Source organism: Alosa alosa, chromosome 1 (assembly GCF_017589495.1).
Source record: "Alosa alosa isolate M-15738 ecotype Scorff River chromosome 1, AALO_Geno_1.1, whole genome shotgun sequence".
In the NCBI taxonomy this organism is placed as follows: domain Eukaryota; kingdom Metazoa; phylum Chordata; class Actinopteri; order Clupeiformes; family Clupeidae; genus Alosa; species Alosa alosa.
In genome coordinates this window covers 1,070,870-1,142,958 of record NC_063189.1, presented here as the reverse complement: position 1 = coordinate 1,142,958, position 72,089 = coordinate 1,070,870, and the positions used below count along the sequence as shown (strand labels likewise).

General features: G+C 40.9%; 1 protein-coding gene and 2 long non-coding RNA genes across 3 annotated transcripts; 1 reads left to right on the top strand and 2 right to left on the bottom strand.

Annotated features, from left to right (window-relative positions):
- Positions 1 to 5,333: 5,333 nt before the first annotated feature.
- LOC125304671 lies at positions 5,334 to 8,894 on the bottom strand. Its single transcript, XR_007195269.1, has 5 exons — positions 8,814 to 8,894; positions 7,918 to 8,034; positions 7,681 to 7,780; positions 5,630 to 5,707; positions 5,334 to 5,511 (listed from the first exon to the last, which is right to left on the bottom strand). It is a non-coding gene; the product is annotated as an uncharacterized LOC125304671 (long non-coding RNA).
- Positions 8,895 to 43,036: 34,142 nt separating this feature from the next.
- LOC125300612 (tumor necrosis factor alpha-induced protein 2-like) lies at positions 43,037 to 64,270 on the top strand. The gene is made up of 11 exons (XM_048252666.1): positions 43,037 to 43,097; positions 49,202 to 49,829; positions 49,985 to 50,096; positions 51,491 to 51,610; positions 53,185 to 53,288; positions 53,773 to 53,865; positions 54,842 to 54,965; positions 55,154 to 55,279; positions 57,219 to 57,374; positions 62,832 to 62,953; positions 63,319 to 64,270. Exons 1-11 carry the CDS (start codon positions 43,037 to 43,039, stop codon positions 63,467 to 63,469), a joined length of 1,797 nt encoding a protein of 598 aa, XP_048108623.1. The 3' UTR covers positions 63,470 to 64,270.
- On the bottom strand, positions 61,097 to 62,350 carry LOC125300621. Its single transcript, XR_007194592.1, has 3 exons — positions 62,236 to 62,350; positions 61,845 to 61,944; positions 61,097 to 61,615 (listed from the first exon to the last, which is right to left on the bottom strand). It is a non-coding gene; the product is annotated as an uncharacterized LOC125300621 (long non-coding RNA).
- Positions 64,271 to 72,089: the final 7,819 nt, after the last annotated feature.

Here is a 72,089-nt window from a genome sequence, read left to right as displayed (position 1 = left end):
TTAAAAATACGTATCCTGGAATTGTTGAATGTGAATTATTGAACGTGAACCTGTTCCAAGTTTCGTTCACCTTGGAGCTTCGAGCATCAGTTTATGGTTTCAGAGTAAGTCATCTTTTAATGTTACAACAAATCCACAACTTGTTTGACACAAACAATGACAACGTGACTGCTGCTATAGAATGTTTCCCAGATAATTAGCATCAGTTGTTCATGACTGTAACCAACAGTTTCACAGCCTGTTCATTGACAACACTTGCTCAGAACAAGTAGCCTATATATACATACTTTCGTTCACACGATGACTGACATATTGTCACATTCTAAACATCTCACTCTCCAAATAGGCTTAATCATTTTATTAGCACTAAACAAATTAAAGTGTATTGCATAGCCTATAGTTATAGGTCACTTTTAAAATCATGTCATATTATATAATTATATCCTGGCCATGGATGCATTAATCATTGCATCTGTATTCAAAAATGTTGGGAAAAAGCATTTAAGCATCCTCTCATTCACCCCTAAGGTCCAGATTAGTGGATGCTCAGAGGTGGTGAAAAGGCCCATTATTGAATTGTCAGTGCCATGTGTCAAATTTTTTCTTTTGCAAATCTGAGCAATTATAAATTATACTTTTGCCCCATTTTGACTTGGCATTGCTCTTACATACTTTAGCGAACAATCAAATGCCTGCTCTCTTTTGGAAAGCTGAGACACTGTTGGAAAACAATTAGAATAACTGTGTGATGACACAAAGTTACAAAGGCTAGATTATTCTTTTCTTTTTCTACCGGATAACAAGCATCTTTGAACTGACCACATTTCAGCCCTCTAGGTCTTGACTTGATATGACTTGAGTCCTAGCATTAGGTCTTGTCATGCTGTGTGCAAAAGTAGATCAATATAGAATGGCAATATGAGTACTTTAGATCATTATTTGCCAAGGTATGCTCATGCATTTTGTAAAATGCCCTATGAAAACTCCCCATAGGACTTTGGGTTATCCAAAATCAAATGCTTACTGCATATGAATCCCTTATAAGCATAATCTTGGCCTCAAATGAAAGGTAATACTCTGAAGTTTCATGCTTGCATGCAGGTTCTGATATGACTACACTGAATATGGAATAATTACAATTTCTATTTCAATTAAATTGGTGTGTATAAGATGGACTATATTTCTGCACAACTAATATTGGATCAACGTATAGTATATTTTCTGAAAGCATGTTCCCTCCAGAGGAGATATAACACCATTTAAGACATTTCCCATCTTCCTCCATGCCATGCACAATACACTGCCCTCTATTCTGTAAAGGCGAATCTAGTGTAAAGTGGATACATTTTGGCCTATACTGTCTGGGAAAACAATTTAAACACCACAAACTATATATTTTCTATAAGAATATACCCTCTAGATGATATATAATACCAGTTAAGACATGTATTATCTTCCTCCATGCCTTGGACAATTTGTTTGTCAAATGTTGCAATTAGTTTTGGGTCACTATACATTAGCTATACATAATTACATTATGCCCTGTTTGCCCATGTTAACAAACAATTTCAAAAAACGTATTGTTTTGATTGATCCTAGTAAGTTTATCTGTAGGAGCCACCGTGGGGCATCTGATTAAAATGCAGACATGATGTACAGGTCCAGAGTATTTATTGAAACTTGTGGAATTTACCGTGGAGAGGTTATTGTCTTATGGCGCTTCACAATTGTACTTGGGATTGTAGATGACAGTAGTTCTGACATTAAAGTTGTGGTTTCTACAAGTAAAACAAATGCAACAGTGCCTCTTAGAAGCGTATGCATGTGACTACAATATTAATAGCTAAACATGGCTAATCATACACTGACACACATGGAGAATAGCTTAACAGACACTACTACATGAAATTACCAAATATCCACTTAAATCTAGACATACACGTTATATTACACCGTTATAGACACCAAATTATCAAATTAGAAACATAATCTCCGTCTTACACGGCAGGAAAAGTTACTAATTATAAGTTAACTTAACCGCGGTAGCGCGGTACACGTGGTGCACGCTATAAACGCAAACGTCGGCAAATATGCGGTTATTAACAATGACATTCTACAAACGAACATTAAACAAGTCCTGCACAAACAAGAAATGCCAACACTTACGGTTTCTGAACAGACAAACGGCACAAACAGTCCACAGAACAGAAGGGGTTCCTTTCAAATCTCTGCCTCCCCATCCACTGGTCTGTGCATACAACCCTCTGACTCGCACTCCAATTAACTGCACAAGTGTAGCCACAAGGGCTGCACGCACAGGACGCATCGATGGCCAGCAGGAGCACTGTTAAAAAATATTAGTTGATTCAACTTAAAAACGCGTGTAACCTGGTTGCCTTGGGATTTTGAGTTAATTGAAAATAATACAATAAGTTAACTAAATGAGGCAAATAAGTTGTGTCAACTTGAGATGGCTAGTTGATCTGACAAATATGACCTGTTCCATCAACTAAGGAGTCATTGTTGACACAACATTCTATTTAGTGGATGCAACTTCAATTATGCATCATGTCAACTAACCTAGTTGAGTTGAGTCAACTCAAGTCGTCATTAACTTAACAACATAGAAGTCGTACTGACTAGTATTTTGAATTTGTATTGACCAAACATTTTACTTAATACAACAAGCTTTATGAAGTTGATCTAACTTTTCCACAAAAGTAACCTGGTTGCCTTGAAAATTTAAGTTGTTCTAACTCTTGCTTAAGTGAACATGACAAATGCCCTTTGCTATGCATTGTGTTAACCAAACTGGTTTGTAATACAAAAATATATACGTAAACATGATGTACAAGTCAAGAAGACAACATTTATTAAGCATATTCAATGAGCAACAGATTATATACAAAGATTTGTTGCTTGACAAATCCACAAGTGTGGTTGTGTGAGTGAGTGTGTGAATGTTTGACCCATCGACAAACTTTCTGTGCCCACCACTCTAGTTCATCCAAAACAAACCAGAAAAGGGACTCAGTAAAAGTCAGGTGTCTGTAAAAAGAGAAAGAAAGCATATGTTACAATTGACCCTGTCCATGAATATAATTAACTCAGCTTGTGTGACAAATAAAAGCAAACCCACAATAGCAGCCTAGAAGTCAGGTGCAATAGTTAGAAGTAATGGAGATATGTATTACAGTTGTGCTCATAAGTTAACATAACCTTAGCATACACATACATTTAAAAATCATCTGATCTTTTTTTTTTTTTATTTGCAAACATCATTGACATTACAGAAAATGCAACACTACGACATGCACATGAATACTACATACGACAAACAGACGTACATCACATAAACACATACTGTAACTTAACAAGACATCACATTGACTTGGCTTCCACAAACATAACACAACATAACATTAATAACAGAAAGGCTAAGGATGATTTTATTCCAGGATGATTACAGATATGATTATCAGGGATGAAATTGATGACCGGAATGAAAAGAAGGGGGATGGGGGTGGGATGGTAGCTCTAAGAGTGTGAATGAGGTGGTGTTGGGATGGGGGTGAGGGGTAGTGAGTATGTGAGGATGTATGTGTGTGTGTGTGTGTGTGTGTGTGTGCGCATATGTATAAGGCTGGTTTGCTGTTGGGCCAGGAGGAGAGAAGCTGGAACATAGAGAGGGAGAGAGGGAGGGTTTCAGAGGAGAGGAGTTGTAATTATTCTATTAATGATAAGTATAATAATAGGAATAACTGATTGCCTGGTTGATTGCCTGACTGATTGCCAACCTGGGCACCCATTAATGGCCACAGTTCCACCCAGCCCCTGCAGTTATACTGCGACGAGCTGACAGAGGGGAGGACCTGCGTGCCACCCATCGCCTCAGGCCCCCAGCATATGCACACATCCCCACTACCACGACCAACCACACCTCGCCCCCAGACCTTCACCCAACACGCCACTCTTGACCTAAATATGTACAGTATGTGAATGGCTAGGTTGAGGGGTCTATCTAGAGTGTAGCATTAAAAGAAGTGGGCATGCATGGTGAATATCTGTCAGGATTTCCCCATGCACACCACACTTTACCCTGTGTAAGATGTATGCCTCAACAATGTGTGCATTAAAATAAGTGAGGCATGCAGATAGACACCTGATGAGGCATCTACCTGCACTCCACTCTTACCCTAGCCTGTTTTGTAGTTTTTGTTTATGTATGTCACCTAACATGTAGTGCGATTAAAAGAGAGTAAAGCGTGCTGTGTGCTTCCAGGACAAGGCGTGTGCATGAGCCGCATGAGGAGGGTGCACACCGGGGCCCAGGGCCAATAGATAACCCACAGGACCCAACCAATGCCAAAACCACACAGCGACCCGCCAGGACCGAAGTCTCCCAAGCCATCCAATGGGGCCCGGCAGAATAACGATGGGAGAGGCAGAGAGAAAGAGTGAAATTAGTAAAGTTATCAGAGAATGTAAATAAAAGGGGAGGGAAAGAAGGGGGATGCTATTTATATTACTACTACTACTACTACTAATAATAATAATAATAATAATAATAACAATAATAGTTGCAGCTACCCTCCCCTGCCTAGTGTTCGATGATATGTGTATCTGTTGATGAAGTGTGTTATGATCGTGTGGAGATGGAACTCAGGCAAAGAGGGTCAGGACTGTAAGTAGGTGATAAAGGGGTACCAAGGAGAGGTTGTATCCTGAGTATTGATTAAGTTTGTAGTTGATAGGTTTTCTAATGATATATAGTCTGTTAACAAGTTTTTCCAATGAGTGATGTGAGCTTTTTCTTAGATTTCCAGTTCATGAGGATTGTTTTCTTGGCGATAGTCAGCTACCAGTAGTGTTTTATTGCCGGAGTTGCTTAAATTGACTGTGGATGTATCACCAAGTATGCATAAGGAAGGGGATGCTGGGATGTGACAGCCAAAGATGGAAGAGAGAGATTTTGTGACACTCACCCAGAAGTGGTTGATTGGAGTGCAATGCCAAACCGCATGAATGTATGTATCTGGGTTATTTTGTGTGCAGTGAGTGCAAAGATCCGAGTCAAACCCCATTTTTGCCAATTTATGTGCAGTGAAGTGGAATCTGTGAAGAACCTTGTATTGTATTAGTTGTAGATTACTATTCTTTGTCATGAGGTAGATGTTTTTGCACATTTTGGTCCAGAAGAAAATCATCTGATCTTAATGTCGTAATAAAAAAAAGAGGAAAAATCCAACCTTTAAGGAACACTTATTTATTTACGATACATTATTCATTCACAAAGAAAATTGTTGTACTTAAAGGCTGGATTTTTCCTCATTTTTTTTAAATTAAGGCATTAAGATCAATTTCCAAAAGTATCATACCTAATTGCAACACTGTCTGCAGAAGTTCTTGCCTTCTTGCTTAAACCACCTTTCTGATGCCTAACATAGATCCTCCCGCATCTGACGTGCAGTGCCAGCCTCTGGCTCCAGGCTGGGACTTGCTGGATGGCACCTAAAAAAATAAAACAGCAATTGCTATACATTATGTTATTGTTGATTAAGATATAAATCAAAGCATTACAAAATAAGTTGGTAAGTGAATCAGGTGTACAAACAAAAATGATAATTACCTTATGAAGGCACCCTTACCACCATCACCATCAATGTTAATTCTTGATTTGTGACTTTATTTGTGAGGGTTTCAGTTTCTGTCAATAGAAAACAAGATTTAACAAAATTATGATTATGCACAGTTTGGCATATATTCAACACATTATTTACATTACCACCAACATAATGGTAAACATGGCTAAACTTCATGTGATGTAGTCGCCTACCGTAGATTACCTTTGGACATATTGCATTTGCATAGATAGCATTGCTAGGTAGGCAATGTTAGCCAACGTTTACAGTAGCCTATAGGCTATATATTTATTCATGATGCGCCCTTCTCAGCTCGTCTTAGCGGCACGGCAAGTGGCAAATAGTAGGAACAAACTCAGCGGAGAAAGATATCAGTAGATACTTCTGATTTGTATAGTGTTTTGTTCACTTGGATTTTGGAAATGTTACAGAGAAATATGTTAGCCCTTCTGCCTCCAGACCATATAGTTGCATCATAGGTCCTCTTGTATCAGACAAAAACAATGACTGGCTAACCACTTTAAACTACTTTAGCAAAGTCCTTGGCTGCATGTTGTGAGCAACAGGCAAACGCAAGATACAATTGCAGTCCAATGAGATGCAACTTTATTCTCTGCGATCATGGCAATGTTAGACGATGACGTTGGTGGAACAAATATAAGTTCGCCAACCTTGACTTGCCTTGTTTCCTTCAGCTGCGACGTGTACCGATGTATGAACAAGACAGTAGGCTATAAATAAATATCGGGGTAAGTTACAGCTGACAATAATGACGGATCTTTACTTAATGCTATTGAGTTTATTAGATATGGGTCCATACGTTTATCTACTTATATTGACGAGATGAAGCCGTAGGCTATGTGCTCTGCTCAGCTCAAATCTACATGCTACAGGCGATTATCACATAGAATAGTCTATTCACCCCTTGCAGACATGTGACTCAAGTCACGTGACGGCTCCATGCTGGACGGCAAAAAGATAGGAGACGGACGGCAAATTACATTATGTCATAATGATTATGATGAACTGAACACCATTACTAACATCTTTGTAGTTCAATGTATTGCTGTTTGAGGTCTGATAGTCAAAGAAGATGCCAGTGGTGTTGTGCAAGGGGAGATAACTAGGTCGTATAACGTTAGGCTACTGTAATTAACATTATGGGAAATGAACACCCATAAGTATTTCTGGACTAAAACATTGCAAAGCGATTTGGTTACTTTATTTGTCTTGCTTTTATCAGTTGAAACATAGTCAAAACGTTAAGAATGTCATATCAGAACATGAAATAATAACTCAGCTGCCACACTTAGAAGCTAGCTATTCTAGCTAACGTTTATCGTAGCTCATAGTGCTAGGGCTAATGTAACTCTCGTCAGTTTGTACGCTGCCCAGCCTAATAAACTTACTTCTTACATGTCTTAAGTTAAAGAATTGAAAGAAATAGGAAATAAAAAAAAAACTTGAAAGGTATCATCTGTTTACATTCAGATCTTGCCAAAGACTTTGCCTAAGTGCTATCTGCCGTCCTGTTCAGAGTCTATGGTTGCTATAGCAACCGCTGCTGTGCTTCATACACTGAGGAGATAAGCATGCAATTGTGGTTGAAATGCTCCCGAAACACAAAGAAAACAAACCAAAATATATCTATGCAAGAACATGGGATGTTGTTGTATTCCAAACAATAAGCCAACAGTCGTGTAAGGGCATTACTACGGTTAAATCTCACTATAATCTCCTAGCTGTGCGATATGTCCCATTACAACCCATTGATTTGATTCGTGTTCTTGCCGTCCACTAGGCTATTTTGCTGTGGCGCGAACAAAACGTGACGTCACTTGCAAGGGGTGAATAGAACTGGAATGTCATATCAACAATATGGCCGTGGCGGTGTTTGCGAATAAGCCCTATTATAAAAAGCTACAATAATGATGATTAGTTTCTGTATTAATGCATTACATTGCACATTTGTCAAACAAATTAGAGTGTGCACAGTGACATACCCCATAGCCCTCATTGAAAACACACACACACTTACAGCATGTTGAGGGCAGCAGCCATGGCTTCCAGACATAGTCAAGTAGCATGTTGTAGTAGCGGGACAGACCGACTTTGCCCTGGTCTGTTGATGAAGCCCACTACAGTCATAACAACAAACAGACACATGAAAAAGGGGATAAACTAAACACAGTAACAGACACAAATACATGCAAATAATGTTATTTGCTATTCTACGTGTGTGTGTGTGTGTGTGTGTGTGTCTGTCTGTCTCTACCTGGTGAGTGAACTCTCTTGCGGGATTCGAACTTCTTTTGTATGGAAGTGGGACACATTTGGAATATTCCAGAATGCACTCAGTGTTCTCAGGGAAGCAGTCCTCACAACTTACTGCCTGCAAACAGGGAACAGAGGGAAATTAAGATTAATAAAATACACATAACATGAAAAGACCATCACTGAAGCACTACTGCCCTCACATGCATCTTAAATGAACACATGCCTTGGCACAAGTCAGGTACAACCAAATAAGGGCTATGAAATGAAGAACATTTTGCCTAATGCTACCCATACATCAGAATACTTTGACAAGATTTGGGAAAGATTGGCGTTTTTTAACTAATGCATTCAAGCTTTACTCAAAAGACTACAATCTTTCAATAATCTTACCCAAATCTGGTCAAGTCTTCTGGTGTAAGGATGGCTTAATATAACACTATAGATTACCCTTCACAAACTAAAGATCCCTTGACTTGTCGGCATCATATTGAGGTAGGTCAACAACCTGTTCACGTTAGCCTACGTTAGTGGCTGCTATTGACCATGCAGGCTAAGTTATAGCTAGGTTAGCTAACGTACTCGTGCCTGATAGCCTTGGCCATTTCATTCAAACTAAAACTTTACATCCATAACGAAATCTCAGACAGACTTATTGTTGGATATGATATTACTACCATTCCAGATATTCCACACAATGGTAAAGCTAGTTATGGGAAAAGTTAACATTAACAGCTAACGTTAGCGATGTTAGCTCGCTAGCTAGCAAACGTCAGCTAATTCTAACATGACGGTTAACAAACGGTTTAGGTTAACATTAATGCTACAATATAAAAACAGTATTTTCCTAATTAATTCCAGTTTTCAATTGGCATACAAAAGTACTGTAGTTCTTACCTTGGATATGATGACGGCAGAGTTTGTACAGCTTGCAGTCAGATGCATGACAGAAAAGTGACTGTTGAAGTCACCACCATGGGCTCTGGTTTACCCTCACGAAAAAATTACTTCGAGGTGCGGTTAGGTGTCTGCGCATGCGCCATTTACGTGACGCAGCGTGAAACGGAGGTGAACTATGATAACTAGTGGATATGACAAGAAAAAATAAGTTGTACCAATTGTGTCATTGGTTTTCACCACTAAAACCCAAATACATAAGTTATCTGAACAACAGAGTTAAATTTAAGTCTACTTGGCTAAATATTACAAGTTAACATAACTAAAAGGGAAAATATTTTTTTACAGTGAGGCTACCTGGTCATGTGAACAGTCTCTAGTCCTTCACAACACTTATAATACATTTTTTGTTTGTCTTGATGTAAGTAATCAACTCAGTAATATTCATGGTGATATGTGAAGGTTAATTCTTTTCCCCTATTTGCATGACAAAAATTCTGTATAGGCGCATGAATAGGGTATATTTAGGTATTTTTCTAAACTTTCCCCTATTGGGATTCTTCGGGGCTTTTTTCCCTTACTCAGAACATATTGAGGATACAAAATCAATTTGTTCAACCCTTTCTCCTAAAATGACTGGACTATATGGCATTGTGTCATGTAAGGTTGTTGCAAAATCTAGAGAAATGTGTGAGATGGTCAGCGGGGGACAATTGAACCACACATTGGATTGTGTTATTACTTGCATTCCACACTATCCACAGCTGTGGTATCGGGGGCAGGAGGATTACTGTTAGCGCAGGGTTTATATAAAATTCTTCAACAGAAGGCCTGCCTCGAATGCAGGCTTGCCCAAAATAAAGGCCTGTGGTTTGCGCAGCCTACAGCAGGCCCGGATCTAGGCCAGATTGGGGGGGCAAATAGAAATTTGAGGTGGGCAAAATGAATACACCCCCCGCTCAGTTTCACCTACAAATGCCTTACTTTTCACCTTAAAACCCGTATCTAATAGCAAACATAACATATTACATAGAACTGTTAATCATAGACCTGATTTTAATATTTACAGATATCTAGGCTATATTTAACATTTATTTTCTATGTGGCCTGTTATGAAATCATGTATTGAACAATTAAAGCACAGTTCAGCTTTAAGAAACTCAAATAGTCTACATGCATGCTTAGCATTTTGTCATCATTAAGGCTACTTTGACAAACTCTTAGTCTGATTTTAATATTTACAGATATCTAGGCGATATTTGTAACATTTATTTTGTATTTGGCCTGTTACGAAATCATGTATTGGACAATTTAAACACACTGTGAAACCTGAAGCCCAAAGTTGGAGACATGCATTTAGACATTGCTGCAAATGTAAAACCGGATTACTCTGGAATGGCTAACTGTACAGGGGAATGCTTTACACCTTTTTATTCGGTAAGGTCTGCTGTTTCTTCTAATATATGGTTTGTCATGTATTCGGGAAAAATTCGGGAAGAATATGTGGTGATTTTATCTAGACATGATAATAATAATACTTGTGTGTGTACTGGTTTATTAAGGAGACCTTCCATTTACTATGAGAACATTGTTTGTGCAGCTGTTATGCAACATTTACTGGAAGTCATGAGACTGGACTGTCAAAGGCTAAGAGTGGAAGTAAACAAGACAGGACCTGGGAGAGAAAGGTGCTTACCAGAAGGGCAGAAATAGAAGGGGCTAGCAGAAGAGGAAAGGTAGGGACCTTCCAGAGAGAGGAAGTGAAACCAAAGTTGAAGTGACACATAGAACCAAATCAAAACGTACCCTGCCTGGCAACAGATTACACATAGAGCCTGGACACATGTATTCTGCCTAGCAACACACATTTTTTAATGTTTATATGAGGAGGAGTTTCCACCAATATCTCAAGTCCCAAAACGTTCTGATTGGCTAAAAGGGGCCTGGTGACGTTCCTGGGGATAGGAACGCCTCTCAGGCCCCTGAGAGCATAAAAGAGAGAGCTCAGGCACATTCAGATCAGATCTCATCGGGGTAGCAGCTGCCACTCATCACTCTATTGCCTGACGGTCCAGTCCTGACGCTGTTTGGATTGTATTATCACTGCAATACGGTGAATAAAGGATCAACAGCCTTCAGCTTCTCTCGTCTTGGTGTTCTCCTTCGGGTCTTTGACATCAGAGTGCTAGTTGGATTGGAGGTTCGGGAAAGTGGATAGTTTTTCCACGACAGATCCCACCAAGATGAATGGGCGCAGAATGTAACATGATAAATTAAAGTTACTTTTCTCGCGAACCGTTTACCACAACTTGCGGCCAACATCGTTTAAAAGCTGAGAAAAAGCTCTTTCGTGTGATGTGATACATGTAATATCTTTGTGAAGCAGGGGCGGAGCCAGACATTGTAAACATTCGGGGCTTAGCCCATTTAATTTTTTTTTAAATAACCCCCTAACTACATAGTTCTCAGTAAAAATGTCAAGTTTTTTTTGCCTGAAATTGCACTGTGCCTATTTACAAGGGCATTGTTCCCACCTCTTTTGGGGTCAACCATCAAGTGCTGGACCTCTATAGAAAGCTGAGGACCTGTAGCTTTCGTAGGAAGCAGTCAAGATAACTGTGTGATGTACTGACAAAAGAGCTACAGAGGCTAGAATATAGTTTTTCTTTCTGCCGGATTACAAGCATCTCTGAACTGACCACATTTCAGCCCTCTAGGTCACTTGATATCCCTTAGAAACACAACTAAGCCCTAGCAACCAGCTGTGTGCAAAAGTTGATCAAATCAATATAGAATGAAAATATGAGTGCTTTTAGACTATTTTATTAGATTATTTGCCAAGGTATGCCCATGCGTTTTTGTAAAATGCCTATGGATACTCCCCATAGGACTTTTGTTATCCAAAATGCATACTGACAATCAAATGCACATGAACCCCTTTGTGTAGAAGCATAATCCTGGTCTCAAATGAAAGGTAACACTTTGAGGTTTCTTGTGGACTATTTAGATTGTATGTCAGGGTGTTCTGACATAGACTGACTACACAAAAATATGGAATAATTACAAAAAGTCTCTATTTTTGCATTTACTTTGTTGGTTCAATGAGTGTGTATAAGATAGACTATACATCTGTACAACTAATATTGGATAATACAACATGAAGATTCAATTTCTATGGATTCTTGTGAATATTTCAGTACCCAATATGAGGCATCTACTTATTGTGCTGCAGCTACACTGCAGCCAGAAGTCAGGGTATCACCAAAAGCGGAGGAGGGGGGGCATTTTGGATCAAATTTAATTAAGACATAATAAAATTTATCTGAGAATGTAAAGCACTATACAGATTGTACATGAAAAAAAGTTGTCATTTTTGGATTCCCAAGAGTCAAAGTGGTGTATAACATTACTATGTTACATAGCAATATGGTGCATACAATTGATTTAGAATGTGTGGGGGAGGGGGGTAACCGTCCCGCCGGCGGGACACTGAAAGTTATTTGGCTAAATAATGACTTTTAGTGAATTTTGTGTAAACTAATGGACACATTTGAGACTTAAAAAATGTGAAACTAACATTCAGCAGATTCAAGGTATCTGACTGGCACTACACTGTGACACAAAATTATAGTTTTGGGTCTTTCAAGAGGCAATATCTGTTCATATCTGTTTAGCATGTACTTAGCTTATTAAGCGTTTCTTATGGTTTGTATATTATAGTATTTGTTTATTTTCAATAGGCTATTGTTTGATATGACATTATTGTTTATTATTGCTATTCTCCTTCTTCCTCTTCCCTTCTCATCTGTGTGACAAATATATAGAATATCTTATACTATAATATACATAATATTATGATATAATTACAGTATGGCCAGTCATCATGATACAAGGGTATTTTAGAAGGAATGCATTATCATCTTGACATAGGCGTTTCTAAATTATATTAATTTTGTAATTTAGCAAGATTATTCATAGGTTTCATCAGGCCCCTTTACACAGGTGCATAAAATCAAGCACCTAGATTATGAATGCAGACTGCACGGTGCTTGATTAACACACTTATGGAAAGGGCCCTTTCCTCTCAATATATCATTGTAATGTTTTTTTTTTTAGTTAATAATTAGTTAGGCAGCCAAAACAACATAACATGACTTTTATATTTATGTGGACTCTTGGATTATAAGATCTGTGGTGGTGGATAGGATATCAACAAGGTTTTAAGGTAGGCTTATGCAACATATGACACTGAAAAGTTGACATGGGCAGATAACTGTTAATGGTTTTTTCTGACATTTCAAAACAGTGTAGCCTAATTTATTACAAGACGAGGATTACTTTGTTTTGGGAGCTGGAATTTCTTATTCTGCAGTAGGCTTAGCTAGCCTATGAGAGTACTGAATTTGCCTTTTCCGCCGACGAACGAGGACATTTAACCAAAGATTCTATAGTTAACTAAGATGAATCATAAGACGATTCACCAATGGAACGAAATGGCACTAGTTCCGGACTCCTAAATAAATGCTTTCAAAACATAAACTTTTCTCTGAATAAGCAATAATAACATATACATATAATTTTGTATACTATTTTACAGTCATTGTTTGTGTGTGATGCCAATGAAACACTCTTCGACACGCAATGAATAATTTCATTTTGCCCTGTTAACCGAAAGCTAGCTAGCTAGCTAACGCTAGCATAGTAAACGGAAAGTGAATGGGAATGTTCGCTAGCTAGCTAGCAGCTAAGAACTTTGGTTAAACTTATATATTGTTGCAAACAAACCTGAAATAACATATGTTCAGCAACTTTGTGGTAGTCTACTAGTTCTAGCAAAAAATATGTTAGGTTAGTTTATCAACCATCTCTGAGGATACAAGGATACAAGGAAGTTTATTGTCACATGCATATAGTTACTGGAAGTAAGAAATGCAGTGAAATTATGTCTGGTGTCAGCCTATTTGTGCAAAGTGGGGTAAAAGTGCAGAAAGAGGGGTTTAGTAGATTAGGTGGCAAGGGCTGCATAAGAAAGGTGAGGGAGGATAGGAATGGGGGCACCAACAAGGAGCACCCAAGAGCAACAGGGGCAAGGAAAAACTCCCTTACCAAGGAAGAAACCTTGGGCAGATCCACGGCTCAAGGGGCTAACCCAACTGCCAGGGGTCATCTCTGAGTCTAGAGCCTCTGAGAACAGGTGGCTGTGCACCAGAGCTTTGAGGAGACAGTGACAGATCACGAACAAAGCTATTTTTGTCTTTATTTGTTTCGTTGGAAAATACAATTTCAATGTCGGAATGTTAGGGAGACATGTGGCTTCTAGAAAATGGGTTCAAAACTTACATCGCTGAATGTAGGGCTAAGGGATTGGTCATATTCCGTGAAAATGTTCATTTCTGCCATAGGAATACATAGACACTGGACCTACCGCTAGACTCCTAAATGGGCGTGACTGCTTCGAACCCCACGTCACAACGTGCCAGAATTTACCCTCTTATGAATCGTCTCGCTTTATAGTCCAGGCAAAGTGAGGTCTGACCCAAAACTAATTGCAACAGAATTTATTTTCACATTATTATATTTCAATTGATGATCTAAACACCATAGTAAAAGTCCATGAAAATCCAGTTGGTGGAAATATGTTAAAATGAGGGTTGTTTTATGCATTATCCTTCAGCAAATACTGACAAAACTGTAATTAGAATGTTGCAGAATAAGCATTCTAAAGAATATCTGACCCCATCTAACTTAACATGGAATTTTAGAATATTGCATTGTTGAGGAACATTCTTTTATTTTCAAAGAGAGTACATTTCTCAGGCTTATTTCAGACTGGTTTGTTGCCAACTGGAAATGGTTGTTGAGTCTTTAAATAGAGCCAGTGTGTTTTTGCATGTAAGTGTTCCACAATGTTAAAGTTGTACAAACACATAGTTTTAACTTAAAAGCATTATTAAGCCTAGGAAAGTGTTTTTGGTGGTCTGATTTAGAGGTCACTGAATCATATACAGTATATCACAAGTATCAGTCCATCATTTTCCAAGACTTATAGTAATTGACCTCTTGCCCGGGGGTTGACTGAGAGACTGTCTGTCCAATCAGAGGGGCCTGTATGATGCCTCTTTACTTTACTGTTTTAGCCAAAATTGTGCAATCAGACAGCACAGCATGTTTATGTAAGTGAATGAATGAAGGAAAATTGTAAAGTTAAAGATGGACATGATGATGTCCAAATTCGACAGAAAGGTGCAGATAACTGCAACTAGCCTCCAAAGAGGTGAATATTGTTGTGACGTCTGGCAAAAGGTGCTTGCTATACTAAAACATATAGTTTAAGATTAATAATTAAAATGCATGCCTATGCATGGGTCATGGTTTTACCAAAATCATAGAACAGCCAAAACTATACATATTCTAAAAGCATATGGCCTGTACATGAAATATAGCATTAATCAACGTATGTCCCATCTTCCTCCATACCATGCATAATACATACTCCTCTATTCTGTATAGGTGAATCAAGTGAACAGCTGATACATTTTGGCCTGCACTATTAAGAGAAACAAATTAAACATCATAAACTATATATTTTCTAAAAGTATAACCTCTAGAAGTGATGTTACACCAATTAGGACATGTCCCATCTTCCTCCATGCAATGCACAATACATTGCCCTCTATTCTGTATAGGCGAATCTAGTGTAAAGTGGACACATTTTAGCCTATACTGTCTATGGAAAACAGATTAAATACTCTAAACTATATATTTTCTGAAAGCATATAACCCTCTAGAAGTGATGTGACACCAATTAGGACATGTCCATCTTCCTCCAAGACATTTGCCCATCTATTCTGTATAGGCTCCATGCCTATGCACAAACTATACATTGCCCCTCTATTCTGCAAAGGTGAAATCTTGCCCTCTATTCTGCAAAGTAAAGTGGATACATTTTGGCCATGTCCAGGGAAAACAGATTCATTTTCTAAAAGCATATGCCCTCTAGATGAGATATAATACCAGTTAAGTATTATCTTCCCCATGCCTTGGACATGGTACATATTCCTGTTTTGCATTTACTCTGTATTAAAACACATTGATTTTAATATATCGCTGAAAAAGGTAGAGCATTCCAAAATGTTCAATGTTAACATTTAAAATCATATTATTATTTCATTTGACCATCATTTGTCCTCAGATTCACCCCTGTGGGCTGAATAGTAATTGAGATATAGGGCTATATTTGTCTAATACGCATGGTCACTATCAAATAGCTTAGGGTTTGTCCAGTCCACATTGGGGTGGTTTTGTTTTCAAAAAGTCCGCACCTGGCGAAAATGGTGGATCTATATGTTTCTTAAATAGTCATGGGTGTGTTTTGGGCGTAACATCCTTTAAACCAATGAGAGTGATACTGTCATTCTCTTTAACAGCAAGCAGTGCGACTTCAAAAAGCACATCGGTATTTTGATAGTCAGCGGCGCAGTTGAAGGAATCAGCTTGCACCCGAGACCGTATGGAACAGGTATTCCACTAAACCATGCTTTACTAAAACCAAGCAGAGTATAGCCTATAAACGATCTGCACTCGTGGTATTATTTGAACTCATTGGCAAAGTGAAACTAACTTCTCCGTGGTGTCATAGTCAACGACAAAACAGTTATACACAGTTAATTACTTTCACTATTGACTGACAATAGGTTACCATTGACAAAATAGCCTGAAAAAGGCAACACTTACCCCAATAGTGTTTAAATGACTAAATAAGAAACCTAAGGACATTTATCCTGCAGAGGAGTTGCTTACATCTCGTGACAGTGCGTCTTCAGCTGTGCTCCATATGTGCCTCTCGCCTATTCACTTTTAATTGTCATTAACAATTTGAAAATGATGGTGAATAACTTTATGTTCCCCATTGTAATCGTAATTTATAATGTTTTTATGGATGTGCGGTGGTGCACGCTCCTGTGGACGAAAAGCAGGGTGTAATTGTGCACCCGCCCATCACTGTTGATAATGCACTCTTAAAATAACATATAAACAACTCGCCATGGATTTCTGACCAGGTATTTCTTGGTCAGTGGCGTAATGCGTTTTAGGTAGTGTAAAACCTTAGGCCACGGCTGCCCCCAAATTACCCCTTTCTGCCCCCAAATGACCCATTTCTCAAGGTCAGATTTTACTAGATTTTTAGTATGTTATTTAGCATGTCTAACAGTACCAGAATCCATAAAAAATTTCTATGTTGAACCCTATATTGACCCTCCTAAAAGTTACTCAACTTGCACTGGATCATCTTCCTGAATCTCAATATTATCACAAGTGTGGGCAAAAGTCAGCACCAGTCAGAGGCTACATTCATTGTTTTGCACTTTTACGATGTCATCACATCACCAAAAGTATTGGTTTTACCAAAAATATTTGTCAATATTTTAAACTACAAAAATACATACCTATTAAGTATACAAAATACAAAGTCATTTTATTCAACCCAGTCAAATACAAATTACGAATATACAATATATTTTGTATTTGAAATATGGAATACATGTACAATAAATACTGCTCATCCCTGTAGGCATTACTTGTTCTGAGATACCATGTTTGGTTCAGGAGATATAATGAAGAATATAGGCGTAATTCAGTTATAATGGAACATTTAATAGTTGCCACAATGATCATTAGGTTTTTGATAATGGTTTCATATCTGAAAATGTTCAGGGCTCCAAACTGTACAAGTTCACCAAGTTTCATGCTTATATGAAAGAATTTGATCTAATTTTCACATATCCCTGTACTATGAAAGTTCAATAAAACTGCCACAGGTGCAGCTTTTCGCCATTGACCTATGCACAAATAATTCCAATTCTGACAATGTTCCACCACTTGGATTTTCATGGACTTTTGGTATGTGATATGGGAAGGTTTCTTGAACTGAATACAACAAAAATCATTTCTGTTGCAATTAGTTTTGGGTTGGGTGTTTTTTTCTCACAGATTGCCTGGACTATTATCACCGTCTCTGATTTAACGTTAACGTTAAGCATTTAGGGAGCTAGCCAAGTAGCCTAACGTTAGCCTGCCTAACTGACAGAAAGCTCTTAACGTGAAATCACCAACCTGAAACAACACCATCCGTCAGTTCACTGGGCGATGCTGTTGCTTGAACGGAGCTGGGTGGTCTTTTGAAAAACTTTCTAATATCCATAACGTTTCAACAACATGTACACAAAGTGTTTTATCACAGACTGTAAAGGTGACAGACTTCTGACAGAGGCTTTTGGAACACCGGCCATGGCGTAAGCGTTGTCAAGGCAGCATTTTCACTGGATCTAAACAAATCAATCTAACCATTGAAATCACCATAGCCCAGAGACCTGGCATAGATAGTGTAGCAAGTCAAATTATTTTTCAATATTGGGCTTTGAAAATAAGGGATATATTTCCTCAGTAATAGAGCATTTGGTGACATGTATAGAGAAACCGAGGGGAAGTTATATTGGAAATAAGAGTTGCCGGGAATTTAAAACACTAAAAAAAGATTCGGGGCTTAAGCCCCCTAAGCCACCCCCTAGCTCCGCCACTGTTGTGAAGAGTAGGCTATCGGAGTATAGGCTATTTCAGCAAAGAATGAGTGAATTTGGATGCACTTTCTTTCTTGCCTTGCGCTGTCACATTCTCCACTGCGTAAAAGACATAGGCTAAATTAATTTGCGTTGTGAATGCTAAGCTTAATCAGGCCATAGGCTAAATAAAAATCACTAGTCGGATGCAAAGCAGAACATAGAAAGAAAGGGGCACCAAGGCCACAGTGGCCGGTGAACCTCCGATTTTCAAAGGGACATCACGGCCAACGCAAGGGGCAACGACGTGGCCGCTGTAAAATTCCCACCCTGCTTATAACACAGTTAAGGAATGACCAATGTTGACAAACTAACTGGCTAGATCACCTTAGAAAGCTAACATGCACATTAGCTAAAAACAAACCTTATTCAAACGAGAATAATACAAAAAAGGTCTTTATTTAAACCAGCAACAATATTTCTTTATGGAAATATAAGCCCTCTGTACTGAAGTATGAAACAGCAAGTGATGCACTCAGTGTGGAATGGTGACGAGGAGAGAGAGAGAGAGAGAGAGTGACGAGGAGAGAGAGAGAGAGAGAGAGTGACGAGGAGAGAGAGTGTGGAATGGTAGGGGAACGTGTCGCTGCTGCTCCGGTAGCTTATTTATACTATCCAACCAGCAAATCAGCACCCTCGAAATTCAGACGGGACGAACTAGAAAAGTGTGATTGGCAGATTCAATAGCTGTCAATTAAAATTGACCAATTAGGTGGGGCAGAAGAAATATTTGGAGGGGCATTGCCCCTCCCAGTCCTATTCTAGATCCGGCCATGGCCTACAGTAAGTAGGTTAAATAACAGACCCGCCACAATGTGCGGTATGATGATTTTTTACGAGCAAGATGTTTTTGGTGCCCTACGCGCACTGCATGTTCTTAAATAACAATGATCATCAGTAGCCTAAAATTCAACCATTATTTTGTGTAAATGGGCTATGCATTGGGTTAGACACCAGGGGCCATATTCACAAAGCCTTTTATCCTGTTGCCATGGCGCCGCCGCGTTCGGACGCCTTTTTGGTTGCTCCGCCTAACTTGTGCTTATATTTACTCTTTTACCTTTTATTAACCCCTAATTTTTTGCACTTTTCCACTGCACTGATTACGTATGATGGCGTTACACTCAGAAACATCGGAAATGAATTGCCTTTTTTGTTTCGGGATGTTTTAATCGACGATTCTACCTGGCCGACTGAGATTCTCCGAGATGCATCGGGGAACCATGGAGACGCATCTCGGCGCAGAAGGAAAAAACACAGAGGAAAACGAGCCGGGGCCCGTAACAGATTGAGGAATAGAGCTCATAGGCCTCCACTGCCTAGCATTCTTCTAGCCAATGTCCAGTCTCTTGTGAACAAGATGGATGAACTAAGAGCGAGGATACAGTTTCAAAGAGACACCAGGGACTGTAACATTTTATGCTTTACTGAGACATGGCCAACTGAACTTGTACCGGACTGTGCCATCACTCCGCGGAGTTTTTCTCTGCTGCTCGCTCTGACAGGACTGAGGAATCTGGAAAATCGAAAGGTGGATATGACGGATTACAAAACAGCATCTTATAGTTTACGCAGAGCTATTAAAGATGCTAAGCGGCGCTATAGAGACAAAATTGAAGCTGATTTCTTGGAGGGTGATCCAGCACGAGTGTGGAAAGGACTCCGAACCATCACTGGCTTTGAAAGAAAGTCCCCTCCTATGATGAATGTGAGTGAAGCCCTCCCTGATGAACTTAATGCTTTTTATGCTCGCTTTGACATGAAAAACACATGTGAAGCAAATGAGGATGCACCTTTCTGTGTCTCTGAGGTCGATGTGAGCAATGCCTTTAGGAGGGTTAATTGTAGAAAAGCTGCTGGACCGGATGGAATTTCTAACAGGGGTTTTGAAATCCCGCGCTGCTCAGTTAGCTCCTGTGTTCACTTATATCTTTTAACACATCATTGGCTCAAGAGACAGTTCCTACTTGCCTCAAGCAGTCTGTTATTGTTCCAGTACCGAAAAACAAAAGTCCATCATGTCTGAATGACTACCGCCCAGTAGCCCTGACGTCTACAGTGATGAAGTGTTTTGAGAAGCTTGTGAAAAACATTATCTGCTCATCCCTCCCTGCCTCCTTGACCCCTCCAATTTGCTTACAGAGCCAACAGGTCTACAGAGGATGCCATCTCAAACCTCATGCACACCACCTTAACTCACCTGGAGGAGGGAATGGGAATTATGTGAGGATGCTGTTCATTGACTTTAGTTCAGCATTCAACACGATAGTACCTCTCACCTTGGTCACAAAGATGAAGGCCTTAGGACTGAACACCATCCTGTGTCACTGGATATTTGACTTCCTCACCAACCGCTCACAAGTGGTTAGAGTGGGGGTCTGACATCTGACTCATTAACCATCAGCACTGGTACTCCCCAAGGCTGTGTTTTGAGTCCACTGCTGTACAACATCTACACACATGACTGCAAAGCCAACAGTAGTCATACCTCCATCATCAAGTTTGCAGATGACACAGTGATCTTGGGCCTGATTAGTAACAACAATGAACAGCTCTACTTGGATCAGGTTGATGAGGTGGCACAGTGGTGTCAATCTAACAGCTTGACACTGAATATCACTAAAACCAAGGAAATGGTAGTGGATTACAGAAGGCAGCAGCAGAACTACAGTTACACCCCACTAATGATCAGCGGGCAACCTGTAGAGAGAGTCACAAGTTTTAAATACCTTGGTGTCCACATTACTGAAGACTTAACATGGACTGTTAACACTCAATATGTTCTGAAGAAGTCCAGACAACGACTCTACTTCCTTCGTCAGCTAAGGAAATTCAAAGTTTCTACATCCATCATGAAGGCATTCTACACTTCAGCGGTTGAGAGTGTTCTAACTGGTAGCATCATCACCTGGTATGGGAACTCCACAGTTAGAGATTGTAGTACTCTGCAGAGAGTAGTGCGCTCAGCTGAATGTACTATAAGAACTCAACTCCCTGCTCTACAAGATATCTATTCCAGAAGAGTACTCCTAAGAGCCCAAAAGATTCTGAAGGACTCTTCTCATCCTAACAATGGATTATTCCTACCGCTGAAATCAAGAAGACGCCTATGTAGTCACAAAGCCAGAACTGAGAGACTCCGGAGAAGTTTTTATCCCCAGGCCATCTGAACTCACACTATACTGACTTTGCACTCATTCACTCCTCAGCACTCATGACCCCCCCCACACACACACACACCTACAAGACTTTTAGCCCTTTTACATTCCTCTCCCTATGCTACAGACCTTTTATTTATTTTCTTATTTCATCACACGTGAAAACACACACACACACATATCTGACTTTCTCCAACTCCATAGAACTTTTTATTTATTATTTTTGATTTCTCCTCCATCTATCTACCCATGTCCTTGATTGCCTAGCCTTTCTGCAACCCCACCCCACACCCCACCCCCATCCCCAACACACACACAAAAAAAACACACACACTTACATCATCACTGTCATCACCTCACATACATACAGCACACTGCTTGCTACAGTAAGCCTCCTCTACTTGCTGCACACTGCCCCCCCCCCCTCCCTACATACACAGCACATTGTCTTCAGGATCTCCAACACACATCCTCTACATACTTACAGCACACTGCCCCCACCTACCCACACACACACTACACACACACAGTCACTGCTCCACTCCCCTCCCACCCACACACACATCTTCACTGTCATCACTCACATACATCATACATACAGTACTCTGCTTGCAATAGTAAGTCCCTTCACCATACTTGCAGTACACTCCCCCCCCCTCCTCTCCCCTACATACACAGCACATTGTCTCATGAGGAAGCTTCTCCAACACACATCCCCAACATACTTACAGCACACTGACCCCCCCCCCCCCCACACAGCACATTGTCTCATGAGGAAGCTTCTCCAACACACATATTGCACACTGCCCTCTCCCCCCACATACACAGCACACTATCCCATCTCCCCTGTCATCCCCCAACACACACACCAAGACCCCTGGCAGTTGGGTTAGCCCCTTGAGCCAGTGGATCTGCCCAAGGTTTCTTCCTTGGTTTTTTTTTCCAAGTATTTTTATTGCTTTTAAAGGAGTTTAACAGTCGTTGAAAAACATTGTGTCACAAGTCCCCTTAATAAAATCCCTCCCACCCATAGAACCAATCATGCCAACATTTTCAACACTGAGTATAGCAAGACAATAACAAAGAAAAAGAAACTATAATCGTTAAAACAATTATAACATTAATTAAATTAATAATAAATTAAATAACATAAACAATATAAATTATACAAAAATAAAAACAAAATTATAAAGATAATACCGTTGTACAATAAAACAAAACAAATTGAATAAATAAATTGAATAAACAATCAGGAATTACAGCAGTAAGACCTTGCTTTTCCATAGGCGCTGTGTATTATTCAGGAGGAAGCGTTTTTAGCCTATCAATTATAGGTCAACAGAGGGTCCCAGGTTTTATGAAATTTCTTGTTAGAGTGTCCCTTAACAAAGTACTTTATCTTTTCCAGCTTTAAAAACATCATAAGGTCTGACAGCCACACAGAAACTTTTGGAGGAGTAACTGATTTCCATTCTAATAATATCCTCCTGCGTGCTATAAGAGTTGCAAAGGCTGTAACACTCTCTTTTCTACTAGGTATTATCACATCTGCTCCCTCTACCCCAAATATAGCAGATGCAGGGTTGGGTTGTAGGTGAAAACCAAACGCTTCAATTTAAAATGTCAAATATTGACGTCCAGTAGTCAGTCAGTTTGGGACAGGCCCAGAACATGTGGGCTAGATCCCCCTTGGCTATCTTGCAACGATCACAAGTATCATCCAAGGTACTGTACATTTGGGCTAGTTTCACCTTACTAAAATGCATCCGATGAAAAACTTTAAACTGAATTAGATTGAGACGTGCACAAGGAGAGGTTCCATTAATCCAACTCTGCGCTCTATCCCAGACGATGTCTGATATGTCAATACCAAGTTCTGCTTGCCATGTGGTTTTGATATTGTTTGTCGTTGGATTTTCAGATGACATAATGAGTTTATAAATGCTGGAAATGTGACTACCCCAAGTTACAGGCCTTTCAAGTATGTCCTCCATCACTGACCTTTCAGGAATTTGAGGGAATGATGGAACCAAAGTTTGAACAAAATGGCGAATTTGAAGGTATCGAAAGAAATTAGAATTAGAAATAGAGAACCTATCTGAAAAGTCCGCGAAATTAGGGAAAACTTTATCTATGAATAAATCCTTACAAGTAGTTAGACCATTGTGTCTCCACTGTCTGAAAGAGTTATCTAATTCTGCAGGGGGAAACAGATGATTTTTACTGATTGGACTGTATATGGACATTTCAGTCAGCTTAAATGTCTGCCTGAATTGTATCCATATTCTCAAAGTAGAAACCACCACTGGACTACAGGAGAAACGGGTTGGAAAGAGAGGTAGTTTTGAGGTGATTAGGGCAAGAAGCGATGACTGTTTGCAGCTTTTCCCTTCCGCAGCACACCAACCCGTTTTAGGGGCCTGAAACCAGTAAATTATTTTTTGAAGGTTTGCTGCCCAATAATAGCGCATTAGGTTGGGAAGAGCAAGACCACCCTCAGCTCTTGGCCTTTCCAGAAATGCCCTACGTAGTCTAGGGATCTTTCCCTCCCAAAGAAAATGTGACAGTCTCTCATTTATTGAACGAAAAAATGACTTGGGGAGAAAAAATAGGCAAGTTTTGAAATAGGTATAGGAATCTAGGCAGTATGTTCATTTTAATACAATTAACTCTTCCTGCTAAGCTTAAACATAAAGAATTCCAGCATTGAAGGTCCAGTTTCAATTTCTCAAAAATAGGGGAGAAGTTTGCGTTAAATAAGTCAGAAAAAGAGGGGGTCACATTTATGCCTAGATACTTAAATCCTGTTTTTGAAATACAAAATGGCAAGTCTGCCTCAAGGATTGATGATGCCTTCTTATTTATGGGGAAATAAATGCTTTTTGAGTAATTGATTTTGTATCCAGAAAAACCACTGAAATTGTTTAGAATATTAAGAATCACAAGTGTACATACCAGGGGGTCTGCTACATAAATTAAAAGATCATCAGCATACAAAGAAACTTTGAATTCCATCCCCATTCTATATATCCCATGTATTGAAGTTGTAGATCTGAGTTTTATTGCCAATGGTTCTATTGCGATGATGAACAACAATGGACTGAGAGGACAGCCTTGGCGTGTTCCTCTACCTAAAGGGAAGTATTCTGATCGCAGTGAATTTGTGATTACAGCAGCTTTTGGAGAGGAGTATAATAATTTAACCCAAGAAATGAACTTTGGACCAAAGCCAAATTTCTGTAAAACTGAGAACAGATACCCCCATTCCACCCTATCAAAGTCCTTCTCCGCATCCAGGGACAACACCACCTCTGGTGTGCCCCTGGACGCAGGTGAATGTACTATATTTAAGAGTTTACGTATGTTCACAAAAGAGTGGCGGCCTCTGACAAAGCCTGTTTGGTCTTCTGATATTATATCACAAATTATAGTATTAATTCTGGAAGTCAAGACTTTTGAAAGTATTTTGACATCCGTGTTGAGCAGAGATATTGGTCGATAAGAGCCACATTCAGTAGCATCTTTACCAGGTTTCAACAAGACCGTAATTAGGGCTTCAGTGAGGCTTTGTGGTAAGCATGATTGTTCAAGAGAGTGATTAAACATGTTTAACAATAAAGGAATAAGTTTAGAGGCCCGGTGTTTTCCCACTCTGCATATCAGTTATTGCGCTTTTAATTTCTTTCGCTTCTAGTGGTTTTTCCAAATTTTCATCTTGAGGGACTGATGGAATATCAATGTTTGCTAAGAATTCTGCCATATGAGAGGTGTCTTGGGGATACTCTGAAGAATATAGGTTAAAATAGTAATCTCTAAATGTGTTGTTAATTTCTTGAGGGTTTATAGTCAGTTCTTGTTGATTTTTCCTGATAGTTGAAATATGTTTGGATGCAGTTCTACTCTTTAATTGGTGAGCAAAAAGCCGACATGCCTTCTCCCCATTTTCGTAGAAAAAGGCACGTGATCGCAATAAATGTTGTTCTGTTTTTTCTGTAGACAGCAATTCATATTGCGATTTCAAGTTCAATTTTTCTTTGTATAATTCAGGAGTAGGTGTTAGAGAGTATTGCTGGTCAGTCTTCTGAATACTGTTTAATAATGTGTCTTTAGTTTGTTTTCGCTGTTTACTTCTTGAGGCCATAAATGATATTATGTGTCCTCTTAGAACAGCCTTCAATGTCTCCCAGAGTATAGATGGGGATGTTGAGTCTGACTGGTTAGTTAAAAGAAAGTCATCTATTGTTTTGGATATGTATTCACAGAGGTTATCATCTGAAAGTATCGCTGCATTTAGTTTCCAAGTTGGTTTGGTAGAATAATTGAGGGCAAAGTTTACTTCAAGAATGAGAGGTGCATGATCAGAGTCAACTATGGCAGAGTATTGTACAGTGTTTACAGCAGAAAGAAGGTTTTTATCAATGAAAAAAATAATCTATTCTAGAGTAAGTTTGATGAACATGTGAAAAGCAAGAGAATTCCTTTTTTCCAGGATTAAAGAATCTCCACGGGTCAGTGCACCCAATGTGGTTCATAATATTGGATAAATCCATAGACATCTTTGACACAGGAGTTGTTTTGGTGTTGGAGCGGTCCAAAGTACTATCTATTACACAGTTCATATCTCCTCCAAAATATTAAAGAATGTGTATTTAAATTAGGAAGTGAGGTCAAAATCTTTTTGAAAAAATCAGGGTTGTCCCAATTTGGTGCATACACACTCACCAATACCACAGGCATATGAAAAAGGTGACCTGCTACTATAATATTGGGATCAAACTTGGGAGTCTGAAATTATTTTTGAAGCAGTGAATAACACTCTCTTATGTATCACTATGGCTGCTCCTCTTACCCGGCTGTTGAAAGTGATAAGTGATAAACTTGTCCTACCCATGTTTTTCTAAGCAAATGGTGATCCTGTGAACGAAGGTGAGTTTCCTGCAAAAATGCTACATCAGCATTCAGTCTTTTCAAGTGGGTAAATACTCTAGCTCTTTTCACCGGCCCATTCATACCTCTGACGTTCCAACTAATGAATCTTACAGACCCTCCTGACATATTCCTACTCAGCAAAGTCTGCCACCTAACCATATATGTTGAGATATCAGCTGTAGTTCCTGAGATAGCAATAAAATAAAATAAAATAAAATAAAAACTAAACATTCTTGGCATACCCCTATTTAAGAACCAGAAACAACAAAAACTAGGTTCATCCACAGAACAAAGATGAACCGCAGTCCCCCTACTCTTAAATTCCCAGTAAAGCATTCACACTTTTTGGCCCATACGGCCCCCCATATGCAAAATAAGAACACGCATGTAGGCATCTCCCCATCTGCTGAAGTTAACAAGTTTCTCTTAATTGAGTTACATCATAATTCCGACTACTCTTTCACTGGCCTGGTTAAGTTTAATAGTCCACTACTCCGTCTTTGTTATTAATAATAAATGGGAAGAAATTCAGCTTAACCCTCCTCCATCTGCTGGCCACCTTGTCCATGTCCCTCCAAAGGCGGTTGGTTCGTTGCAATCTGGCTGTCATAAAACTGTTGAGCCTCTTGGGTGGTAGAGAAGTTGAATGTTTTGTCGCCCAAATTCACTCGGAGTTGCGCTGGGTAGCGCAGCCTGAACCACACCTTCTTCTGATATAGCAGCCGTTTAACATCCTTGAACTCCGCCCGTCTCTTTGCGAGTGCTCTGGTCAAGTCAGGGTAAATCCGTAGGCTGATTCCTCTGAACTGCACGTCATGTGCTCTTGCAAAATTCAAAGCCTTTTCTTTTTCCTGAAATTTGTGAAAGCACACGATGAATGGGCGAGGTGGGCCTTTCTCAGAGGGTTTATCGAGGGCTTATCCCGCCAAGTTCTGGTGGTTTATCAAAGGCGGCCCATGGCTTCCATTTCCTGGGTGTTCCCATGCTGCCTTCGGTTTGATTCAAAGACTAAGGCAGCCTGGAGACCATGGAGCAAATTTTCCAGATAGGGAACCAATCACAGAACAGGTAAAAAGTTGAGCTATGCACAGTTTGACTGTCCCCAATAAACGGATCTGGGCATTTTTTCCTTAACGTTTGGGACGTTTAATATCCGCCAGATTAGCATCTTACAAAGTTCACCAGTGACTGTTTCTCGGTCCTTTGGGACGTTTAATATCCGTTGGCCCCTTCGAGGGTCCTCTAGCATCATCGCGTTTGTTCCTCAAGATGTTGTATCTTTTTCTCTGCTACAGTCAGAGCTTCGAAGTTATCCCCAGCCAACGTTTCAGTGGTAGTCAGTCGTGACTGGAAATCACTTACAGTCTGTGTTAAAGCAATCACCGATGATTGGAGAGGGACGATGGCTTCTTTAATTAAAATCGCGATGTCCTCGTTCAAGGAGGCTCGTTGTTTGTCGAATTCGGCGACAAGTTGGGTCATAGAAACGGTCTCTGAATCTTTAGGAGAGCTAACGGTGCCTGCCATGGCGGCGAGTTTTCCCGCTGGAGTTTTCGACGAAGCAGCTCTTGTACTTAAAGCCATGTTGTCAGTGAAAAATCCGAGTTAAATGTGATATAAAACAATAATTGCAACAAATGATAAACAATTAGGTGGAGATATGCCCCGACCCGCGTTATTTCAAGGTCATTGAAAAGATTTTCGGGGAGCTCCGCATTCCTGCTGCCTATCCTCTCATGGCTAAACCCGGAACCAGGTTTCTTCCTTGGTAAGGGAGTTTTTCCTTGCCCCTGTTGCTCTTGGGTGCTCCTTGTTGCCCCCCCCCCCAATCCCAATCCTCCCCCACCTTTCTTATGCAGCCCTTGCCACTTAATCTACTAAACCCTTCTACTGCACTTTTTACCCCATAAATGCACAAATAGGCTGACACCAGACATAATTTCACTGCATTTCTTACTTCCAGTAACTATATGCATGTGACAATAAACTTCCTTGTATCCTTGTATCTTACCACTAGGAGTAGGCTACTCCTAAATAGCAATAAAATATTTTAGCTAGGTTTCTCTTATGAAGTTATTCACAAAGCCTTTCAGACCTACTCTTAGTAAGGAAAAATGACAACTCCTGAACAGATTCTGGAGCTGAGCGCTCTAGAATCTTTGACTAAGAGTGAGTGAGTCTTCGTTGCTATGGATGACGTTATTACTCATGCACGAACTTGACTGAAGTGACCACCTTGATTGGCTGATGATTGTAACGCGGGAATGATTCCAAACACCTCCCTTACGATGGGTGGCAGGTGACAGGTCTGAGAATGCGTGCGCTACACAAGGACGGAAGATGATGAATAACTGAATAAAAAGGCCTAGCCTAAATGAATCAAGAGTAAGGCAAAACAAATAGCCTAGTAGCCTAATGAAGCATACGGATTGATGTAGTATCTTTGTAACATTATTAAATGAATCTGTTATGCCTCTGCCTACGTTTGCAAAAGAGAACATTTTAATTTGATTCACAATAATGTTACATTTAGCCTAATTTACATGTTGACAATGAGTAGCCTTGTTTTGGTTGTTGTTGGTGGCATTATTGCATGTTATTGCATTTGTTTACAACTAACATTGCATTTAATTAAACTGCTTATAGGCTATGCCGAAATAGTTTTCAACATTTTGAATAATAGTGTCGGGTGAATTAGGAAATGTTCTCAAATGTCCCCCCCCAATCAAGCAATATAACCATACAAAGGCACGGCCGGCCTGCACTCATTGTTTCAAAATGAGTAATTTCGGCTTTGTCGGAACTGAAGAGCTGTGGACGGCATGCTAATGAAAATAAATTAACGCAACACAACACAGACCCCGCTTCTCTCGTGTCAGTCACTGAAATGAACGCAACACAGAACCCGCTTCTCTCGCGTCAGTCACTGAAATGAACGCAACACAGAACCCGCTTCTCTCGCGGCTGTCACTGACAGTAGCCTAGAATAAATGTATGGGGAAAAACACTTCCCCATGACAAAGACATCGTAAAACACTGAAAGTTAATATTTTGTCACTAGCAACATACATCTGTCCTTTGTCGAAAGCAGTTGCATGTATAGCTCTGAACAAAACCGTTCAAGAGTTATTTAAGGGGGACCAATGAAACATCCTACAGCTTAAATTATGTAAACTTCCCACGACTTCAATATTTGACAACATATCATGGATGGTACTTCAAGTATGTGTTATTTTATATAGATTGCTGCTGGGCTATTCACCTTATTCCGCGCGCAAACATGGGGGGCGCTAGCTCTGCCCACATTGTCTCCGAACTTCCGATTGAGCAGTACATCCATTGCGATACATTGAGATAACAGAGCTCTATCGAGATGACTGGCATCATATGTTGTGGGTCATCATAAAGTTAGGAACGTTTATTTAGGATTTTGGTGACTTAAGACATTTCTGTTATACACCTTTCCAATCTGAAGTTTGGAAAACACTGACTTTGGAGCGGCTGTTCTGTAATGACTTTCTAAACTAGTTACCAAAGTTACCAAACAGATAAGGATTTGCGAGTTTCTCCATACGATACAGCGGCCACTGCCACATCGTCTACCCACTCCGTAGGGGTGAATAGCCTTGGGTAGCGAAGTACAATATTGCAATCTGACCTCCTGATGGCATTTGTCGTTTTCCTCCCAAGTTAGCCTCTCTATCCTCTTCTGCCGTGTTATCCCAATGAAGCTAACTAGCCTCTCTATCCTCTTCTGCCGTATAATCATCCCAATGAAGCTAACTAGCCTCTCTATCCTCTTCTGCCGTGTTATCCAAATGAAGCTAACTAGCCTCTCTATCCTCTTCTGCCGTATCATCCCAATGAAGCTAACTAGCCTCTCTATCCTCTTCTGCCGTATCATCCCAATGAAGCTAACTAGCCTCTCTATCCTCTTCTGCCGTGTTATCCCAATGAAGCTAACTAGCCTCTCTATCCTCTTCTGCCATGTTATCCCAATGAAGCTAACTAGACGTAGCTAGCCGACCGGAAGTTTAAAGACAAAGTGGAATTTTAAAAAATGGGCGGGGCTGAATAAGGTGAATATGTCTTGGTTCATGTCTGTTAACAACTCATTGCCGTCCTCATGGTTGCATCCAAGACGTAGGCTACCTGCAAGCTGGCCTATGATTTCATTGCTGAGTTTGCGGCAAAAAGCAAGAAAATGTTTTTTTTCTGAGTCAGGATATGGCGAGTCAATGTCATTTATTTGTCCAATCAAGGGCGTAGGTTTGGTCTCAGCTTTGATGGGGACACATCCACAACTCCTGTTGTCACGATACCAACATTATTGTTTCAATACCAACGGCAAGTGAAGAATCTCAAATTTTTTCATATTTGATTTGGTTTGTGTGATTTGTGAGATCATTCACATCAGTGGCAATCATAGAATTTGATTGACCCTCCACACACACACACACACATAGAAAGTGATGGTTGCCATAGGTTTCTTTTTCATATTTTGGAATTCATATAAACTATAAATGTATATTGATCATTATTTAGGCTAAGTATTTTATGATCTGCATGATTACGAATAGCTAAACATATTTAGTAATTTGATTACATCATATTGATATTTAAATTATTAGGCTACACTTGTCTGTATCATCACATTTGGTGTGTAAATCTAATTGAGTGCCTGTCACTTTAAGAGGAACGTGAATGCTGAAAAATAGTTTTGCAAGTGCAAGGATATGTGGATTCAATTCATCATATTTGCTATGTCATTAGATAAAATAAATGTTCAAAAAACTAACAAATCAAAGAAAATCTTTCTGGGATGAGATCATAGAGCAGATAAGTGTTTCGCAATGTTCATTTCTAGGCTATGGAAATGCACCAGTTTATCTTTTATTTCTTTGCATTGTGCAGGCTATTCACAAATTCACTACATTCACAAATACATTAGCCTACATAAACAGAATATAGAAACAGGAAAATGTCTCGGATCCATTGTTTATTGCGACTGCAAGATTGGTAGGCCATTAAGCCTAACAGTCAGTGATGGTGACTTATAGCCTATGTGACTGTCCGTGCGGCAGCTAAAAAAACAGCTAATGCTATTTTACACAGTAAAATCCGCATTTGAAAGCCTGGTCACCAGTTGCCAGTTTGTATGGCTAATTATTTTGCCTAGACTGCAATGAAAAAGCTTCGTATTATTGGGTGGCATAGCTGATCTACAAACCACAAAAAGGGGCAAACATGTACATGCTGAAGGGCAAAGGGAATATCACAATGTTTTACTCTGGCCTTTTTTGGGATAGGCTATGTATTGGCAGACAGCCCTAACTTACCGTTGTCGTTGACACACCCGCTCGCTTGACTGCCGGTGCAAACAAGTACAGTAGTGTGCTTTGACACTCTCCGTGCCGTGCGTGTAGGCCTACTGTAGCGTGCATGTCAGATAACCCTTCCCTCTCGTCCTCTGTTTTTCAGCAAATCATATGATGACGTTTCGCTGTTGTGCTGGCTGTCGGAATGATCAGCAGCACAAATAAAATATTGGTGGGGACAGTTTTGTCATCTTAAAATATTGATTAGGACTAGTCCTTAGCGTCCCACCCTAAATATCGATTAGGACCAGTGTCCATAGTGCACAATGTATCAGACCAGTGTCCATAGTGCACAATGTATCAGACCAGTGTCCATAGTCAAGTCAAGTTTATTTATATAGCACATTTCATACACAGAGGTCATTCAATGTGCTTTACATAAACAAAACCAAACGATAATAACAAATAAAAGCATAGAAGGGCAATATAGTCAAAGAATAGTTAAAAGGTAAAGATCATAATAAAAAGAAAACATAAAACACAAGGTAAAATCATTTAAAAATAAAGAATAATTAGTAAGCAAAACAAAGTAGTAAAAAAAAAGTAATAAAAGACAAAGTAGAATAATTATCGAGGCAGATTCAGAATTTGTAACTCGCACAGTTAGCAGAAAGCGTCTGAGAACAGTTTGGTCTTAAGTCTAGATTTAAAACTGGCTACAGTTGGGGCCTTTTAATGTCATCCGAAAGTTGGTTCCACAGCTGAGCCGCATAGCAGCTAAAAAAGCTGCTTCACCATGTTTAGTTCTAACTGTAGGTTTTGCTAGCAGGTTTTCACCTGGGACCTGAGAGGACGAGAAGGTGTGTACTGCTGAAGCATGTCTGACAAGTATTTAGGTCCTGCTCCATTTACTGATTTATAAACAAGCAATAGTGCTTTCAAGTCAATTCTGTGACTTACTGGAAGCCAGTGCAAGGACTTAAGAATTGGAGTAATGTGGTCAGTTCTTTTAGTTTTTGTTAGAGTCCTAGCTGCTGCATTTTGTATCACCTGAAGCTGTTTAATAGTCTTTTTAGGAAGGCCTGTGAACAGTCCATTGCAGTAATCAACCCTGCTGGAGATAAATGCATGAATGAGTTTTTTTCTAAGTCATGTTTTGACATCAGCCCTCTGAGTTTGACAATATTTTTGAGGTGGTAAAAAGCTGATTTAGTTATCGCTTTCATGTGGCTGTTGAAATTTAGATCACTGTCAATTAATACACCAAGGTTTTTAACAGTATCCTTTGCCTTCAACCCTTTTGTGTCAAGGAGAGTGGCAACCCTAAGTCTTTCCTCATTTTACCAAATATAATTACTTCAGTTTTTCTTTGTTCAGCTGAAGAAAATTTTGAGACATCCAGGTGTTGATTTGTTCTATACACTGACACATAGATTCAAGAGGACCATAGTTGTTTGGTGATAGAGCTAAGTAAATTTGTGTGTCATCTGCATAGCTATGATATGAAATCAAATTATTTTGAATGATTTGTCCAAGTGGGAGCATATAGAGGTTGAATAATAGTGGCCCCAAGATCGACCCTGGGGAACACCACAGGTCAAGGACGTTGGTGTTGAGGTACAGTTTCGATGGCAACAAAGAAGCTCCTTTCTTGTAGATATGATTTTAGCCAGCTGATAACTATGCCTGTAAATCCAACCCAGTGTTCTAGTCTGTGTAGTAAAATATTGTGATCAACAGTGTCAAATGCTGCACTAAGGTCCAGTAGCACTGGGACTGATGTTTTACCTGAATCTGTGTTGAGGCGTATGTCATTGGAAACTTTAATGAGAGCTGTTTCAGTGCTGTGATTTGCCCGAAAACCAGACTGAAAGTAATCAAAATACCCATTTGATGTTAGGAAGGTGGTTAATTGATTAAAGACTACTTTTCAATAATTTTGCCAATAAAAGGTAGATTGGATATGGGCCTGTAATTGCTTAGCATGGAGGCATCCAGGTTATTCTTCTTGAGAAGTGGCTTTACAACAGCTGTTTTCAGTGACTTAGGAAAAGTGCCAGACAGCAATGATACATTTACAATTTGAAGGACATCCGCCGCTATGAGGTGAAAAACAGTTTTGAAGAAATTGGTAGGCAGTGTCTAAGACACATGTGGAAGGGCTGAGATTCTGTACCGTTTTTTCAAGTGTGTCGTAGTCTATCAAGCTGAACTCTGACATCAAGTTTAGTTTCCCTCTGTTTGTTGCTGGAAGTTCAGGTTGTTGAATTTGTAATTGAGCAGATATGTTGAGTCTGATTTTGTCAATTTTACCTTTAAAAAAAGATGAAAACTCATTGCATTTATTAGTTGAGAGAAGTTCAGGGCGCTAATTGTGAGGGGGATTTGTTAACTTATCAACAGTTGAAAATAGAATAATACGAGTGTTATTTGAACTTCTATTGATAATGTTAGAAAAGAAAGACTGTCTTGCTTTGCATATTTCAGAGTTATATGTGCGGAGCATCTCTTTATGGATTTCATAGTGGATCTGAAGTTTGTATTTACGCCATTTTCTTTCAGTCTTCCTACACTCTCTTTTTTAGAAGTTTAACTGCTGGATTTTGCCTCCATGGTGCTTTCTGTTTGTCCTTAACTTTCTTGAATTGTAATGGAGCAATGTCATCCATAATGTTTGCCATTTTGCATTAAAGTGATCAAATAAGTCTTCAGAGTCTGACAGTTGACTTGACTTTAGTGAAAGTGCTTGCTCAAAGAGAGCACTTGTCTGATCATTTATGATTCTCCTTTTTACCATCATAGCTGTGTTTTGAGTGTGTGGGGACATAGACACATCAAAGAACACGCAAAAATGATCAGATAAGGCCAGGTCTTTAACAGCTGTAGAGACATTGAGACCCCTTTGTGATAACAAGGTCGAGGGTATGGCCGAGAGTGTGTTGGCCCCTGTACATGCTGTGTTAGGGAGAAAGTATCGATTAGTGCAATGAATTCCTTGGCATAATTGTTTTCAGGATTATCCACATGCAAGTTTGATATAATAAGACAGTCATACTCTATGCAAACAACTGATAGCAGTTCACCTAGCTCTTCAAGAAAAACTTTAGCTGAATGTTTTGGAGGCCTGTAAATTGTCAGTAATAAAATCTGAGGAGAAGACTTAATGCATGCACACAGATATTCAAATGAAGTAAAGTCACCGAATGACGACTGATTGCACTGAAAAGACGTCTTGAAAATTGTGGCTATCCCCCACCTCTTTTATTTGCTCTGGTAGCACTCAAAAAACTGAAGTTTGGGGGAGCTGATTCGATGAGAGTAGCAGCACTGTTTGCTTGATCTAACCATGTCTCAGTTAAAAGTAAAAAAAATCAAGGTTGTGTGTGCAAATTAGATCATGAATTAAGAATGATTTGTTTGAAAGAGATCTGATATTTAGGAGTGCTAGTTTTGTTAGTTTAAGTGTTGGGGAAATATGATCCATGGGGGAAATCTGAGGTTGATGTGGTACGGGTAGGAGATTGGACTGGTTTACCCTATAAGCTCGATGCATTTGTGTTCTATTTCTTGTCAATACAGGAATAGAGAATGTCATGGGCTTACTGGGTCCCGGCATGTTCTCAAAACTACTGTCAGTACCATTTATATTGCAGGGACCCTGAGAATATCATGCAATACAGTCATCATATAATTGTCCCCTGCTGCTGCCATCTGTATTTTCCACTGCACATTCCATGCTATATGCCGGCTGAGAAAATGAACTAAGAGGTTGCTGCTGCTTAAGAGATCCTTCTAAACGGGGGGGGGGAGGGCGAGGGGGTGGAGGTGCCCTTCGCTTCTTTGGTGCTAATGATCTTGGGCTAGTAAAACTCTGCATGGCTACTGGTAGCAGTCTCTCCATTCTTGCAGGGAACATCATGTGCTTGGGTGGGGATGGTGATGGGTATTCAGGGGATCCTGTGGAGTTTGAGTGGGTGGTGGGATGAAGGGGTGGGGATGGGGATGGGGATGGGAGATTAGGGGGGTTTGTGTGGCCTGGGGAGTTTGATTGGGTGGGGACGTGATTGGGTGTGGGTGGTGATGGGAAATCAAGGAGGTTGGGGTTGAATATTGATCCAGAGTCTCCATCTGCCTGCTGAGGTTCTGGGAAGTTTGTTGCAGATGCTCCGCTTTCAGCAGGTATTCCAGTAGTGTATTCCATGTTGTTGTGTCTTTGTGGTGACAAGGAGACGACGGAGGTGGGGAGGGCTATTGGTACTGGTGTTACAACATGACCCTTCCTTTCTGATATCCTCTCAGCAGCTTTGATAGGTGCTATCTCCTCATGCTCATCACATCCATTTGTTTGCTGAGATTCCAGGGAGTTTGACGCCAGTGATTGACTTTGAGTCATTTTAGCAGCACCCATCTTATCTTGTCCAGTGGACATGGCTTGGCATTGTTGAGCTGGTTGTTTATGTTTCTCCAAGGTCTGCATTTCAGTGGAGGCTAGCGGGTGGTTATCAGAGGGCCCCACAGCAGGGGAGGTTGGGCATATCTCTGTTTCAGCCTGTGCAGAGTGTTTTGGTTTAGCTGAGATGTTGATGTGATCCGCTTGTTCCGCCTGTATGGCCACTGAGCGCTTATCAGAGGCTCGGCTCAAGGTTGGCAGAAAAAATGTTGGGTGCAGGAGAGAGAGGTGATAGTATTCGGTTAAGATCTTGGCCCCAGTCCAACTCAGCTCTGTGCTATTTGGTCTGAAGTATTCCCTGCAATTCCAAAAAAGGTTAAAATTGTCAATAAAATTCATCCCAACTGAAAAGCATGTTTTTGCGAGCCAGGTGTTTAAACTGAATAGTCTGGAAAATACAAAGCTTCCCTCTGCTGGGAGTGGGCCACTGATGAAAATTTGTATTCCAAGCTCATATAGGGCTGAGAAAAGTTCCTTGAAATCTTCTTTGACATACAGCTGTTCTCTGTAGATGTCATTTGCTCCAACATGCACAATGATAAACGATAGTTGCATATTTTGACACCAGTTCTGCAAGCTTGTTTTTTGTGTCAGACACTGAAGCATTTGGGAAACAACATACAATCATCCTTTCCCCATTTATATGTCTCACAGCAAAGTCACCTAGAATGAGGGTTGTGGGATGAATAGGGGTCAAGTGCTGCTTCTTGTCTGTGCCCATCTTTCTTTTGTTGTGGTTTGATCGCTGCCTGCTTTGGGTCTGTTCCCTGGGAAATTCCTCTCTCACGTCCCGGAGGCATTCAAATCTGTTCCATAGTGTTAGGGGCTGTGGGCTTCCCTTAGGACCACAAGCCCTGTAGTAGTTTTGCTGATCTGTCTGTATTTCTGATCGAGGCCTGAAGTTAACATCTGAATTTACTGGTGTTGAGGTAATTACAGTTCTTGTATTACGTGTTTTGTTTTTTGGTCTGGCACCTTGCCTGTGCCAAGGCTCTGTACTCACATTTCCCTTTGTGAGGTCGATGCATTCATCTGCTCTATTAGCAGTGATATTAGACTGCTGGGTTACATTCTCTGCATTTCCAGTAGTTGCTGTACTCACTTCATGAGATGCCTCTCGTAGTTCATCTGTCGTTGATGGAAGGGCATGCATCTTTGATTCCAAAGTAGAAATCCTCTGTTCTAGCTCAGGACATTTTCGGCATGATCTCCTGGGTCTCTGGCCGGAGGAGCGCATTTTGTTTTAATCCAACTTCAAGGTGAATTGCCGTTTAGTTTTGCTTTTGCGTTGACTTGGCTGGCTCATTTAAAGTAAAAAACTAACCACTAAAGTTTCAGATTTAAATGTACTGGTTTCACTGTCTTTGCTAAACTAGCTTGTAAATGAAATAAAAGAATGAAAGAGTGGAAATTGCTAAAAGGAGGTGAAGCAGGAGCAGTGTGAAATGCGTCCTACTCGCTTGAGTAGGAGTAGTGCATCTACATGTGTGTGTGTGTGTGTGTGTGTGTGCGTGTGCGCGCATCTACAGTGTGAAATGCGTCCTACTCGCTTGAGTAGGAGTAGTGCACAATGTATCAATAGTTTGAATGTCATGTGTGTTTCAACTCATTGACAAATAGCGTTCAGCATGATTCATGCCCAATTAATTCCCCCTGTTAAAGTGTTCGCCTTTGTAGTTTGGTTTTGTGATAGCCTATGATAAACAGCTTATGGTCAAATATGTGACTCAGCTAATGTTATAGGCTATAAAATAAAAATATAAACCTGGAAAAAGTTGACAGGTAGGCTATGTTTCGGTCCCGGTGATTATTTATGAAATTGTGCAAACGACAGCCTTTTCAAGGCATTTCAAGGAAGGAGTCGTAGCGTGCAAGCTCCCAAATTGACCCAGTAGCCTACAGAAGGCATCAATAAATTGAAGGGGAGGGTCATGCGTTTTTTCATAATCACTTTGGAGGGTCATAGAAAAAATTCTTGCTGGCGAGGGAGGATCACGTCTTTTTGGACTAACGCTCCCAAAACTCCTCCGGTAGCCCCTTAAATAAATAACGAACAGTCCCTAATAGATAGACAGATAGATAGATACTTTATTGATCCTCAAGGGGAAATGTGTGTGTGTGTGTGTGTGTAGATAGATAGATACTTTATTGATCCTCAAGGGGAAATGTGTGTGTGTGTGTGTGTGTGTGTGTGTGTAGATAGATAGATACTTTATTGATCCTCAAGGGGAAATGTGTGTGTGTGTGTGTGTGTGTGTGTGTAGATAGATAGATACTTTATTGATCCCCAAGGGGAAATGTGTGTGTGTGTGTGTGTGTGTGTGTGTGTAGATAGATAGATACTTTATTGATCCTCAAGGGGAAATGTGTGTGTGTGTGTGTGTGTGTAGATAGATAGATACTTTATTGATCCCCAAGGGGAAATGTGTGTGTGTGCGTGTGTGTGTGTGTGTGTGTAGATAGATAGATACTTTATTGATCCCCAAGGGGAAATGTGTGTGTGTGTGTGTGTGTAGATAGATAGATACTTTATTGATCCCCAAGGGGAAATTCAAGGTCTCAGTAGCAAACAGACATCACACACAACATGCACTTACAGCAGAAATGGTAAACATAAGTATAAGTATAAACATATAACTAAACTCCACTGTACAATAAAGACAGTAGAAGATAAGACAGATAACAAAACTAAATACTAAATACACTATATAAGTTAAATTAAGAAAGTCCAATGTGCTTGAGGGTGATCAAGCATAAGACGCTTGTAGTGACAGGGCCGGGACTGGTGAGGTGCTAAAGGGAGTGAGTGTCATGGTGGAGGTGCAAAAAGTAGTCCAACATTAGTCCAACAGTGCAAGAGTAAGGTCTAGAGACCAGCATAAATAATATAGACAAATAGGAGAGTAAAGTGTAATGTAGACAAGGTAAAATAAAAAACTATTTCAGTGCAAGAACAGGTTGAGGTAATAGGGTATAGCCATTCATTCATTAAGTATTGTATCAGAAGCCTGACCGCAGCCATTGATCATGTGTGCTAATATAGCATGAAAAAAACAGTGTAGCAGTAAAACAGTAGTGAAAACATTAGGCTGTGTACAATAGTAAAACAGTAGTAAAACAGTAGGAATCAGTAGTGGTCAGTCAGTACTCAAAAAACATGGACATGGAGAGGGTGGAGAGGCAGACAGACTAAGCAGAGAAGTCTATCTCTCCTCTTCCCTTTAGTGAGGCATTGAACAGTTCAATGGCCCTAGGAACAAATGACTTCCTCAGCCTTTCAGCTGTGCATGGCAGTGAGCGAAGTCTCCAGCTGATCAAGCTCTTTTGGTTTTTGATAGTGCTGTAGAGTGGATGACATTCATTGTCCAAGATGTTGATCAGTTTGTTTAGGGTCCTTTTGTCAGATATTGAAGTGATGCACTCCAGTTCAGCTCCCACTACAGAGCCAGCCTTCCTTACCAGCCTGTCAAGTCGCCCAGCATCCTTCTTCTTTGTGCTTCCTCCCCAGCATACCACTGCATAGAAGAGGACGCTGGCCACAACAGACTGGTAGAACATCCTGAGGAGCTTGCTGCACACATTGAAGGACCGCAGCCTCCTCAGGATCACATGTGATGTTAGAGCGACAGGCCTGAAGTCATTAAGCTCGCTTGGGGTGTGGTTTCTTGGGAACGGGGGTGAGACATGATGTCTTCCACAGTGTTGGAACTTGTCCGAGACGTAGACTCCAGTTGAAGATGTGCTTCAGTGGCTCCCCCAGTTCTGGGGTCTGTGTGTCTGATGGCTGTTGACTGAGGTCGTTGTCACCTCTTTGTTCGTGGTCGCCATGTGGGGGAGGGGTGCAATATCCAGTGATGGTGGGGGTGAGTGTTGAGTAATGAAGTAAACTAGTGACCATGAAAACTCATTTATCGCCTGTAACTCCGTGATAACAGGACGTAACAGGAAGGCATTTGGCTGAGCAACGGAGGTTAATATGCTCTATATTTTGTCTAAATGATGTCTGTCTATCATCGTTGCACTCGGAGAAAACCAGAATGTTTGTCCTGCGTTTCTTCTACGGCTGCAAATGGGATTCACTCGCAGTTAACCAAATATTTCTTTATTAGGGCAGGGCAGGCATATTTCTGGCTATAAAATTATTTCTAAACCAGTCTGCTAAAGTCTGTAGTGAAGTCTGTGTAGGGTTTTCCAGGCTCCATTTCTTTTTACGAGACACCCTGCTCACTTGAGACATCTGCCGGTTGTTTGGGTTGTTGCAGCGTCGTTGCAGTGTCACTGGAAAAATACAAATTAAAGTCGCGTGATACCATGTGATTCCCGCGTGGACCGCGAGGGAAGCTGGCCAAGTCGAAGCACTGCCCACTGTAGCCTATCATTACAGTAACAACATAGCTACTCATTACAGTAACAACATAGCCTATCATTACAGTAACAACATGGCTACTCATTACAGTAACAACATAGCTACTCATTACAGTAACAACATAGCTACTCATTTCAGTAACAACATACCCTATCATTACAGTAACAACATAGCTATAGGCTATCATTACAGTGACAACATAGCCTACTCATTACAGTAACAACATAGTCTATCATTACAGTAACAACATAGCTACTCATTACAGTAACAACATAGCCTACTCAATACAGTAACAACATAGCAACTCATTACAGTAACAACATAGCCTATCATTACAGTAACAACATAGCCTACTCAATACAGTAACAACATAGCTACTCATTACAGTAACAACATAGCCTATCATTACAGTAACAACATAGCTACTCATTACAGTAACAACATAGCTACTCATTACAGTAGGCTAACAGTTATAACAGGTTTTTGCTGTTTGTGTGTGTGTGTGTTTGAGGGGTTGTGTGTGATGTCCGAAGACAAAGTTTGAATGGATAGTTTGGTTATGATCTGGAGGTTTTGAGAGTTGAGTGTGCAGTAGTTATGGATTTGTGTTTTGGGAAGGGGAGATGGAACATGGCTAATACAGTGTTTCCCAGAGAATTGAATTCCATTTGTGGTGGTAGGTTTGCAGAATTAACTTGAATGCAACAGTTTTGAACAAATTAGCACAGCGTGGTTATGATGCTAACCAGATTTAAGCACAATTTAATACAACCTGGAAAATCATTGTGTGGTGGTCAATGTTGATATTGTGGTGGGCCGCCACAAATAAGTCAATGTATGGGAAAGACTGCTAATAATGCTTCCACTTGCCACAATTCAGCTTACAGAAGCATTATTACAAGAAATGCATTTTTGCTAATTGAGAAAAACTATAAATTCAATTGTCACATTAGACCACCCACACATCCCCACACTAGCTCATATAGATTTAAATTAAATCACAATATTTAATGGTATTCTGGTACACTGGATATCCAGAGTTCTCACAAGAGCACAATTTGAATTTGCTCAGGGCAACCAGTAATGATGCTCATTACCCATGCCCATGGAGCCGAGCTGCACCAATCACAACCAGTAATGATGCTCATTACCCATGCCCATGGAGACGAGCTGCACCAATCACAACCAGTAATGATGCTCATTACCCATGCCCTTGGAGACGAGCTGCACCAACCAGTAATGATGCTCATTACCCATGCCCTTATTGGAGCCGAGCTGCACCAATCACATCAGTGTATCTGATATAGGCGGGCCAGAGGCGAGCTAAACAGATGACGCCCCTTGAGTTGTGGCATTTTTATTACTCATACCTAATGTGTGGGGTATTATGGAGTATTATGAGCCCATGTGTGGGGTATTATGGGGTATTATGAGCCCATGTGTGGGGTATTATGGAGTACTATGAGTATTATGGGTATTAGGGGGTATTATGAGCCCATGTGTGGGGTATTAGGGGGTATTATGGGGTGTTATGAGCCCATGTGTGGGGTATTATGAGCCCATGTGTGGGGTATTATGAGCCCATGTGTGGGGTATTGTGGGGTATTATGAGTATTATGGGTATTATGAGCCCATGTGTGGGGTATTATGGGGTATTATGAGCCCATGTGTGGGGTATTATGAGTATTATGGGGTATTATGAGTATTATGGGTATTATGAGCCCATGTGTGGGGTATTATGGGTATTATGAGCCCATGTGTGGGGTATTATGGGGTATTATGAGTATTATGGGGTATTATGAGCCCATGTGTGGAGTATTATGGGGTATTATGGGGTATTATGAGCCCATGTGTGGGGTATTATGGGTATTATGAGCCCATGTGTGGGGTATTATGGGGTATTATGAGTATTATGGGGTATTATGAGCCCATGTGTGGAGTATTATGAGCCAACACAAAGATATCATGTAAAACATTTTTATTTTCTTCAAACGGTGAGTGAAGTTCGTGTGGAACACTTGACGTGTGTGTGTTTGTGTGTGTGTGTGTGAGTATGTGCCATTCGATGTGAGAACAGAGAAGCCACTTCCTCTCTTGCAAATACAAGATGAAAAGACACCTACATGGGGTGGAATACTGTAAATGCCACATGCCCACTCACAAACACACTCACTCACTCACTCACTCACACACTCACTCACAAACACACTCACTCACTTACTCACTCACACGCCCAATCACACACTCAGACTCACACACACACGCTCACTCATACCCTCAAACCCTCACTCAATCACTCACTCACACGCTCAATCACACACTCACACACTCACTCTCACACACACACACACACACTCTCACACACACACACACACTCATAGGAGTATGAAGTGTTGCCGCTGCTTCTTCCCATGGCTGTCTGATGAACAAGGAGAACCTGAGGAAGGTAATGATCAGCTTACCTCAAACACACACACACACGCGTAATGATCAGCTTACCTCAAACACACACAAACATGCGTAATGATCAGCTTACCTCAAACACACACACACACATGCGTAATGATCAGCTTACCTCAAACACACACACACACATGCGTATGTGTTCATGTAGTTCAAATGACACACACACACGTAATGCGCAATGTATGATTTGAGTATGTTCATGTAGTTATGCAATGTATGTTTGAGTGTGCATGTGTGTGCGTGTGTGTGTATATGTGTGTGTGTGCTGTTTGAGATTTTCAGACCCACATTGGTGGATCATTCTTTAGAAATGTTCTGTATCTGTAACATTTATGTCCTTATGTACGTTTATTATGAAATGCGGACATAATTAAAGTAGTTATTATGTGTGCGTGTGAGTGTGTGTGTGTTTGTGCAAGTGAGTGCAGTGAAGTGTGTAGCCTCGTTTCAGACAGGAAGTGTGTGTGTGCTTCTGTAACTGTTCTACTGTATAAACCTGCTGAGAAGCAGACAGCGGAACCATCACAGCCAGACAGACGGAGTGTGTGAATGTGAATGAAAAACAGTTTGCATGTGTAGAGTGTTTGTATGTGTGTGTAGGGTGTGTTTGTGTAGGGTGTGTGTATGTGCATGTGTGTGTGTGTGTGCGTAGTGTGTGTGCTTTGAGCTCTGTCTTTGTTGTTCACAGAAATTACATCTGTACTGTAGATGTTTCATGTGAACAAGTCTTGGTGAAGAATCTTAGTCTGTTTGACTCTGAGTGCGTTTATCGGGGTGTATGAGAGTGCATTTATCCGGGTGTATGAGAGTGCGTTTATTGGGGTGTATGAAAGTGCGGTTATCGGGGTGTATGAGAGTGCGTTTATCGGAGTGTATGACTGCTTTTAGATCAGACTGGGCTTCAAGTCAAAGTTATTCAGTTGTAATGATAGTGACATGCTTGCTTGATAGATAGGCCACATAACATGCTAGCTATAAGGCGCAGCCGTGGCCTACTGGTTAGGGCTTCGGGCTTGTAACCAAAGGGTTGCCGGTTCGATCCCCGACCCACGGATTGGGATAAATGCAGAGACAAAATTTCCCTCATGGGATCAAAAGAGTATTTATACTCTTAACAAAGCGTATTGTTATCACGACACAAAGCGTATTCCTATCTTACACTTGAATTGTTTGCCATGCTCTTTTCTTTTATTAAACATTGCACCCAGGGGTGTTGCAACTAACGACCTAAAGTTTGGTCTGGTGCATTATCTTAAAATCGTTATCTTACACCCTCTAAAAAGCATTACGCCACTGACCAACAAAAGCCTGGTCTATAGAGGAAGGCGCATATGAAGCTCAGCTGAAGACACGGCAACTCCTCTGCAGGATAAATGTCCTTAGGTTTTTTATTCAGTCATTCGAACATTATTGGGTTAAGTGTTGCTTTTTTTCAGGCTATGTTTTCGATGGTAACCCATTGTCAGTCAACGGTGAAAGTAATTAACTGTGTATAACTGTTTTGTCGTTAACTATGACACCACAGTGAAGTTAGTTTCACTTTGCCTGTGAGTTCAACTAGTAGACGAGTCCCACTCTAAGTCAAATGTAAAATTCCATGACTTTTCCATGACTTTCTCAAACAAAAAATTTAATGGATTATACTAACTATATAATGGATGGCACATTATACAGACCAATGATTTCAGAGCAGCCGTGTAGCGTTTAAGAATCTTTTACTTTTCTAGAGTGGAGGATGGATGCATGGGCATTGAGTAAACAAAGCTGGGCAAGCACTAAAGCTAAAAACCCGACATACACCAATTATGCGTGTAAATATTTGTATTAATGTATTTTAAATACAACACAATTCCCTGATATTCCATGACTTTGCCCCAAGAATTATAAAATTCCCTGACTTTCCATGTCTGGAATAGACTTTACAAAATTCCATGATATTCCAGAAATTCCATGACCCGTGTGAGCTTTTGACTCAAAGGCCACATTGGGTTTTGAAAATTGGCCAGTGGGCCGCAACCCCACAATTTTTTTAAATAATTTAAATGATTACAATGACAAAGTAATTTTGTTTTAGAATATTAATTGTTTAAAAAACAATTGTTTGCCCGCCCCTGGTAGTCTACACTCTGCTAGGTTTTAGTAAAGCAAGGTTTAGCGGAATACCAGTTCCATATGGTTTTACGTGCAAGCAGATTCCTTCAAATGCGCCGCTGACTATCAAAATACCGATGCACTGTTTGAAGTTATGCTGATTGCTGTTCAAGGAAATGACAGGTGTCTTTGTCATTGGTTTAAAGGATGTTATGCCCAAAACACACCCATGACTGATTAAGAAACATAACACCAACCTTTTTGTGACAGGCGCTCGACGTTTGATAACAAAACCACCCCCAATGTGGACTGGACAAACCTCCAAATTAGTTTACAGTAAACTATTCGCCAGTGACCACCCAGATAGCTATAGGCCGGCGGACCACTGTTGGTCCACTGGGGGCATAGCTGGCATTTTGCTCATCGGTTCTCTGGCGGTCCTCTGGCGGGTTGCAGACAAATTCTTTTTCATTTATTCAATTATACTCCATGTATCATTTTAATTTCTGATTTATCATTTTAGAATCTGATTTTGCTATCTGGGCATGCATTTTTAATCGCCAAGATAGAAAAAGAAGTATAACTATATATACTCTTTTGATCCCGTGAGGGAAATTTGGTCTCTGCATTTATCCCAATCCGTGAATTAGTGAAACACACTAGGCACACAGTGAACACACAGTGAGGTGAAGCACACACTAATCCCGGTGCAGTGAGCTGCCTGCAACAACAGCGGCGCTCGGGGAGCAGTGAGGGGTTAGGTGCCTTGCCCAAGGGCACTTCAGCCGTGCCTACTGGTCGGGGTTCGAACTGGCACCCTCCAGTTACAAGTCCAAAGCACTAACCAGTAGGCCACGGCTGCCCCACAAATAGGGCCCTTAGAGTCAGATATAGTCGCTAACATGCTAGCTACTCTTAGAGTCATAGACAGGGTACGTCGCTAACATGCTAGCTACTCTTAGAGTCATAGACAGGGTACGTCGCTAGCATGCTAGCTACTCTTAGAGCATAGGCGGAGTTTGACATTCGAGCCATGTCAAAAAAAAAAATTGTAGCAGCTGAGACCTGGCCTACAACGTGGGGAACACAGCATGAGCACATATGCAGAAAACAAACATGCTAAATAATGATATAATTACATTGTAACAATTTAACAATTCGTCCTCATGAAATCCAATGCAGCACAGTTGTCTTGAAATGCAATAGACAGGGGTGTCACCTAGCAGTTGAAAATATTCGGGGCTTAGCCCATAGAGTCTGGTTGCTGCTCACTTTTGATATTAATCCACCGCATCTAGCCTCATTTGCGCCACATTGATTGAATATTTTGTACAATCATATTTTGTCAATTAAAGAATGTAATGACCTGTTGCCACACTTCTGTTTGCTATTAAAAACGAACTATATAGCCTAGTGTAACAGATGCCAGCTAGCTTAGCTGTGCTTGTGGAACGTTGGTAAACCTCAGACGCCTCAAGAGTGCTGCTGGCATGCGAGCCACCTAGCAGAGTTTTAAATAACAAGATGCATCGGTTCATGCATGCTTAGCTTAAGGAGAACGAGTCATTGAAAACTCAAATTCGATTCTACAAAGGCAAAGTTAGTAAACTCCAAACTGTAGGCTATTGAGTGCGGGGCAGACTTAAATCATAGCGAGAACTCCAAGAATCAAAGGAAGTGTTCACCACAGTCTGATGCCTCTCAAAAGCAGAATGAAGCGCCAATCACGCCATTACGTTAAGACATGTTAAGAAAAAAATATTCATATTTTTGCTGTAATCCAATGTCCGCGAAAAAAGTTATCCAATAGCTTATCAGTAGGCCTAGATGCACTAAAGGGTCATCTAGCCAGGCCTCTGGCGTGTCACATTCACCAGCCAGTTCCAAACAGGTGAACAAAGGCTTTGCCACTTTGGTGTTTAAACAAAGTGGAATAAAAGTCCAAATCTACACACAAGCATAAAATCAATTAGTAAGCTGACAGGACATTTATATACATGGCATTTAGGCAACCTTTATTGCAACGTTGGCGCGGGTAAGATGTCCATACTAGTGCAACAGTAATTTTCGGCGTTTTTGCGTCTTGCATGCCTAGTCAGGTTGGCGTAATGTAACTTTCAATGTGAAGGATCGCAAGAGAAGAAAACCTGGCTGCTCCCATCATCAACCGCAGCCCGTTCCTTATATTGTTGTTTTGTGTTATTTAAATTATTTTTAAAATATCTGGTCATGCCAGACGTATTTCACTAATTTTTGAAACAATGCAATTACCCGTTTCCACCAGGGGGGGCAGTGCTCCCCCTGCCCCCCCACTAACTCCGCGTATGTCTTAGAGTCATAGATAGGGTACGTTGCTAACATGCTAGTTACTCTTAGAGTCATAGAGAGGGTACGTTACACGCTAGCTATTCTTAGAGTCATAGATAGGGTCCGTCGCTAACATGCTAGCTATTCTTAGAGTCATAGATAGGGTATGTTGCAAACATGCCAGCTACTCTAAAAGTCATGGATAGGGTACGTTGCTAACATGCTAGCTACTCTTGGAGTCATAGATAGGGTACGTTGCTAACATGCTAGCTACGCTTTAGGAGGTTGTATGCCCCTCTGTGAATATTTGCATCTAAGATGTCCTAGCAGTCTAGAGGTCACTCTGGAGGTCATTCACAAGGTCATATTAATCCAGTCCCACAGGTACTAGAGGTCACTCTGGAGGTCATTCACAAGGTCATATTAATAGAGATGCACCGATATGGAATTTTAGGGCCGATAACGATAACCGATATTTATTGGTTTGTTGTGGCCGATACCGATACGATAACCGATAATATTACTCTTGAAAAAAAATTGTGAAAAGTGATTTGGGGAAAGCATTTAATAACCATAATTTTATTGCAGTAATTTCACCTACCACCAAATGATGGACAGAACTCATAATAGTAATTACACAATATTTACATAATTTACATAATAGTAAATCACAATAGTACGGCAGTCAACAACATAACAGTAGCCTAGCCCTACAGTATGTGTGGCTCCTTTAAGTGAACCTGACGTCAGTGAATTGCGAGTGAGTGGCTAGAGAGTTTGAATCATTTTAATTTAGGACTAAACGCTCATAAACGGCTCAGCTTTGAATAAGCTACAGTATAGCGACCAAATCAGAGTTTGTGAGGGAAACTTAGGTTTCAACTGCGGGTAACTGAATAAAAGCTGCAACTCCTCAGACTGTATCTTATGTCCGTCTACTCTGTTGCGCACAACCTGCTGCAGCAGAAATGAAAGGAGTTAGCCCCAAGGTTTAATAACTTATTATGATGACCTGTCTGGAACTGAAGCACCTAATGGTTAGCATATTTCTAGGTAATAATACAAACCCAAGCTAAAGTAATGCAAATATAATACTAAAACACAACTTAGAACTAGGCCTACTTATGTACTTTCGTCCCACTAATGAGTTTGTTTATTTGTTTCCCCGACCAGCTGTAAAGTGCAAACACACCAGCACAAAGGCGGCTCTAGATAGGGCTGAGCTCCGGTCTGTTAAGGTTAAATGGCGGATCATTCACGAGGATTTTGAGATGCACAGATTCCCAAATGAACGCGATATCCAAAGATTTTGTTAGAGTGATGAAATACATTCACACCGCTGACATTATATTGAGGAAAAAGTATAGCCAACCAAGCTCAAGTAGCTCAGTGTAGCCAGACTGACCTTCGTGAGGCCTAAATTAGGACTTTAAAAAATATCGGTAGAAAATTATCGGCCAGAATTCTGTTATCGGACCGATAATAATATTTTCATTTTTTCACTTATCGGCTAATAATATATCGGCCACCGATATATCGTGCATCCCTACATATTAATCCAGTCCCACAGGTACTAGAGGTCACTCTGGAGGTCATTCACAAGGTCATTCACAAGGTCATATTAATCCAGTCCCACAGGTACTAGAGGTCACTCTGGAGGTCATTCACAAGGTCATATTAATCCAGTCCCACAGGTCCCCACTTTTGAAGATAATCTTCAGAGGCGTTGCTTCTCCGAGGCCAGCCGGCAGCTGATAGGTCGAGAGGACTGTCTGTTTGGGATTGGCCAATGGAAGCAGGATGAGGAGGCGGAACTTAAGCAGGACTATGAGAATCTTTGGGAGGGGATTGAGCAGACAATCAGGAAATCCCTCCAACCTCTAGACCAATCAGAGCAGGGCGCTCTAAAGGAGGCGGTGCTAGCCATCCAACAGGAGGAGGAGCAGGACATGAGGTGGGAGGAGTCTGAGGAGCAGAAGCGCCCTGATTGGAGGCCGCAGCGCTTCAGATACGCCCATGACAGCCTATTGGAGGAGATGGTGACAGAGCGCATGCAAGAGGCGGAGCCTTACCCAGGGGGCGGGTCATCTGTGGAGAGCGAGCTGATTGGCCTGGGCCGGCGAATCAAGCTGGACATGCTGCAGGTGGCGCGGCAGGTGAGGGGCTGTTACCCGGGCAACGTGGGCGTGTGCCAAGTTTACATCCGCTTCTACCACCAGGCCTTCAGAGCCCGCCTGACGGAACTCAGCGAGTTTGGCCTTGACCAACCGGACTGCACACACCTGCTGAGCTGGACCAATCAGCATTACCCGAGGTGAGTTTTTTAGCCAATCAGCATTACCCCACGTTAGATGCTCAGCCAATCAGGGATGTCCTAGTTGACCGGCTTGGCCAATCAGTAAATGTGTGTGTGCTGTGTGCAATGTGTGTGTGTTTATGTAATGTGTGTGTGTGTGTGTGCGCGTGTAGTATTCTCCAGGAGCCAGAGCTGGCCTCTGAGGTGAACATTAAACTGCTGGAGCCGCTGCTGCCTGCAGACGTACTGAGATCTCTGGAGGAACAGTACTTAGAACACAGGGAGGTGAGGACACACACACACACATTACATACACACACACACACACATAGAACACTGGGAGGTGAGGACACACACACACACACACACACACCTAGAACACAGGGAGGTGAGGACACACACACACACACACATTACATACACACACACACCTAGAACACAGGGAGGTGAGGACACACACACACACAGACATTACATACACACACACACACACACACCTAGAACACAGGGAAGTGAGGACACACACACACATTACATACACACACACACACATTACACACACACACACACACACCTAGAACACAGGGAGGTGAGGGACACATACACACACACACACCTAGAACACAGGGAGGTGAGGACACACACATTACATACACACACACACACACACACACACCTAGAACACAGGGAGGTGAGGACGCACACACACACACATTACATACACACACACACATTACATACACACACCTAGAACACAGGGAGGTGAGGACACACACACACACACCTAGAACACAGGGAGGTGAGGACATACACACACACACACACCTAGAACACAGGGAGGTGAGGACACACACACACACACACACACACACCTGGAAGATAGGGAGGTGAGGACACACACACACACACACACCTGGAACACAGTGTGTGTATGTGTTTCTGTGTGTGTGTGTGTGTGCACGCGTGTGTGTTTCTTATTCCACTGTTTCAACTAAATAAATAAACTAAGTAAATAAATAAAATACTGTGGTGTGTGTTGGACAGAAATAAACTAACTAACTAAATTAACTAACTAACTAACTAACTAACTAAATAAATAAATAAATAAATAAACTAAATAAATAAATAAATAAATTAATTAATTAATTAACTAAATAAACTAACTAACTAACTAAATAAATAAACTAACTAACTAAATAAATAAATACATAAATAAACTAACAAACTAAATAAATAAATAAATACATAAATAAATAAACTAACTAAATAAATAAATACATAAATAAACTAACTAACTAAATAAATAAACTAACTAAACTAACTAACTATATAAATAAATAAATAAACTAAATAAATAAATAAATAAATAAACTAACTAACTAACTAAATAAATACATAAATAAACAAACTAACTAAATAAATAAAATATGTGGTGTGTGTGTGTTGGAAGCATCCTGGCACTTCACTTCCTGTTCAGGGGCATGTGGGCGGGGCATGTTCTCAAGTAGGCCAACATTAAAGAGCTCTGGAAGCATTTTGAAGAAGTGTGTGTGTGTGTGTGTGTGTGGTGTGTGTGTGTGTGTGTGTCTTGTGGGTGTGGTGTGTGTGTGTGTGTGTGTGTGTGTGTGTGTGTGTGTGTGTGTGTGTGTGTGTGTGTGTGTGTGTGTGTGTGGTTTTAGACCGAGCTGAAGAAATGCGTACAGAATGCTCTGCAGATGGCGGAGCAAGCCTGGAGGGGCGGAGCCACACAGATGATTGACGGCTGCTACTTTAGTCCTCTGGCAATTGACATCATACAGGTTGGTTTCCACCTGCCAAACTATATATGTTTTGAGTTTGTTTGTGTGTTTGTGTGTGTGTTGCATGCGTGTGTGCATGTGTTTGTGTGTGTGTTTACATGTGTGTGTGTGTGTCAGGCATGAAAAGGGGTCAGGGGTGAGAAGGGCGCGTGAAGAGGGAAATGGGCGTTTCATAGCAAAACAAGCACGAGAGACATTGCTGCCAATAATGCATTGCTTCCATGGAGTATGAAGTTGCCTAAACAAGAGATTTATAAAGAAAACAAACTACAAAATGAATGAATTCTTTCTTCTTTTTGGCTTGGGCCTAAGTGTGAAGGGGCCCACTTGCGCTGTTTGGCAACATGCTTCAGCCTGGCCCTCCTCTCCTCCTCAGTAATCTACATGAGCTTTCTTTCTTTCTTTCTTTCTTTCTTTCTTTCTTTCTTTGTGCCTGAAGTTATCAGACAAAGTCTGAATATTTGTTGGACCAAACCAGGTAATAAATAAACTTGGGTAGGGTAGACTAGGCTTTAATTTGTAAAATTGGTTTGAAATGTTTTAACCTGCAGCTAGGCTACTTACAGATTGTGGCATTGTGCTAGTGTGTCAGGCCACTGAGCGTTTCTTAAAAGATGGCATTACCATGTCAAACACTGTTTTTGTCTCTGAACTTGACAAAACGCACCAGCCCAGTTTAGGAGCATTTAATTCAACTATTTATTTATTCACATTAGCCTTTGGTATACTGATAAAGTTTGCCTATTTGCTTCACCTTTTGTCGATCTAGATGGCTCAAACTGCATGTATTCTTCATGAAATGAACTCGTTATGTCTATATTTCTGTCCAATATCGCTAACTTTAACAACAGCCTATGCTACGTTGCTACACCAATCTCAATGTCTTTTTCTGACATAAGTTGAACGTTTCAACTAGCCCACCTGTGACATCAATAAGCATCTCTCCTCGCCGGGCTCACATTCCAGCTGACATTTCAGACGCATAATCTGTAGTCACACAGACAGGGAGGCTATTCCAGCGCAAGCGTTCTGTTAGTGTTGCATCCGCGGCAAAATTTAGCTTCCAGTGTTTAATAGGCTAAATGCATAGGGGCTGCATTCACATAATCGTTGCTGGATCAGACAAGTTTTTAATTGGGCTCGTCTTACAACACATCAAGATGCGTTAGCGTCTGCGCGTGATTTGTAAACTCAGTTGTAACCCCATACCCCCACAATATTTTCTCATCGGATCTGCGCGAACCACGTAAATCCCCTATTTTGGATTCAAAATGGCGAATTTCGCCGAAAGGTGAGGAGTTTTCATGCCTGGTGTGTATGTGTGTCTGGGTTTGCATGTGTGTGTGTGTTTGTGTTTACGTGCGTGCGTCTGTGTGTTTGCATGCGTGCGTACATGTGTTTGTGTGTTTACGTGCGTGTGTGTGTGTGTACATGTGTTTGTGTGTGTTTCCATGCATACATGGGTGTGTTTGTGTGTGTTTACGTGCGTGCGTGCGTCTGTGTGTGTGTGTGCGTTTGCATGCTTGCGTACATGTGCGTGTGTGTGTGTCCTGATGTGTGTTTGTTCTCTGCAGTGTGTGGATGGCAATCTGAAGTCTTGCCAGGCTGTGCTAGGTGATGACCTCACACACACACACACACACAAGCTGCTGGCAACCCTGACACTCTTCTTCCGCAGGCAAGTACATGTGCGTGTGTGTGTTTTTTTTGCATGCGTGTGTGAGTGTGTGTGTGCATCACTCTGCTCTCACTGCTCTCATTACTCTGCCCTCAAGTTGTGTGTGTGTGTGTGTGTGTGTGTGTGTTTGTTTTGAAATGTTCCTGTAGTTATCAAGACTTTTGTTTTGAAATGTTCCTGGGCAATTCCATGGAAAATTAGGTTTTTTGTAACATCCATAACGCCAATAAAATGTGATGGTATGGTATGATGTGAATGATTACATGAAATTTGAGCATTTGCTATTTTTGGCTGATGAATGTACATGAGAAATGATGAATGTGTTCATTCACATCATACAAACGGCATTTCTATGGATATGACAAAAAGTCAATTTTCCGTGGAATTGCCCATCAGGACTTTTGTTTTGAAATGTTCCTGTAGGACTTTTGTTTTAAATTGTTCCTGTAGTTATCAGGACTTTTGTTTTAAATTGTTCCTGTAGTTATCAGGACTTCCTGGAGAAGGTGATGAAGCAGAGTGGAGCCCACAGCAGACCCGTTGTCATGGCAAATCTCACCTGCCTCCGGCAGTTCAGGTGAGTATCCCATCACACCAGTCCAGCCACCAGGTCTCTCACACACACACATAAACACACACACACACATACCATCAGTCCAGTCACCGGGTCTCTCTCTCTCTCTCTCACACACACACACACATACATACAGTACCATGAGTCTATGTGTGTATTTGTATTTCCGAATGTGTGTTACACTGTACTGTGTGTTAATATAATACGTGGTTCATTTCATGTCTCCAAGTTAAAGATTTTGTTTTTATGAAAATTGCTAATTTTACATTTATGTTAATTAAGACAACCTTGCATCAATAACAATGCTTTATATTTTAGACTCAATTTATCCATAACTATTATTATTTATAAATATATATATACATAAATATTTACAGTTTTGCTCGATTACTTTGATGCACTTTATGAAACTGGGATCCACTTGAGCGTGAGCTTCACCTTCTTAGCACATCAGAATGATTAAACACACACACACACACACACAAACACACACACATTCTCATTGGTTTAACATGATGTCTCATATCCTTTTTCAAAACATTTAAGATCAGCAAATGCTTGTCATGTTAACTTTGAAGTGTGTTCTATGACTATAAAAAAAAGTTTAATGATAAAAACTCATTTTTTTTGTTTTCTCTTCTTGAAATGCATCTCGAATTATATGACCCATGTGTGTGTGTGTGTATAGGGAGTTTGTGTGTGTATGTGTGTGTGTATGAGAGTGTGTGTGTGTGTATTTGTGTATGTGTGTGTATTCATGAGTATGTTTGTGTGTGTGTGAGTGTGTATTCATAAGTATGTTTGTGTGTGTGTGTATTCATGAGTATGTTTGTGTGTGTGTGTGTATGAGAGTGTGTGTTTGTATTCATGAGTGTGTGTGTGTGTGTATTCATGAGGATGTGTGTGTGTGTGTGTTTATAGGGAGTTTGTGTGTGTGTGTGTCTTCATGAGTATGTGTGTGTTGTGTGTGTGTTTATAGGGAGTTTGTAACTGGAGAAGCTTCCTTCCCCAAGGATGTCCGTACTACCTGCGTTTCCCTGGTAACCAATATGAGAGATGGCTGCCACGCCCACTTAACCAGCATCATTCATCAGAACCTCAAGGTACCACAGACCATCTGTCTGTCTGTCTGCCTGTGTGTGTGTGTGTGTGTGTGTGACTCTCTATATGTATCCCTAAATGTAATTGTACTTTTGTATGTGTGTGTGTGTGTGTCTACTTGTGTATGTATGTGTGTGGCTGCTTGTGTATGTATGTGTGTGTGTCTGCTTGTATGCGTGTGTGTGTCCAGGAGAGCTACCGTAAGCTGTGGAGTCATAACTGGCTCCAGAACAGTGAGAGAGTGTGTGAGCAGCTCCAGGGTGGACTCAACACACACTTACAGGACCTGACAGCCCTGGACTACACCAGCAGACAGGTACACACACACACACACACACACACACACACACACACACTTACAGGACCTCACAGCCCTGGAGTACACCAGCAGACAGGTACACACACACACACACACCTCACAGCCCTGGAGTACACCAGCAGACAGGTACACACACACACACACACACACACACACAAGACCTCACAGCCCTGGAGTACACCAGAGGGGTATTCCAGAAAGGAGGTTTAACAAACACTGAGATAAAACTTAACCTCTGGGTTGTCTGAACCTGTGGCGACTAAACCCGAGCTGTCGGTTCCAAAACACCGGTTACCAGTTAGTCCAATCAACCCTGTGTTAGATAACCTAGAGTTGTGCGCGTTCACGGCGAACTTCTAACGGCATCATCTATTGAGAGTGGAACCATGAGGAACGAAGAGCACCGGATCTTTCAGAGGCGGAGTAGTCGAGGCTACGAGGAGAGAACTGTCATTACAAAAAAAGAGCAACACTTAAACGCCTGCGTCCGAGACATTGCTTGGCAGAGAATAGCCTAACTGACCGTGTACGTTTGAAATGCGTACGTTTAGGATAGCCTATTTAATGTCAAAAGCACAATTAAATATTTCACTGGACATCACGTATTGTATTGACTGCTTTGAATGATGCTTTCTTAAACTAGCCTACCTTGTCACAGATTGAGTGGGCCATAGAATTCTTTGAGAATCCCAAATGTAATTTTCCATCATCGGAAGGTGATGCTGACCTGCCAGTTGGTGAAACTACACATTAATGATCCTCGTGGGTTTGTGTCCAGGAAAACGAATGAAGTTGGCAAAGGGGACTGCTTTAGCGCAAAGGCAAACTTTTACGCACCGACCGACAGCTTGCCGATATGCTCTCGTCTCAACACTACAAAAACTCCCAGTCGGAGAGCGTTAAAAAAATATTTTATCCCAAATGCCATCAGCATTCTTAACCAAACTTAGTGACAACATGCATACCCGGCTGAGCTGTACAGCTATATTTAAACTTATTTATCAATTTTCTATAGGCTATGTTTCCCCTTTTTTGTACTGTACTTGTTTTAATTATATCTTCAATGTGTCTGAGATGTTGTTTGTCCATCTGTCTGGTGAGCCAAACACAAATGTCCACTATGGTGTAGGCTAGAAGATTTATTTTATTCTATTCTAATTCACCATGCTGCTTTTCAAGTAGCCTATATTTAGGATTCAGCTGAAAAACCCAGCGCTCTTGAAAAACTTGTTTGGAAAAGAATGGATAGGCTATCATGTGATGTCGTGGTCTTGTCGCCCTCTCACGGTGAATTGCACGGATGAATATTACATGACTTTGTGCTTCTTTGTCAATCGGACCTTCGTCAAAATGAAACGCCATTGTGTGACAAGTGTAAAAATAGCGGCCTGATTGAACATGCACTGAAATAACCGAACATAATTGAACATAACCTGAACAAAACCTACCCCCTACCAGGTTAAGTTCAGAGCCTATGTTACCATAGTTACTTACATAGCCTGATCATTTTTGAGCTTTCTGGAACTGAAATCCCAGGTTTACCGTTTACTCTGGGTTTACATACCCAGTTCAGTTCAGAGCCCATGTTACCATAGTTACTTACATAGCCTGATCATATTTGAGCATTCTGGAACTGAAATCCCAGGTTTACCGCTAACTCTGTGTTAACATACCCAGTTAAGCCAGTAAGCCTGCTTTCTGGAATACCCCTCAGCAGACAGGTACACACACACCTCACAGCCCTGGACTACACCAGCAGACAGGTACACACACACACACACCTACAAGACCTCACAGCCCTGGACTACACCAGCAGACAGGTACACACACACACACACACGCACACATATAAAAATGCATGTTAAAGACCTGAATGACAAGGTCCGAGTCCATCAGGAGTATGATTGATTGATTGATTGATTGGTTGATTGATTAGGAGCTACTGGGCGTGCTCCATGAGGAGGTGTTGCTGGAGTACGTGCGGAGGATGATGAAGAGGAAGATCAAACTGAAGGACAAACAGCAGCAGGAGCAGGCAGCAAGAGCACTGTGCTCGGACAACCAGGACATACAAACAGTCTTCATCCAGGCCGTGAGTACACACACACACACACACACACACTCACACACACACATAGTCAAGGGTTAGCTAGTTAGTTGTATAGTCAGTTAGTTAGTTAGCTAGTCAGTTAGCTAGCTGGTTAGCTAGTCAATTAGCTAGTTGGTAGGATAGTTAGTTAGTTAGCTAGTTGGTCAGCTAGCTGGTTAGTTAGTCAGGGCCAGATGTTTGCTTTTGCGCCCATTTCAGGCGTATGTTTCGCAATGTGCGTGTAAAATCATTGCGAGATACAAACAGGCCGCAATGATGTAAAAGCGCAAACTGCCTGTCGCGGGAGCTGAAAGTGGCAGATTGCGATTGTCATGTCATGCATATGCATTCATGGGAGGATCCAGGGAAAGTGGGAGTTTAGCGTAAAAAGATGGGAGGGGAAGAGTAAAGAGTGCCTAATTATGTATTCCGCGGTATGTACAAAGACTGCTCCTGAAAGCGCACGTCTATTCTGCGCCTAAATACTTCCGCCTTGTAAAAGCAGGTGTTAATCCAAATTGCAGTTTAATGCGTCAATAAGAGAACCTTTCAAAGACGACAGTCACCAGTTTTTTTGGTGAAAGTATTTGTACTACCAAAAGCAACCTTAACTTTCGTTGGCCTTTCGAATGTCTTATTCACTTTCACGTCATTCACTTAAACTTTCCTACTTACTAGATTGGACCAATCTTCCATAGCCTACGTGCACAAGTAGTTTGAGTAGAACTACTGATCTTCATTATCTCCCTGCTTGTTTATATCTTATCATGTATGGCAGGGGTGCCCAATAGGTCGATCGCAGAGCCAATGACGGTAGCTCACAGAACTCAGCAAAAAAAAAACAACAAAAAAAACGCGCCTTTTCAGAAAAGCAATCCATCCTATCATGTCATTATATTACCATGTGCCCGCTGATTGAGGTGTAGACAGGCCAGTCTGCTGGTTGATATTTTTCTTTTTACACTACGTTACCATAACAACCATAAACTACCAACGATTCTAGAGTAGAGCTAGTCTCAGTCGACATTTGCTTTCGTTTTTACCGTTGCTTTTCGTTTTCGCTATTGCTCGTTTATTATCTGTATAGAAAAACTAAAATGAATGAGTGAAAGAAATAAAAAAAGCAAAGACCATTTCCATCAGGAAGATTCTTATTCACGATGTCATCCTCAAAGTGTGTCTGTCTGATCTGTCGATCCTTCTTATTCACGATGTCATCCTCAAAGTGTGTCTGTCTGATCTGTCGATCCAGCATTGCACTTCCAAAGAAGGGGAATGTAGAGACACTTTAGAATGGTTCATCGAACCTTTGATACAGACTTTCCTCCAAGCAGTGAATTGAGAAAGAGAAAGGTGAGGGAGTTGAAGTCTCAGCTTCTTGGACAGCAGCGAAAGTGAAGGCCGCCACAGAGGCATCATTCCGGGTGAGTTGGACAATCGTTAGGCACAAAAAGTCTTTTCAGGATGGAGTTCTCATTGAGGCAGCTGATTCTTTGTTTAAAGACTTTACGAACAAAACAGAAATAATATCTGCAGTCAAAGCTGTTCAGTTGACAAAAAATACAGTGACCAGGCGATGCGAAATGATGGGCGACAACTTAGTGCAGCAGCTTGCTAAGGACATTGACTGTTGCGAAAAGCTTCTACAGATGGACGAGTCTACGGACATCACAGACAAAGCCCAATTGTGCATTTTTATTCGAATGGTCTTCCACGACATGACTGCAAAAGAGGAACTTTTAGCAGTTCTGCATATGAACGCACACACACGAGGGGATGACACCTTTAAAATATTCAAAAACTTTATCAACAAGAATAAGATTCCAGTGTGCAAATTGGTGTCAATCACCACCGACGGTGCGCCTTCCATGATGATCCGAGGATGAAGCGTTTCCTGACTTTTTAAGTTATCATTGTATCATACACCAACAAGCGTTGTGTGCGAAAATGTTGAACATGAAAGAGATCATGGACGTAGCAAACAAAGGAGCCTGCTCTATCCGTGCTAGATCTCTTCAAAGACGACTGTTCCGCTTGCATCTTGAGGCTGGCAGCGACCACTCAGACCTACTGCTTCACACGGACGTAAGGTGGTTGAGTAGGGGGAAATTCCTGCAACGATTCCGCAATCTCCTTCCCGAGATAAAGCAGTTCCTACATGACAAAAAACATGCGGAATACACGCAACTTAACAATGATCGGTGGCTGCTTGATTTGCCGTTTTTAATTGATCTGGCAAACTTGCTCAATGAGCTGAACGTGGAATTACAGGGCAAAGAGAAAACCGTGATCAATATGATAAACTCAGTGAACGCCTTCAAGGCAAAACTTAAACTGCTTTCTTCAAAGATCCAACGCCATGATCTGGGGAACTTTGGAAACCTTGCATCTGAGCTGAACAATCAAGGAAAGGACAGTGCATGTTATGCAGAACAGATTGACACTTAAGAGATTGAGATTAAGATTGAGAGATTGAGATTAAGACTTCGCTCTACTTGAGCCAGTTGGCACGTTTATGTGCTTCCCTTTTCGGGAGAATACTGAGGTCGATGTCCTCGCTTCTAAGATCGCAACAATGTTTCAGCTCAGTTCTGCTGAAGTTGAGGATGAGATCTTGACACTGCAAGCGGATATTAGGGCCCATGAACAATTCTGGAGTTTACTCACATGAGAAAATGTGCAGCAGCACTGACTGCAGTGTTTGGGTTGTTTACTTATTTACTTGTTTACTTACTTGTGCAAATCGACCTTTTCACATATGAAATTTATCAAGTCAAAATACCGCTCCACCCTGACCGACGATCATTTGGAGGCCTGTCTTAGACTGGCTATCAGTAGCTATTGCCCGGACTATGCATCCTATGCTAGTGGACTCTATCCAATGCAAGTCATCATCTGAATAAAGTACTGACCACTGATGTGAACATGCCAATGTGTATGCAAGAAAATGACATGCAACTTATTGTACATAAAGTTAATTCACTGTCTGAAAGTTTCAATGTTTGAACCGTGAATTGTAGTGTGATGTAGGCCAAATGGCATGGTATATGTATGTATGTTCTAGTCCTAGAAATCCTAGTGTTAAAAAAAAGTTACATTTCAATGTGAGTGTGTGTGTGTGTGTGTGTTACCTGAATAGGTAAAGTTACATTTCAATGTGTGGATTTTGATGTAAATGTACTGAATTGTATGGGAAATGTAATGTAAGTGCCACTGTGTATGAAATCATATGCATGTTGATTAGTAGCTTCTATTGTGGACTATTGTTACTGTATTTCTACTGTTGGTAGGGAAATTAAACTCAACCATAAATTACTAATGATTTAAGTGTGAAACATTAAAGCAAAATAGCAGCCAATATGACAGTGTGTTCGTTTTGATACATTAAAACAGACACATAATGTGAGTAGTAGATCATTCTGACCCAGTCACTTAAAAGGTAGATCACCATTCAGAAAAGTATGGGCACCCCTGATGTATGGTATTATTTCATGATCGCTAAACGTTTGATTCTTTTTAATGTTCTCATCAGTTATCAGTTACTTCATTTAACTGCGCTTGTATGTAGCCATGTGTGACCCCCAGGGGGTGCTCAAGCTCACAATTTGTATAGCCAAGCTAGGCCACCAAACAGAGCTCTCCCTCAAACTATCTAGGCAGGTTATGTCCAATGAAGGAAGAGGAATGGAACTGATGTAATCAAAAAATATACATTTATTAGACACTAGACAGACACTATAAATACACTGATCGGCAATCAGGACAAGCAAATGTTCCACATGGGCAACAGTGGATGAAATTCTACAATAAATAACAACGAATGAATAGGTCTTCCAGATGAGTTACAGTGTATAAGTCAAATACATTAATAAATACTTCACATACACAATCTAAAAACACTCCAATCTGCAAGAGGCACTTCACACCAAATGGGCCGTACACACAGACACGGCGTTTCACACTTCACACTAGTGAGCACTGCAAACGAAGCACTGTCCCCATAAGAAATATTGCACCATTCCCAGGCCGAACACGTATTACAATGACTGGCAGACAAAGAAACAAACAAAACATTTAAGCTAACAGGTTACCACCAGCAGGCTTCCCCCTAGGCCCACCTAAGTTCCCAGTAAACATTCAACAGATGTGGTAGATTCCCGAGGCACATACATACATTAATTGAAATAAAACGAAATAATTAATTCCAGGAAAAACAGTGGCTTGGACAGACGAAGGCAATCCTCCTGTAATAAAAAGCATAAATGGTTTGTAATGCTACGTTTGGTAGCATCGTAGCATAAACGCCAAAGTCAATTGTACGAAGGCCAATATCTTATTCAAATGGCTGCAGTCAGCTAGTTACACTTTTTAAACTGCGGCACTACTTCCTATTACTAAATGTAGTAACAATTAAATCAGGACTAAATCTCCGTTTGAAAGACTAGCTACGTAAAAGGAGTTGAATGAACTTACGTTTTTAAGACCAGCCAAGATGAATTAGACGAACCAATAAAGTTATACCAGTGTGGATGACTAATAGCTGTGCACACTCTCGCCAGCATCAGCGTTGCTTCTGCCCATAGACAATATCAAGACAGGAAACGGTCAGAGCTAAAAATACTACTTGTTACGTCTGAAGGAAAAGGGGAGCAAGTAAACGTACGTTGCTGCAAACCAGTGTGGATTCACTACTAGCTATTATGCGAGCAAAGTAGACTTGAAACTGCGTGTACCATTTACTGGTCACCATACGCACAGACACCAGGCCGAGCTACAAACAAACAATGAACCGTGTTAAGTGCTACTCGATGGAAACAAGTTTAGTGTTAAAGACCAATAGACGTAACCTTCTTAAAAGACTCACGTTCTCCTGTTTGCACAGCTTATTCCACAAAGCTCACTCTTCAACGCACACCGCATTATTGTTCTCCTGTCCGCATCTCACTCCACATTTAAAAGGAAGCGCTACTGGTACCACCTGAGCCAAATAATCAGCGTCAGTGGGACGGCCTCCAAGCTGCGCTTCCTGTCTCAACCACCCTACCCACTACACCATGTAACTGCCATTCAGTTGTGGACGTTCGAAAATTGCGTTTATGGGCGGAGAAAGGCGCAGTTTACACTAAGGATACGATTGATAAATACGACGGAAACTCGGGTCTGACAGCGTTCGCAATCTGCGGTGTGTCCATGGCGCTGATAACGCTACGTTCGCAAATATACGTACATCTGGCCCTCAGTTAGCTAGCTGGTAGGATAGTTAGTTAGTTAGTTAGCTAGCTGGTAGGATAGTTAGTTAGTTAGTAAGCTAGTTGGTTAGCTAGGTGGTTAGTTAGTCAGTTAGTTAGCTGGTAGGATAGTTAGTTAGTTAGCTAGCGAGAGTAACTTTTTCAGGGTAAGTGCTTCTAAACACTCTAAAAAACGTTCAAGGAATGATTTGTGTATGTGTGTGTGTGGTAGGGTTCTACAGAAGGCTGGATTAGCAGGGTCCTGCCTGAACTAGCAGAGCTGCTGAAGATTCAAGATCCTGACACCATCCACCTGCAACTCCTCACCCTGACCAGAGAACTACCTGATATCAGGTAACACACACACACACACAATACATACGCTTCTCATCCCTAAGGTGGTGCAAATGTCTGTGCACCTGTAGAAAAGATTTGCAACTGCACAACAGCTTTTTGTGCGTAGAATATTGATTTTAGTTGTAGAATATATTTGTAACGGTAAAATATTTTGGAGGATGATTTGTAGCTGTAAAACCGATCCGTACCCGTAGAATAGATTTGTAATAAATAATTTAAATAATTTGTACAGTTTCGAAACGTGATATACACATACAAAACATTTGAGTCTAATATTCTTTCATATGTGTGTATGTCTGTGCGTGTGTGTATGGTGTGTGTCTGTGTGTGTGTGTGTGTATGGTGTGTGTGTGTGTGTGTAGTGTCAGTCATGTCTCTGCTCTCTTGCAGCTGCGGTGTGGCCTGTCGGATAGAGACTGTAAGAAGATCAAGAAGACCTTCACTGAACTGAGTGCACAGGACACACACACACACTCACACACACGCCAGTTTTTCAGCAAAGTCAAACTTTAATGAGTTCATACACACACACACTAGGCTGACCGCACATCCCGAAAAATTCAGGACTGTCCCGAAATCCAAGCAGCTGTCCCGATTCCCGAATCCTGCCCTAATTATGCTAGAGTATCGAGTAGTTATCGGCTGATAGAACATTCATTATGCTAGAACAGCGTGGCTGATAGAACAGTAATTATGCTACAGCAGAGTATCAAGTATTGAGTAGTTATTGGCTAATGGAACATTAATTATGCTAGATTATCGAGTATCGAGTAGTTATTGGCTGATAGAACATTAATTATGCTAGAGCAGCGTTTAGAGTATTTATCAGCTGACAGAACATTGATTATGCTAGAGTATCGAGTAGTTATCGGCTGATAGAACATTGATTATGCTCGAGTATCGAGTAGTTATCGGCTGATAGAACATTGTATCGAGTAGTTATCGGCTGATTGAACATTAATTATGCTAGAGTATCGAGTAGTTATCGGCTGATAGAACATTAATTATGCTAAAACATTAAAAACTGTTTGTGGTGGTTGAGTCGTCCTGCAGCAGCTCCTGTCACCTGCTGATTGGCTGCAGCAGTCCAAATTGATTAGCCTGCACACTGCTCATTGGCTGCAGCAGTCCAAATTGATTAGCCTGCGCGCTGCTCATTGGCTGATTGATTAGCCTGCGCATTGCTGATTGGCTGCAGCAGTCCAAATTGATTAGCTTGCGCGCTGCTCATTGGCTGATTGATAATGACCTCATTTTCATTCATTGTTGACTCAGACCCGATCACAGATTCACCATGGCAACTAGGGCGGCTTCATTGCTTCTTCTACGGTGTGAAGTAGGTAGCGATAGCCTTTTCACAACAGCAACAAACAGCAACACCTCTGTTTAGGAGAATTTTGCAACTAGTTCCGCGACCACCACGCGCAAAATGGTTAGGCACTCCCGTGACGTCACATTGTCGCATGACAGGTCGGTATGTAAAAGTTAATTAATGATCTCAAACATTTAAATAATGACCGTGGGTCTAGGTATATGTGATGACAATGTTTAGTGGGCAGTGGAATAACTATTGGTTTCCGTTTGTGATGACTGACTGAGATAAGGGATGAGATTAAATAGATCCTGGAACTTAGCCTGGTCTGGAGCAGGCTAGCTCCACAGAATAAATCACCATGGTACCATAACATATCCTGCTGCCCCCTATCCCGCTTTTGTGCAACTGGATCACGGATAAATTGAGCCAGGATAACCAAGATATCCCGGCTTAATCCCTTATCCTAGTTTTGTGCAATAGGCCTCTGATGAACACGTTGCTAATAAACACAAACGTCTCTGTACACACACACACACATAAACACACACTCGACGTCTCTGCAGGGGGGTATTCCATCAACCTCGCTAAAGGCCAAACCTGGCTTATTTCGATAAGTCTCGCTAATTTTAGTGAGAATTCCGTTCCATTAATGAGGTTAACGTGAATCCTAGCTTGGTAACCATGGGAATTTATGCCACAGAACTAACCTGCTCCGTAGCAGGTTAACGTTCAAGCTAAATTAAGCTGTGTTGCAAAAAAAAAAAACAATCAGTCGGAAAACGAGTCCAAAAAGATGGTTCCGTCAACCTGTGCTCTCGTCACCTGTAGCCAACTTCAAAAATAGAAGTAGGCCTATAGAAAAGTTTTTTTCCGACAGTACACCAAGCATGGATTTACACATTCACTACCTCCAAAGAATGTATGAAGATCATACAATTAAAAATGTTTTAACTTCACATGCATGTGGTTCTAGGAATCGTGCTAATCTTCACTTAGGCTACGCTTTGGTGGTGTAACGCAACGCCAGACGGCATAGTAAAGGAATTACATTCTTGCGTGTTCGCAGGTTCGCTTCCCATACGAAGTATGAAGGCTATATTGTTTATCACCTTGATAGTGACATTTTTAGTTATAATATTTGATGAAAGACATATGTCTACTGCTGATAAAGGGTCATGCACATTTGGTAGGCTGTTCAGTGAGCTTTGCCAGTGGGTTATATTATATCTGATGCAAGCCAAAGGATAATAATTCTGTAGCCTAGGCAGCTAATAATTAAAACTGCTTCATGTGTCGACGATTGTTCATGAATGTCATTGGGACGGGTGTCTACGCTTGTTCATGTGTTTTTTAACCTACTTTCCTTGTTATGTTGATGTATGCTTAATAAATCCTTTGGTTTTTGAGTTAAAAAGTGAATGTTCTTCTTTTTTCCAGGTCTTCACACACACACACTCGTAAAGCGTTGTGAATAGTCAGATGACTTCGTCAACAGTTGCGGCTGTCTAACAGCATGTAACTGTCACTATGGTGACTACCTTTCCTGTGTCATGTGATTAATTTGCACTGGTTCCTGATTGAAAAGGGTCATGGTGGTCTTCATAAAACACTCAGACAGGATGAATGAATGTATAAATGCCTTTATTGTCATTAGGGGTCATGGGGGTCTTCATAAAACAGTCAGACAGATGGGAGGTTCTTCTGTGCTCATCATAAACACACACACACCAGTCCCTCCAGGAATTTGCGATGTTGCGATCGCAACAATTAACGCAAATTCAGCAAATCCTCATGAATTCTGGGCGACCTCGCAATTTTGTCCAAACGCGGCAACTTTTTCGCAAATTTGACCAATCATCATGGTTTCCCTGTGAAATTTCACCTACCACAACAGTCCCTCGCGCAGAATATTGACTCAGATGCCACACTCACTTCTGCAGACACCAGAGATAACTTGTTCACTCCTCTGCAGTTTTGATGACAATAAATAAAAGGCTAACGTTAATGATCTGCTTTACTTGCATCTGTCATCTCAACCTAGTGTTGCTAACCTGCCTAAGCTATGAAAGTAGGTTAATTAAGGCCTACTTGGTTTACTGACATTTGAGTAGGCTACAATATGCAACCCATTGGCAAACGTTTACACCTGGAGATGTCCTTTTTTGCTCGTGTCATGTTTGCTAGCTTGTGGGCTCAGTTTGTGTAGTGCAGTGCTACCAAAATCATAGAAATTAATAACATTGTAAGACATTTACCTCTTCTATGATCCAAGAATGATTTCATACGAGTTATTTTTTTTTAAACATTTATTTTAACTAATGACATAGAAAACATCCCGAATTCTATCCACATAACGTAATGCACTATGCAAAAAGTTATTTCCAGTCGTAGCCGAACACAGTGAGATGCAAGCGTTCCAATCCGATTAGATATGTTATTACGCTATTCTCACATCCTTAAAGTGGCAGGATTTAAAGTGGCTTATTAGACTTACACACCACCAATGTAATAGCATTAAAGAAAAGTGCAGTCTAATAGTTTAAATCAATATGAAATTACTAGATACTTAGTTGGCTATCAGTAATTATGCAAGTCACAGAATATGAATTATTAAAAAGACATGAACTTAATATGAATTACAACATATATGAATGTATTGAAACATATGACATTATGCCATCTCTTTAGGGGGCTGTCTTTTTTGGACAGTTCTACGAAAGGTTATACTGCTTTGTGAATTACCCCAGTCAAAGTATTTACACAAATAAAGTAGGCCTACTTTGATTTTCTGTAACCCTTACTATTTACCTTTACTTATCCTTTTTAATAAGCATCAAGATGATCCGTGTAATTTTGGTCTTACTAACCTTAATTACCCTCAATTAAAAAAATAATAATAAAAAAAAATTGCAACTATTTGTGCAATTTTCACTTCCTCTCGCAATTTCTTCGCAACAAACAGCTAAAAGCACCGCAACTTCCATCGCAATTTTTTAGAAAAGTTGTCGCGAAATCAGGCATTTTAGATCGCAACAATCTCAAAAAATCCTCGCGAAATCCTGGAGGGACTGACACATACAGACCCCACCACACACATACACACACAGACCCCCCCCCCCCCACACACACACACACACATATACAGACCCCACCACACACATACACAAACGCCACCACAATACTAACATTGAGCTAAAAAAAATAACAAAGCTAACACAATACTAGCATTGAGCTAACATAGAGATGACAAAAAGCTAACACAATACTAACATCGCGCTAACATTGAGATAACACAAAGCTAACACGATATTAGCATTGAGCTAACATAGAGAAAACACAAAACTAACAAAATACTAATATCGAGCTAACATAGAAATAACACAAAGCTAAGACATTACTAGCATCAAGCTAACATAGAGATAACACAATGCTAACATAACAATAACACAAAGCTAATATACAGTTGCCTGTATGATAGGGTGACCAGATGTCCCTTGTTGGAGCTGTTCCCGGAAATGTCCCTGGGTTTGACTGTGACTGACAGACCCGAAATTGGAATGAAAAAAGAAAGAAAACACTGACCAAATATACAGTGGGCAGTGCTTCGACTTGGCCAGCTTCACTCGCGGTCCGCGCGCGGGATCACGCGACTTTAATTTGTATTTTTCCAGTGACGCTGCAACGACGCTGCAACACCCCAAACAACCGGTAGATGTCTCAAGTGAGCAGGGTGTCTGGTAAAAAGAAATGGAGCCTGGAAAACCCTACACAGACTTCACTACAGACTTTAGCAGACTGGTTTAGAAATAATTTAATAGCCAGAAATATGCCTGCCCTGCCCTAATAAAGAAATATTTGGTTAACTGCGAGTGAATCCTGTTTGCAGCCGTAGAAGTAACGCAGGACAAATTAAACATTCTGGTTTTCTCCGAGTGCAACGATGATAGGCAGACATCATTTGGACAAAATATAGAGCATATTAACCTCCATTGCTCAGCCAAATGCCTCCCTTTTTTGATTATTAAAGAGTGTTTTTCATTTAAAGGTTTGACTTTGTGCTTATTCAGTAGAGCATTTAGTGCTCTCCCCAATCCCAGACGTTCACATTGCATGTTTGTTTGTAATGGATGCAACCGCGTGATAGGCTACGCGTTTGACAGCAATGAGTTGTTAACAGACATGAACCAAGACACAGGCCTATAGCCCAGCAGCAATCTAGGGACTGTTCATTATTTATTGAAGGGGCCACCGGAGGAATTTTGAGTGCTTCAATCAAAAGTTGCATGACCCTCCCCTGCCAATTGTCGCTGTCTTCCGCCCGCGCTGCTTTGCGCCACAGCCACACTGTGTATTTTAACTTTCCCCGCTGTCTTGCCGTTTTAATGTTTTCCCGTAGAATATCCCATATTTTAATACTCTCATAACAGCCCTGCCATCGGGCCTGTCTCTGTGTTGCCCTGTTGCTACCCCTTGCCCTTCCAACGAAACAGATGTCTTCAAATCGTTTTCCTTGCTTGAAGGCGAACTTAGATTGATGTTAACCTATTTAAGTTTAACGGCGTGATTGTCGTGAGAGCACGATTCATTGGCGCTTGCATGTTCGGCCTTATACGTGCGCACCTGCCTACCATCAGGCTACTCAGCTACTAGAGAAAGAATTCCCCCTGTTTGTATGTTCACTCCAAGTTGGCCTACCATAACTTACCAACTCTGCACTGTAGACCCTAACTGGCTATTTATATTTTTCTGTGAAATAAGCAAATGTATTTGTTCAACTTTATGAAGCAGAATTACGCACTAGGCTACTTGGAGCATAACACATTTGACAAAGGACAGATGTATGTTGCTAGTGACATAATATTAACTTTCAGTGTTTTACGATGTCTTTGTTATGGGGTGTTTTTCCCCATGCATTTATTCTAGGCTACTGTCAGTGACTGCCGTGAGAGAAGCGGGTTCTGTGTTTCGCTCATGTTAGTGACTGATTCGAGAGAAGCGGGGTCTGTGTTGTGTTGCGTTGCGTTAATTTATTTTCATTGGGCATGCCGCAGTGTTGTAGTCAAGTCACTATGCCTCGAGTCCGAGTCCAGGTTCGAGTCCCCAGTGTTCAAGTCCGAGTCAAGTCTAAGTCATTAAAAAAATTCCAAGTCAAGTCCGAAGTCGAGTCCACTACTCATCCGAGTCAAGTCCGAAATCGAGTCACTATTGATCCACGTCGAGTCCGAGTCGAGTCCCTATTGATCAAGTCGAGTCCAAGTCCAGCACTAAAGTAAGCATAGCCTACATTTCGTTCCATTTTTTCCCATTGCAGATGAAATCCTTAAAAGCAAAACGGACAATCTTCTGTCTCCATGCAGGGGTGCCATCACTTGTGTGAAAGTAGTATTGCCAAATTTCTTGCCAAACCCAATGTGTTGTATTTATTATATCGGAGAGAATACCATACCATAGCCTATAGGCCTACTCACAATAAATGAGCAATCCACATCCCAATCACACAGGGCATTAAGTCACATTATGCTGTTACTGACTGCTGACAATTGTACTCTGTAGGCAGTGTTGTAGAGGTTCATACTTCACAAGAGCTAGATGGACGTTGGAGTAGGCCTATTTTGTAAGAAGTAGTGTGGATCATAAAAGGGCCTCCCCCGGGCATTTTTTAAAAATTCTGGCAGTTAAATAGCCTACACAATTTTAGCGCAGTTTGGGAGGGACAGAAACAGAGCAGGGCCCGTCTTGGTAGCTTCTTTTTGACTCCTGTGACGTGAACACTGGCTACCTGCAACTGCATAATGTTATCACTTCACTGACACTATGGAGACATATTTCATGCCAACAATGGAGATGAAAACTAGCTTTCGGTTAACGGAGATGCAGATCATCTGCCTAATTAATATCTCGGAGTGTCTATTCGTACCCCTTGGCCACACAACTGGGCTATTCACACCCTGTTACATAACAACAAGAACATGTTGCTCACGTGCCCAAAAAACATGGCCGACATTCGTTTTTTCGTCAGCAGAAAGTGAAGAATTCTAAACGCTTTCAGCACTAATATCTGTTCAAATTAAACATGAGATGGAAAAGTTGTGTTTTATTTTCATAATCTTTGTTCAGTGAACACATACAACCGTCAGTTAATAGCTAACAGAAATTTTGTGAATGTGACGTTCAGGCCTATAAACTATAAGTTTACCTGCAAATCTCTACTTTATGTGGAAGTAGATAGTGCAGTGGTCACAGGGAAGGGCTGGCACGTGGGAGACCGGGGTTCGAATCCTGTGTGATGCGTTTTGGCAGAGTGAGTGTGTACCAACGTCTCTGGAGAAAAGGCACGCAATTTGAACAAGAAATCGGTTCTCAAACGGAAGTTTTGATTGCAACAATTAGCTAGTTCATGCACCAGGGTGTAAATAGCATGCAGTACTATAAACACCAGGGTACGAATAGCATCCACTTCTAACTGTACATTGATGCAAACAGCATACCTTAAAGTGTCTATTACACAGCTGAGCTATTCACACTCTGTTATGTAACAACAAAAAAACGTGTTGCTTGTTTTTAAAAAACAAAATATATATATATTATTACATTGTGTGATCAATATGCCAAATTAAATGCACAGGGGTGCAAATAGCATACACTGATATTTGTCCTAGACAAGGTACTAATAGAACACATTGCTGTGTGCACTGGGGTACGAATAGCATACATTGATATTGTACCAGACGGGGTACTAATAGGACACATTGCTGTGTGCCCCGGGGTATCGCACCAGGGTACGAATAGCATACACTGCTAATTGTACCAGGGGTGCAAATAGCCTTACCCTATCTTAATTTCTTTGCGCAACAGGCCACATTCTATGTTCATTTCAGCGAGATGAGTGAAATAAATGTTTTTTTTAAGCTGCCATCGCCATAGTACATACTATTTGCTACGATATTCATCTGTTAGAAATAGAACAAGTTGCCATTTCCTTTTTTTTTTCGTTCAATGGATTAGGATCAAATCGCTCGTTTGAACAGTAACAGTAATCCACTTCATTCGTGGTTTTAAATATAGTTGTTTCTGGCCTACCCACGAGAGGTTCAGTTTGTCAGTTTCACTTGCGCAGACATGTAGGCCTACATTGGACACTCTACTAGGCAATTTAATGTTATGCTTCTATATTTTATGACACCAAAATGAAGAAGTATGCTATATCTTGATCGGGAAACCTTTTCATTGTGAATTAAATTAAAATGTTCTCCTTTGGAAACATGTTTCATTAGGCTACTAGGCTATTTGTTTTGCCTTACTCTATTCATTTAGGCTAGGCCTTTTTATTCAGTTATTAATCATCTTCCGACCTTCGCACTACTTGTGTAGCGCACGCATTCTCCGACCTGTCACTCATCATCGGAAGGGAGGTGTTTGGAATCATTCACGCGTTAAAATCGTCAGCCAATCAAGGTGGTCACTTCAGTCAAGCTCGTGCATGAGTAATGACGTCATCCATAGCAACGAAGACTCACTCCTAGTTTAGGAGTTGTCATTTTTCTTTACCAAGAGTAGGTCTGAAAGGCTTTGTGAATAACTTTTAAGTGAAAACTCCAAGCTAAAATCTTTTACTGCGATTTAGGAGTAGCCTACTCCTAGTGGTAAAATAAAAGCCTTTGTGAATAGCCTACGGCCCCAGTTATTCATCATCTTCCGTCCTTGTGTAGCGCACGCATTCTGAGACCTGTCACCTGTCACTCATCATCGTAAGGGAGGTGTTTGGAATCATGCCCGCGTTACAATCATCAGCCAATCAAGGTGGTCACACTTGCCCAT

Excerpts from the sequence above, each read along its gene's own strand:
- LOC125300612 (XM_048252666.1), top strand. The coding sequence starts at position 43,037 with ATGAAGTGTTGCCGCTGCTTCTTCCCATGGCTGTCTGATGAACAAGGA. Across the intron at positions 43,098-49,201 it reads ACAAGGAGAACCTGAGGAAG|TCCCACAGGTCCCCACTTTT; the intron begins GTAATGATCAGC and ends ATATTAATCCAG. Across the intron at positions 57,375-62,831 it reads AAACAGTCTTCATCCAGGCC|GGTTCTACAGAAGGCTGGAT; the intron begins GTGAGTACACAC and ends TGTGTGTGGTAG.